The following is a 70,740-nucleotide window of genomic DNA, read 5'->3' as shown; positions in this document are numbered from 1 at the left end:
AATAGTCTTACAGTGTTAATCATCTGGCTGGGTGTTTTTGTTTTGGTATAATGGCTTCTAATACATTGATCAAGGGTAATTGTTATTTGGTATACATGACTTTTTTTTGCACGAAAAGAAACCTGAAATACAGAATAATTCATAATCATTGATAATGAATCATTTTTCTCTTTTTCCAAGTTTTATTTTCTTTTTTCTTGGTTAGCCATCAGGAAAGAAATGCCAAATCCACTATGATGATCAGAACCAAGTGGCGCCAGCCAGTGTGTGCGCTGTTCTTACCCTTGGCAGGCTCTTAGTAGAAGCTGGGGGAGTGCTGCATGCAGGTGGCTCTTCCTGGTATGTCCCCCTCACCCCCAGATGGGCTTCTGGGGAAGAACTGGTACATGGGAAGAGGGACACATCACGAGGAAGCTTGACTGGCTGCTGCTTCCTGCCATTGGGGACCCCAGTTCTAGCCTCTGAACGGCCAGGCCTGTGTGCTCCACAGTCTGTTACCTTCCCCAGCACTGTCAGGCACTAGTTGTTGAGTTTTTCTGTGCTATGCATATATTGGTGTATGCCATTAATAGTCTTGAAATTAGAAAAGGTAACCATGAGATTTTTTTCAGAAGACTCTTAAATTTTTCCATTGGGATATTTCCAGCTTGCTGGGGAAGAAAAGTCAGACATACTATTTTTCTATGAATCAGCAGTTGAGGGGAGAGGTCATATTTTTGTTTTCAATGAAATTTCTTATGTTGGCTTACAGTTGTCGTTTTTCCCTAAAACAGGATAGTTTCTCACTTATGTTTCAGAATGTGTATTTGAACCTCCCAAGGTAGAAATAGTATCTATTTAATGCTCTGTGTTCTATTCAGAAGTTGCGGTTCCTGTTAACAGAAAAGGCCTGTAACTGAGCGTGCTCTGCTGTTGTCCAGGTGGCCGCTGGCTCTGTGCTGTTTTCTTCGTGGGGCAGATGTCCAGAGCTCCCCAGACAGATATGAGGGAATTGCACCGGAGTTTGAACTGATAAACCACAGTGGCTACACTGCAAAGAAAGAAAAACACAGAAATTCAAACCATGATATCTGTGTATTGTGGGTAACACCTTGTTGTACTTTAGTTCTTATTATAGTAAATTTATCTCTGAGGGCTTAAACTCTATTACACGAACAACCCACAAATTGGAGAAAATAAAAGTTTTCTGTTTTGTTTTGTTTTTGCCCCTCACGTGCTGAAATGATAAGCTCTCCTATTTGTATATATTTGCCATCGCTAAGCCTCGATGTAAATTCAGGTGAAATTTACAATTCCAGAGACAAGTAATTTATTGAATTCAGATCATCATTTGTCAGTTCAGCTGATAGCCACTCAATAAATTTATTTTGCTATTTATTTATTTATATATTTATTTATTTGCAGTGGAGCCTCCCTGTGTTGCCCTGGTTGGTCTCAAACTCCTGGGCTCAGTTGATGTTCCGGGACTCTGGCATATGCCGTCACCCCGCTCCGCTCCACAGTTCTAAGCTCAGGACTCTGCTTCTTTCTGATTGCAGGATGGACCCGACTTACCTGTCAGGAAATGTAGATATTTTCAACAGTTGAGAAATTTTAAAATTTCCTGTTAGGTAATATTTATTCACTCTAATTTTTGAAATGATTAAAACCCCATAATGTTTTGTTATTTGGCTCGGATTTCATTCTCTACCTGCCAATCAAAGATCATGTAAGATTTTTGTTGTTGTTGTTGTTAAGTCAAACAGTACAATTAATCAATTTATTCTATTCTCTTTCTTTTTTTTTTTTTTTGAGAGAAAGTACTGAATAAATTCAAGAAAACTTTAAACCAAAAGTACGTGCTTTGTACTTTCTATATGTGTTATTTATAGACCATGGATTTATTTTCAAAAGGTAGATCTCAGACATAATTAAGCCATGGAAAAATGCAACAGTTTGTGGTGGGCCAGGTCCTTCGTCCAGAGTCAAGGACCTCAGACCTGTTGGAGAGGTGACCGCTGCTATCTGTCCTCTTCCTTTCCATGTGCTCCTTTTTTTTTTTTTTTTTTTGCACATTTACATTTTCATCTTTCTGCATTCAAGGCAACAAACAACTTAAAATTATTGTGACTGTGTAAAGGAACAGATGAGCGGGGGGAGTAGTAGCTTCTAACTGGGGAAGTTCATATAATAGAAACTCATTTGTTTAAAAGAATAAACTGAGGGGCTGGGGATGTGGCTCAAGCGGTAGTGTGCTCGCCTGGCATGCGTGCGGCCCGGGTTCGATCCTCAGCACCACATACCAACAAGGATGTTGTGTCCGCCGAAAACTAAAAAATAAATATTAAAAAATTCTCTCTCTCTCTCTCTCTCTCTGTCTTTAAAAAAAAAAAAAAAAAAAGAATAAACTGAAAGGACCAGCTGTGTGACCCTGGCCAACCATCTGATAAATACCCACTTGCTTCACAGCTCTCCTTATAGGGGATCAGCCCCAACATCATCATCAGACTGACACTGTTTTCCTTCATCACAAATGTGGGGGCCGGGTGTTCCCAACTTGAAGGTGTCATGATTCCCAAATGCGCCAGCCACGCGGCAGCTGAAGCAAGAATAACTGCCGCGTTCACTGGCCAAGAACATGGTGAACGTCATCCAGCCCGGGTTAAGAACCATCCGGGGGCTAAGTCCAAGCACCTCTACCCACTAAAATAAAAGTTCACAGACTTTTCACTAAATCAGATGCAGGGTCTGCCCTGAAAGCCCCCATTTCTTTGGAAATAGTCACATTTATCCAACTCTTGCAACTTGGCAGGGCCTTGACTGAAGGTTTGTTCTTGGGGTACAGAGGTTTATGGCGATCTATGCAGATAACATGTGCTTTTCCACTTCATCTCCTGTTTAGTCCCCAATCATCCAAGTTCAGATCGGGATCAGGAGACGGGGCCCATGCCAGTGCCATTGTTGGGCCCTGTGCTCCCTATGCTCCTCGACCCAGAGTGAGTGTGAATATCTGTCCGCACCGTCATGCACACCGACCCAAGAGAACTTTCCCCACCATCTCACTTTCCTCTTAATCGAGCCCAGGAGTTGGATTTACTATTGTATCTGAACACATTTGTGACCTCGTGTTCCGTTCTGGGGTACCTTACCTTTCTGGTACTGTGAGCTGTACTTCCAAAAACTAATCTGTGTACGCGTGTCCCACCTGTCCGTGCGCTTGGAGAGACAGCAGGGTTCCTACTTGCTTATCCATTGTCAGCTTTAACTCTCCTGTGGTTTGAGGACCTCTGAACTTGTCCTGTCGAGGGGACACAAAAGCAGAATGTAATTTGTGGGGGGAAGCTTCATGATGACTCGTGACAAGTTTTGTTTTTAAAAGTAATAAAAATAAAGTCGCTTTTACTTAATCAGCCCACTGAATCGAGTTCTTTGTACAATTTTCAACATGCATCAGTTAGATTTAGGCATTAAGACAAAAAATACAGGAAAGTGAAATATTATGTTTGTTCCTGTAACAAGAGTCCTGTTGAACATGAATGCTGTTCTGTGCCAGAGTTCAAGGGTGAGTCACTGCCGACCGGAATAAAGACTGTAGTGTAGTTCTGCACCAAGAAAAGTTCTGGCCCTGGTTTCCACCTCTCTGAAACATGATTTATTCTTTTTTTTAATATTTATTTTATTTTTTTAATGATTTATTCTTGATAAGGTTTTATTTTCTGTCTTGACTTTAAAAAAAAAAATATCCAAATCAAAATATGGAAACTGGAAGACTGCGGAGGTTCTCTAGTAAAAGGGTTGGTTTATACTTATTTTTAAGCCATAAAACTCTGCTCTTTGTTCAAAAGAAATCTTACATGACACCCAATGTAAAAAAATGGATTACGAAAAAGAACAGGTAAGCAGAGCGGCTACATTTGAAGGAGGCAGGGAAGGAGGGGGGTGCCTCCGCCACAGGAGCGCTGTGGAACCTCCTTCAGTCACCTGAGCTTGGCCCCACCCACCCACACCTGCACAGGAGGTGTAGCCCAGCTCACACACCTGGGCCAGAGTGACCTGGGAAGGACCAGAAGCCATTATCTCAGGTTCTTCCGACCATACTCTACTGTTAAACGGAAGTCTTTAATTTTTCCAGAGAAAATATATTAGAAGTCAAAGCTAGATATTGTTTTGTTGTTAACAAAACTAAAGCATTTGTAGAACACAGTGATCCCAGCATCAGGTTTCAGTTGAGCTAAGGGCTCGTTGGCTCCTTGAAAACCACTGTAAACATCCTAAGGGGGGAAAAAACAATTAAATACAAAATAGAAAATATAACATTTAAGTAATTTCCCTTGAAGTCTGTCGTAAAAGTAAAATTCAACAATGTAGGTATAGAGTCCTATTATCACCAAGAAATGTTAAAATAGATGGCAGGAGGAACTCTCCCTGCCCCCCAGGCACACACGGAAACATGGCTGAAAAATAAGTACAGAAAAGACTAAAATTCTTATGTAGGAAAGATCTCAAATCTTGCCAAGCTTATTTTCAAGACAGAAAATAAGGCTTATCGAGAATAAATCATGTTTCAGAGTATAAATGGAAAGGACCCATGGGTTAGATATTTAAATGGGTGGTTCGGAGCGTGTGATTTAGGAATAGATTGTGATCCAAAATATTGGGAAGAATTGAAGTTTCTGGATAGCAGTAATTCTAGGAAATTTTAAATGTGCCCTTTTACATAGTCTCCTGGTAGCCGTACAGTGGTGTATGATTTAAGGACGGGGGGTCAGTCCTCAGAAATGCGTCATTAGAAAATGTTGGTGGGTAAACATCACAAAGCGTACTTAATACCAACTAAGACAGCTCCAATGTCACTAGGCGGTATGATCCCATGGGGCCATCCTGTACATGCCATTGTCATTGACTGAAGCTCAGTGAGGCAGCCCCTAGTTCACTGTGTTGCTCAGATGTAAGGAACTGGACCCCTTTTGTCTCGTTGGCTGGGTTCTTGAACATTTGGAGGAACATTCTAAAATCTTGACTGGGTGCCGCAGTCTGGCTAACTTGAGAGACCTTCTCTTTTACTTGAATCTTTTCCTCTGTCTGACTAACTTGAGAGACCTTCTCTTTTACTTGAATCAATATGTCTTCTCCTTCCTCTACCTTTGTCTGAACTGAAGGCTTTGGACTAAGCAAACCAGATACGAACGTCCACAGTGGCAATGTGCTGTAAAGGTAAAATTTCTAAGCTGATTCTAAGCTGCAAAAGTCTGAGTTAAAGTGTAAAAGACTAGGGCATTGTAAAGCTTCTAGATTACAAGGCCTGGGCTAAAAGGTAAAAGCCTATTGTTACAATTCCTCTGCTATCCCCGGAACCTGTAAGTTGTTAGGACAATGCGGGAGCTGCTCAGTAAATATCTCCATTGATTCCCTGGTTGTTTAATAGCTAAGGGCTCCAGGTAACATGGCACGTACGCATATAGGCCCCAGGACCAATCAGTTTGAATGTGTGCCCCACTTGGAAGTGACCAATCACCCCTGCCCAAACTGTTCCCTCCAATGAATGGACTAATCACGTATCAGAATTGTTGTTCAATTTTCCCGCGCCTCATGATGATTTGTTCTGATGTATGCAAAGCCCACCGCCCTCTCCAAAAAGTGTACTTAAGCTCTGCTTGACCTCTGCTCTGGGCTCTGGGCTGCACTCCCTTCTTGAGTGAGCACAGAGTCCCAGCGCGCTGGAACGGGTCCCGCTAATAAAAATCCCCCTTGCCATTGCATGGAGTTAGTCTCGTGTGGTCTCTCCTTCTCCAACGCTTCGCCGGACCCTTACAATGCCAACTGGCAGAGTCCCTGGGCTGTTCTTTTCTACTCTTTTTAAATCTTCACCATGATGGTTCCATTGTGATATATTCAACAACTCCTCCTTAAAAAGCCATGGGCTACATTTTTGTATTGTATCAACGTATGTCCTGACTGCTCTTGATTTTACTGGGATGCCTCCTTCCTCTAACAATTTACTTAACAGTCTTTCGGTTTGTTTTTTACTAATTTCTGTTCCCGTATTTCTACTATAATACAACCCAACAAGATGACGCCAAACAAAACCGAGACAGAATGAAATAAAAAGGGAACCACAAAAAGTCATTATAGCCTTTCTATCCTCCTGACATGTGCATCCGTCCTTTCCCACTATCTGTTCCTCAGACGTAAATAGTTTTTCCTCAGATGTGAGCGGTTTTTCTTCCGTCTCACTCATCTCCAGGGACAGGCAACTTAAAACAAAAGTGAAGCAAAACAAAAGAAGAATCTTAAAATGGCTACCCATCCTCTCGCCCTGCCCTCAGGGGTGAGCAGTTTACCTTATCACTTACCCTCAGTCGCTCTGCTCCCCGTACGGGCCACCAAATGCTGCAGTCTGGCTAACTTGAGAGACCTTCTCTTTTACTTGAATCTTTTCCTTTTTTTTTTTTTTTTCCATCTGAGGGTTTTTCCTGAGGAGCTGTGTGGTGCGGTGTGTGGTTCTAAAAATAGAGTTCATGTCTTTTGACAAGTGGTTCCTGAATTGTGCCCAGCCAGACTGCGGCAACTGGGGATCTGGTTAAAGGATAGATTTGTGAAATAAAATTCTTTTACTAACTGTAAGAATGGTGTTGCATTGGGGCATCAGAAAGAGCCCTCTGGGTTTCATGGGTGGGAAAATCAAGTTTATCCAGCTATTAGAATCTATAAGAAATTTCACCAAAGTGTCTTGACCTAAGAATAACTTAGAAAAAACAGGAGAATTTCCTTACACTATGGATGACCAAAGAATAATCAATAAGATACTATTCACAACTGCAACAAAACATCCCCAGAGACAAACTGAAACTCTAATAGGGATCTAGATAATTTAAGTACATGCAGGTTTCATGCTCTCAAGTGGTTTAACTTTTTATAAATTTCATTTTTTCTCCAAATTAACATAAATTTAATAAAAGCTATCAAAATTCCAATTGTATTTTCTATAATAAACTCATTAAATTTATTCTAAAGTTTTTATGGAAGGGGCTAAGGATATAGCTCAGTTGGTAGAGTGCTTGCCTCACATGCACAACGCCCTGGAATCAATCCTCAGCACCACAAAAAAAAAAAAAAAAAAAAAAAAAAAAAAAAAAAAAAAAAAAAATACAATAAAAATAAATTTATGGAAGAATAAAGAAATACAAGTAAGAAAGATAACTTATAACTTTTATTTTGGTATTGGGATTTGACCAAGGGTGCTTAACCACAGAGCCATATCTCCAACCCTTTTTCTTTTTTCTTTTGAGATACTAAGTTGTTGAGAATGGCCTCAAACTTGTGATCCTCCTGCCCTAGCTTTCCAAGCTACTGAGTGCCATCTTAAGACAAGTTGAAAAATAGAAGATGACATGCCCTACCAAATATTATGACAACTTATAGAGTCAGGTGAGGCTGGTGCAAGAACAGACCAACTACACAAAAGTAATAGAAACTAACTCCTGTCTATGTGAGAATTTATTATACAATAAAGTGCCACCATAAACAGACGGAGAAAGGTTAACATCCAGTGGTGCTGGGAAAGCTGGTTTCACATAAGGAGGTAAATAAACATTGGTCTCCATCAAATGCCCCGTAAAAGACGGATTCCAGATAGTTAGCACAATAAGTCTCAAGTTTTCAAAGCTGTAAATATTACAATGCCTTAAAATAGGTTGGAAATCATAATCTAGACTTTAAATGTCCTTTATCTGTTTTTCGTTTATTTTTTCCAAATGCTCTGATCATTTCCTGTTTTCTCAAAGAAGAGAACTCAAAGCATTTTTTATTTCAAAGTGTCCATAAGTTATATGTTTGTTGCTCATTTTAAATATTTTGTTTGCATCCTATATGTAAGACAATGGGACACAGTGGGTTAAAGACACACGTACAGAATGTACGACTATAAAATTAATGGGATGTATGTCATGTGACCCAGGAGCAGGGGGAGTCCTCATAAAATTTTCAAAGCATAAAGCAAAATATATATATATATATATATATATAATTTGGTTACATAAAAATTAATGATTTGTGCCAGACACAGTGGTACCCGCCTGCAATCCCAGCAACTTGGGAGGCTGAGGCAGGAAGATCATGAGTTCCAAGCCAGCCTCAGCAAAAGCGAGGCACTAAGCAATTCAGTGAGACCCTTCTCTAAATAAAATAAGGCTGGGGGTGTGGCTCAGTGGTTGAGTGCCCCTGAGTTCAATCCCTAGTACCCCCCCAAAAGAATAGGCATAACACACACATAGATGGATCTTGAAAACGGCCGAGTGACAAAAGAGTAAGTGAGGTGCATGGGTCACTTCTATTATGTAAAGCGAAACACAAGAACCTACTCAACTAACCAGATGAACAGTCAACAGACACCCCTGAAGGAGGCACGTCGCCCAGACCTGTGATGGTAACAAGCTGGGGATTGAGAGGTCGGACGGTCCCGACTTTCCAGAGCCTTTCCATAGACTTTAGGAATCTGTTATTACTCTACTTCCTTCCGACCTTGATTCTGCATTCCTAGTTAACAATAGCATGTCATTTTCTCTATTATTGCTCTAGAAGAGAATATCTTGCTGGATTATGGTTGGGTGAAACTCAGATTTTTATTGATGATATTTTTGCCTTTTCTTTTAGGATAAATCTTTCCGATAAATACCAGGTACAACCTGTTTTGTGGCTAAATGTGTTTATACAAATATTTTTTTTCCAAGTAAAGTTACATTCATCTTTTATTGAATTTACTCCTGCACGGGTAGGAAAATTCATAAATAAATGGTGCCATTCACTCTTGTCTGGGCACAGTATGTGGTTTGAATCTAGGTTCATCATCTCTTTTGGGTTCAAAGAAGTAATCACGTTAATTATTGGCCCTGTGCTGTCTTTCTTGTGTCTTGAATATGGAAAAGTATACAGTCTTCTGGGCTGGGAGATTTGGCCAGGTCCCTTCCCACCAAGAGAGGAAATTAGACCAAAAATAACTTCTCAGAGATTGCCTGGCTGAGCCCTAAGATTAAATGACTTTAATGGTTCAAATTTCCTCATCTTCTATTACTTATTTCCTTGATAACTTGAGTCATTTCCCAGGCTACTTATTCTATCTTATTAGAAATGGAAGTTTTAGGATGAAGATTTGTCTCCTTGGCAAATGAGAAGCAGCCATTGGGCAGCAGAGAATTTTCTAGAGGCCTGCTAGTTCCTTTTTTGTTTTCCCTTGGGGACTGAACCCAGTGATACTTTCCCACTGAGCCACATCCCCAGCCCTTTCTTTTTTATTGTATTTTATTTATTTGATACCAAAAATTGAACCCAGGGGTGCTTAACCACTGAGCCACATCCCCAGCCCTTTTTATTTAGAGACAGGGTCTCACTAAGTTACTTAGAGCCTCGTTAAGTTGCTGAGGCTGCTTTGAACTTGCAAGTCTCCTTCCTCAGCCTCCTGAGCAGCGGGGATTACAGATGTACACCACCATGCCTGGATTTACATTTTATTTTGAGACAGGGGTCTCACTAAGCTGCTTAGGATCTACTAAATTGCTGAGGCTAACCTCGAATTTGTGATCCTCCTGCCTCAACCTCCTGAGTGGCTGGAATGACTAGTCTAGCTTATCAACATATTTTTATCTTTCATTGTTGAGAGCCACAGCCCAAGGGGCCCCAGCAAACTTCCAGCTGATTGGCTCACAGTGGCCCCAGCAAACTTCCAGCTGCCAGCTGATTGGCTCCTCTGCGGTGATGCTCATTGGGCTGTTTCCCTGTCCTTTCAGACCACGGAGCTGCTCATTGGGGGACTCTTTTGGCTCTGCCCATGCAACCCAGCCAATCGGCCTCAAGAGCCAGAGGAGTGGGGGGTTGAGAGATTAGCTGGAAGCCAGTGGTGGCAGTTGGGCTCTGAGGGAATTCCTGAAGAGCTTCTGTGGTGCAGCGTGTGTTCTAAAAATAAAGTTAGTTTCTGCTTGATAAGTGGCTCCTGAATTGTGCCCAGCCAGGCTACGGCATTTCATAAAAGAAGTTGAAGTCCTACCTCACAGTATTTCATCCAATGACCCTACTTGGAGATAGAGTCATTGGAGACATGGTCATTAGGGTGAGCCCTGATTTGATGTGAATGTACTTCTAAAAAAAAGTGGGGATGGGGGATTTGGACAGACCAACACTCATGTGCGCGCTCGAGGGAGTTCGCATGTGATTCTCCTGTAGGCCAAGGGAACTGAAGATTGCCATCAGCAAACCACTAGAGGGCAGTCCTCAGGAGGAGCCCACCTTGCTGACAACTTGACCTTGAACTTGTAGCCTCCAGAACTATGAAACAATACACTTCTGTTGTCTAAACCACCCAGCTTATGGTGCTTTGCTCCAGCAGCCCTAGAACATGAATTCACTGCCCATCCACAGCGTAGGAGTAAGTAGTTAGCTCTTCTCACTCCATGGGGAAGTTTTGCCTGGGCACCACCCTCTCTGGTGTCCCTGCTCCAGCCCTGCTGCTGAAAGACCCCAGCCCCATAACCTAAGGCCCGATTATGAAAAGTAGAAAGTATGCAGTAAACAGCTGAGCTCAACCTGTTAGAAAGGGCACCCTGCCCACATCACAGGACATGCTTGAGCAAACTGGGATCATAAGCGGGAACAGGGAGGAAACAAAATGTAAACCTGTGAGATTTATGAGTTTTTCGGGAACCTATAGTGAAAAACAAGTTTATCATAGTGAAAAACAAGTTTACCCTTTAAGTGACATGTATGCTGGATTCAAAAACACCTGTTATTGTGCTAGGTGGAAAACAACTCCTTTTTCCCTATAAAAGATCTGTACCCCAAAGCCCGGTGTGCCAGTTCACCAAAGCTTCGGCTGAGGTTTTGCTGTGCACCCGCAGGCGCCTGTGTATTAATAAACTTGCCTCTTGCTTTTGCAGCCAGTGTGGTGCTAGTTCTCTTTTGGACGGGGGATTTGAGGGTCTGGGGGTCTTTCACTGCCACTCCTCGTTTGCTCCTTCCCTCTACCTGCTCTCCAGCCTGTGCACCTTCCATCCTGACACTGGAAGTCTCCCCAAGGGGTGTGAGCTCCTCGGGGTCAGGAGTCATGCTCCTCTTGTTCATCAGCATGTTCCCGTGGTGCCTGGCACATCGTCCTCCCTGGAATCACCCTGTGTGACTGGATCGGATTGTAATCATCTGTTCATAAACCTCATTCTCAATACCTGGGCCGTGCCTGACAAAGCTCAGCTCTGGAGGGTGGAAGGATCGAAGGATGGATGGAAGGAAGGACGGATGGAAGGATGGAAGGATGGATGCATGGAAGGAAGGATGGAAGGATGGATGGATGGAATTGTTATGCCAGATTCGTGGGACCCCAATAGACCTCCAGGAGCCGAATCCGATGCAATCACATAAGAGTCTTTATTGCGAGCTCGAGCCTGGACTCACGACCGTTCCCGACGCAGCGGTCCCAGGGAGTGACATTTTATAGGTTTGGGGGGATACTCTGTGCATCACTACACCACACAGAAAATCATCACACACCGCAGGAAAATCAAACAACAACTCTTAACATTGATTAGCACATTCACTGGCGGGAACAAGTTGGGTAAGGGTGATTGGTTAGTACAAAAAGGGGATTCTTTTAAACTGATTGGTTTAGGCCATGAGGGGTGTACGTGCTGAACTACATGGTTTCCCAACATGTTATCAACCACCATAAACTACTGGGAGGGGGTCATCTGGCATTCCAGGTATTTTCCCTGTCTCATGCTGATTGGAGGTTGCTAGGGGGTTGCTATGGGTCCTCACCTAGCCTAACTGAGTCAGGGACACCTGGCACCACAGATCTCTCCTGTTATTTTTCAGGCAAACAACTCAGCAGGGTGGGTATGTGCCTAGGAGTGCTCTGTGGGTCTTTCCAAGGACAAGGGTCACGCCCCCTCCTTGGACAGGTTTGCTCTGAGGTAGAGGCTGGTTTCTCAAAAATGGAGTCACATCAGTTTCTCAGAATGAGGGTGGAAGGATAGATGGATGGAAGGAAGGATGGAAATATGGGTGAATAGATAGGTGGATGGAAGGATGGAAGGATGGATGGGTGGGTGGATGGATGGATGGATGGATGCTATAGAAATTCTTCAGGTTGAGAGCCAGGGATGTGGCTCAGTGGTAGAGCGCTTGTTTGGCATGTGTGAGGCCCTGGGTTCAATCCCCAGCACCATGTAAAAACAAACAAAATAAAGGAAAGAAAGAAAAGAAAAGAAAAGAAAAGAAAAGAAAGAAAGAAAGAAAGAAAGAAAGAAAGAAAGAAAGAAAGAAAGAAATTCTTCAGGTTGAGCCATCTCAGCGAGCTGAACTCAGCAAGAAAGTCCTCCTGAAAGAGAAGGGATGAGCAGGACAGTAGGACAAGAGTGAGTCCCAGGGAGGGAGGAAGCAGGAGGCTCCTGAGACAGAGCCCAAAAGCAGACTCCACTGGGCCAGCTGCGCATCGCGTGACACAGGAGTGCGCAGTGAGGCCGAGACACGGGACCCCGCTGTGGGTTACTGGGCCTGCGGGAGGGGTGAAGTGAAGGAGGACTGTGCAGGTGGGGCTTCAGGACACGTGCTGTGGCAGAGTGGAAGTGGGGCACCCTGCGGCATGGAGAGGGAGCAGGCGAACGGCCTGGGGAGGAGGCTTCTGATGGAGTCTGGGTGGCGAGGACCTCTGCAGGAGGTCAGTGTCCCAGGTTTGGAGTCAGACCAAGCCTGGGGTCAGAGGGTGACCCAGCGCTGTGCAGCATAGGGCAAGGTCCCTAACCCTCATCTTGGTGAGCCCCCGTTTTCTCATCTGGAAAATGGGAATAATAGAACACCTTGCAGTAAGGGTTACTGAGGCACCTGTAAATCACCTAGCAGGGTTCTAGTTCCACGGATGCTCTAAATAAGTAATAACATATTGTCATTAGGAATACCTGGTGGCTGTCCTGGTGGGGGAAAAAATGAGACTGACCTTCTTACGTGCCACTGAGGGAGAGTTACAATCCCTGTCCTTTAACTTGGAAAGAAAAGACTTTTGCTAGAAGGCTTTGCCTTTCCTTGCAGTATAGAAACCGCTAGGATCCCCGTGGGGAGAACAAGATCTTCAGTTGAAACCTAAACCAAGAGCCACCAAGCTTTACAGAAGAGCTCCAAGCCCTGAAGTCACACCCTTCCCAAGGGTGCTTTCTGGGAGCGGTTTCTGGTGTCAAAATGCCGATCTGTGATCAAGTGTATTCAAAGAGCTCCAAGGGACACTCTGCTTTCTTTTCTGCACAATCTGCAGCCTGACTCAGTGGCCGCTCTGTTCCTGATACAGTTCCAGCTCCCGACACTGGTACCCAGCCACCGCTTCTCCTCTGGGCCGTAGCACAATCTTGATGTTCGCATCCCAATCACTGTGGGTCCAATTACCAATTTAGTTATTGCCATTCATCTGACATTCGCACCTCACTGTTTTCAAAGTAGTTGTCACACGCATCATATTTTGGTCTTTACAGGAACCCAGGAGGTAAGCTGGGCATCTATTATTATTTTATAGACAAAAACCCAGTTGGGAGCCACAGGAAGCCCAGGAAGTGCCTGGCAGGCAAGAAAGCAAAGCAGGACACGAATGGGCTTGGAGACGAGGTGGGCACCTGCAGGTAAGGGGAGGCCGGGCACTCCAGGCTTGGAGGAAAAGAGACACAGGAAGGGTCAAGTTTAGGACAGGGGATCATTTCAGACTGTAGTTGGCTTGGGGAGAAAGCCTGTTGGCAGCATTTTGAAAAATTTTACAGAGTAGAGGAAATATGAATAGGAAGGGGAGATTCGACTAGCTATCCTGAGAGATCAGGTGGACAAAAAATAAGTGCAGATAACAGAAATTTAAATAACAAGTCAGGGCTGGGGGTGAAGTCAGGGGTGGAACACTCAACTAACATGCACAAGACCCTGGGTTCCATCCCCAGAACCACAAAATGAATAAATAAATGATAAACAGTGCTAATATAGATTATATGTAATATATTATATAAAGTATATGTTATCTCATATCATGACACAGAACTATGGGATCTATTTTATATTATAGACTGTGCATATTACACATATGTATGTATGTATGCTCATGTAAATAAAACTGTCAAAGTCCATTTGGATCGCTACAACAAAGATAAAATGGGTATAAATACTTAAAAACAACAGAAATTTATTTATAATCACATGCTACCAGCTGGGGAAGTTCAAGATGAGGTGCCAGGAGATCCAGTGTCTGGAGAGGGCCCACTTTCTCACTGTGCCTATAAGGTCCTTGCTTAACATCTGGATGGCCACCTTAAATGACAGCCTCCATTTTAAGGAAAAAGTTTCACTTTCCCGTCTAAGGGCCTTTCTGAGAAGGGCTCCCCACCCCCTCATACCAACCCCACCCCTAATCCCCTTCATTAGGACCCCCCTGGCTCTGATTCCTGGGCCTCCCCCATAAAAGTCCCAGAACCCCAGCCTGTGTCACCTCTGTCTCCTGTGGAGAGGTGGCCTTTATCTGTCAGCTCTGACAAATAAACTCTCGTGTGATCTCGGCCTGGTCTCCGTCTTTCATCTCTCCCTCCTCGCTTTCCCTTCAGTCCTCATTATTGGATTGGCATCAGGGACAAGGACCAAACTTTTGGCATCAATTTTGTGGCTCCCTTTCTGGTGTGTTATGCAGGTAACGACCCCATCCAGCAGGTGTGAGAAAACACCCGGCAAGCACAGGTGTTGGGTGTCAAAGATGCCAGAACTTGTCACTTCCAAATCCTTGGCCTTTCGTGACGATGGATTGGAACAGGTGAGCCTCCCCAGCTCCCTAGACCCAAAGAACTGTCATTTGAACAGCACCAGGCTGCGCAGACGAGTTCTCCCTGTACTGGAACTCAGTTCACCTCGTAGAGAGAAACTAAGGGAAGGATAAAAATGCTTCGCCTTAATCTGCCAATTTTAAAAGCAAATCTCTAGACAGATTCGTCTTTTCAGGAAAAAAAAAAAATCCCACAGTGTCCAGGCTGGTGGGCAGCCAGGATTCTGTTTAGCAGCTTTGGATGATAAAGGGAGGGGGACTGATCACCCCCACCTCCAGTTTCCCTGAGGGTCTAAGTAGATCTTAGGACAGAAAGCCAAGTCTTAGATTCTGGGAGCTTTGAACACCCCACATAGACACTCTTTCCTCTCACAGGAGTGATGCCCCGAGACGCAACAGCTCTAGGCAAAATTAAAAAAAAAAAAAAGGCCAATCACCACATCTGGTCCCAAATGTCTCATAGCCCCAACAAGCACCCTGAACAAGCATCTCTTGTATAAATGCCCAGCTAGCCACCTCTGCCTGCCACGGCCACAGCTGGAAAGGACAGAGTCCATGCAAGTCAGAGTGCATGTTAAGGCAAATGAGTGCATTTTGCAATTCAAACTTATTTTAAAAATCCATTAAGCATTAAATACTGCAGGAAATATAACATAAACTTCAGCCCCTGCCCTCCTAGAGCCTTCAAGAAGGGGGACGTTATTTTGTAAAGTCTTTATACTTTGAATGTGGCCCTTGCTGCTCAGCCACTGCAACTTATTTTTTTAAACTGACCTGTTTCTTTCTCTTTCTCTCCCCTTCTCCTCCAGAATCTCTCCCCTCCCTATCTCAGGGGTAACAGGATCACCTTTCTTCCCCATCTAGATAGTTCTCTGTCCTTGATCACACACCCACCACAGGATGGAAGGAATCCAGACTTTGGAGATGGCACCAGAAGAGCTCAGAAATGACTCTCCCAAATTGACAATGGAATGACGACTCCAGGAGAGAACGCGGGGAGTGTAGCCATTGAGTCATCTCTTCCTGCTGATGGGCAGAATGACAGCCTCCGGAACAGGAGTCCCCTGTGCTTCTCCTTCACTAGCAAAGCAATCGACCTTCCTTTTCCTTTTTCTCCAAACCATGTCCTTATTATTGGCTTGGCCTTGGGGACAAGGACGAGTTTTCAGCAACAATTCATGAGGTTAGATGGGACTTCACGGTGGGATGGTGAAGGAAGGCCGTTGTGGAGAGGAGGAGCTGGGCGCGCAGGGTGCTGGCCTCTGGGAGGAGTGGCCCGGTGCAGGCTTGTTGGAGGAACAGGTGTGGCCCACAGGGATGTGGGTGGGGAGGGAGGAGCTCGGGGAAGGTGGGGATGATGGTGACAGCAGTGATGCCACAGAGACCTGGGCAAGAGTCGCACATGGTCAATGATGAGTGTTAATGAAGGGTCTGCCCAGGGCTTAGGTCCCCTGAAGATCCATCGCCATCTCCAGCTCTAGTCACAAGGTTCTTCCTGATCCTAGCCAGGTACTCTTCCGGGTAACCGTGGGCAAGGTGGATGATCTGTTCAAGTCTCAGTTCCTTCATGCGTAAAATGCAATAGCGGTACCCACCTTAGGTAACTGTCTAGACAATTAAGTGGATTGTGCACCTAGCCCACGTTATCCAGATGGGACCTGTAATTTTTATTACTGAATTTTGTGATGGCCAAAGGCTATTTCATCTACTCCACCTGATGGTTTGCTGGATTTCTAGTATGTTTCTAGAGATCCGTGCTTGGTGCTTCAGAGGATGCCAAGACAAAGATGAACTGAGACGTTCACAATTTAGTAGAAGAGGGAAAATAATCAAAAGAAAAGGAAATGGATGGGCATGGCACAGTGGTGCACACTGCAATCCTAACAACTCAGGAGGCCAAGGCAGGAGGATCACAAGTTCAAGGCCAGCCTCAGCAACTTAGTGAGAAGGAGACTCTATCTCAAAATAAAAAGGGCTGGGGATGTGACTCAGGGGAAAGTGCCCCTGGCTTCAATCCCTAGTACCAAAAAAAAAAAATAGAATTAATGAATATTTTAAAAGTCAAAAGTGGATTTAATATGTCTAACATATTGCACATTCTAGCTTAGCAACACGTACACTAAAAAGTGTCCCCTAGTGATTACAGAGCTACCTGGGCATTGCACTTGCTGCTGCCACCCATGTCTCAAGAGATGAGTAGCTCAAATATCACTAGCCCTCAAAACATTCAAAGTCCTCAATTCAAAGTACGGTTCCTACAGACTGCATTATAACATTGAAAATTATAATTCAACCATCAAGACTGTCTATTCTGGAGGTTAGAACTTCAGAATATGAATCTGGGGGGACACAGGTCCCCCATACCAGATAGCAACCTGGAATGATTGACAGCCCAGTCATGGTGGGAAGAGTCAAACAGCCCTCAGTGATTTGTCCTCAATAAGAGAGTCAGCTGCCGGCAGGTGGGAGGAGGGCGAGATGCCAGGACATCCTGGGGGGGGGGTCCCTAACGGCCCGCAGTGACACATTCAGCCTGGGAGATGAGAAGTTCAGGTCTGGGCACCAGAGTTCCTGGCTGCCAGCCCTCATCAGGCCACTGTCTGTCTGGCTTCAACCTGAGTCACACTAGCATCACCTGGGTCCCTCGTCAACAACCACGGCAGGCTGGCCCCACCCCAGAGGCCCAGTTCTAAGGCTGGGCCTGCAGAAGTCCTCCAGAGTGCCCGGGGGATTCTAAGGGGCAACCAGCACTGAGACCCCCTGGGCTGAAGGATGCTCGTGTTGCTCAAACTGGGGTCCTCTCCTCCTGGTTATTCGTGTTGGGGGCCTTTAGAACTGCTGTCAGTGTTCTCTTTGAATTAACTGTCCATTTAGAACACTATAATCACATTCCCAGACATTTTTTATTTTTTGAGACAGGTCTCACTAAGTCACTTAGGGCCTCGTTAAATTGCTGAGGTTGATCCTCCTGCCTCAGTCTCCTGAGCTGCTGGGATTACAGGCGAGTGCCACCATGGCCGGCTTTATTAATTTTTGTTGGTTCCTCCTTCAAATGCCATCTTCGTCAAGGCAGGGATTACTGGTCTCTTTATTCACTGCTGACATGTAGAGGCACCAGTAAATACGCATGGAATGAATGAATGGATGATGGAGGCCATGAGGAGACCCAGAGGTTAGGAGACATGGCTGAGGTCACACAAAGAAACAAATGGAGTCGCTATTGAATCATGTTCTTCTCACCATTGTTCTCTGGCTCTGCTCTGGGATGACCTTGATAGTGGACCCAGCAGGTACAGAGGTGGCACATTCAGCACGGAGGTGGCTGTGAATGAGCTACCTGCGGCCAGGAAGTGCTCTCGGGATTCTCTAGACATAAACCTATCTTCCTGGTTCACGGTGGAAAGTGGCTTCTGCTGATGGCTAAGAGCTTAACTTAATTTATAGATTCTCATTTTCATTCTGGGAATGGAATTTTCCTCTTTAGATACCTGTAAGTGGTTTGTACTGATTCCTAAAATGAGGAAGCTGCTGGGGAATGACCAGAGCTGCCTGTTTAAAGAGGCCGCCGTGAGAATCAGACTTAGCACACACGGAGCTGGGAGAGGGCTCAGGGACCACACGGTGCACGGGTCATTTTACAAGTAAGAAGACAAGGGCCCAGAGAGATCCCGTGGCTTGCTGGGGGTTTCAGACCCCGACTCTGCTCCCTGACTCTCTCCTCAGTCTCCATCCTCAGACTCTCCCAGAGGTGAAATGGGAGTTGGCAGCACACAGGACAAGAGCCCTGCCCTCTTCTGGGTCCCACCCCCAGGCACCATGCAGTAGGTGTCTATCTGGGAACGGCCTAGGACAAACAGTGCTGTGGGCCCTCTAAATAATTAAGAGACATGACCCGAACCTTTTGGCCTTTGCAGTTCCCCCACCCCTTGGTTGAGAGGCAAAGAACTGATTTCAAAAGCAATTGTCCTTCTTACCTTTATTTCCATTTTTTTCCCCATATTGGATGAATCAAGGTGGACTGGGGTTTCTCTGGATTCATGAGTCCCTGGGCTTCATCTCCCCACTGAAATTGCATTTTAATCCTATATGACATCTAGCTGGTTTCCCCGGCAACCATCTTGGAAGCCATAAACAGCAGATTAAGTCTTTGAGGGAAGAAGCAAGAGAATGGGGCTGGGGATGTGGCTCAAGCGGTAGCGCGCTGGCCTGGCATGCGTGTGGCCCGGGTTCGATCCTCAGCACCACATACCAACAAAGATGTTGTGTCCGCCGAGAACTAAAAAATAAATATTAAAAATTCACTCTCTCTCTCCTCCCTCACTCTCTCTTAAAAAAAAAAAAAAAAAGCAAGAGAATGGACAACCCCGGCCGAGGTAAAGACCCAGGCGCTAGAAGGTCCACAGCGGTAACCTCTGCTAATAAGGATGGGAAGGGTCCCTGGCTGCATTGGAGGTTCTCCATGCGGGAGCAACATTTGTTCATTTTCTTTCCTTTTTCCCTTTCTATGGTTGAGTCTGGGGATTGAATGCAGGACCCCGGGCACACTAGGCCAACACTCTACCACCAGGCTACACCCCCAACCCCTTTCTCCTATTTCTAAATCTCCCAGCGCATAGAACCTACATGGTACATCTGAAACCCAGATGGTTTGTTGGTAATTCTAACAGCAATTTTCATTGACATACAAAACTATTTTATGTAAACATCATCTTTTTAGGGAAAAGGACAAGGAATATTAGCACACTTTATTTACATTCCACCAAATGTCCCTCAATCTTCATCCGCACCCAGGCAGACGCTTTGTACAGGTGTCAGAGTTCACCTGTATTCCCTTTTCTGTTGATGTGTGCATCTCCATGTGCTGCACACCTCCAGCATTTGTGTGTGTGGTGCCTCCCTGATAAGCACAGTAGTGTGGCTACACTCTGTCCCTTGGAATTGTGAGCGTGTGCAGACTTCATACAACATGCATGAGACACGGGCACGGTCCTTGCCTCTCTGGGCTCAGGCCCTCGGTATAAGGCCCAAGGAAGACAACAAGGTCCCTGAATTGCCTCCTGCACAGCTAGATGGAGGGTCAAGATTTGGTTCTGGAAGCCTCAGATGCTCAGGGCATGAACTGACTCACTGACAGCCAAGCCACCTCGTGGCTTTCATTTTTTTGAGCCTTCAGCGGATCCTGTCTGCCCTTCCAGCAGAACACACCACACATCACAGAGTTTCCACTGCCACCTCTCGTCCACACCACCCTCCCACCTGGACTCACTCAGCCAGTTGGTTGATCTGCTAAAAATGTAGGCAAAATCCAGGCATGATGGCACACTCCTGTAATCCCCGCAGCTCAGGAGGCTGAGGCAGGAGGATCACAAGTTCAAAGCCAGCCTCAGCAATGGCAAGGCACTAAGCAACTCAGTGAATCCCTGTCTCTAAATAAAATACAAACTAGGGCTGAGGATGTGTCTTAGTGGTCAAGTGCCCCGAATTCAATCCCCAGTACCCCATCCCCCACAAAAAAAGAAAACATTAGGCAAAAGCAAGTTGTTGCTTTCTTTCTCACCCTCCCACAGCCTTGGAATAACATCTGAACTCCTCACTCTGACCTGTAAGACCTTGCAGCATCTGACCTCTGCCTGCCTGTGCCCTCATTCTGTCCACTCTTCCCTCTGCCTCCCACTCTGGTGGCTTCCCTGGCCTCATGGACTCGCACACACAGCCCACGGCCCTTCCCTCCCTTGCCTGTCCTGCCAGTCTCAGCCCATCTGTCTTCTCCTTGCAGACAGTGGTTGCTCTTCCCACTTTTTCTGAAGGTTCCCCTGCCCTCCGCCTGACTGACCACTGACAGCACATTATTACTTCCTTCACAGAATTTTCATCAGATTACCTTTGTTTGCCTGACCATCCTTCAGGCTGGGTACCAACTGGCCCTGCGCTGCCCCCACTGGAAGGTGAGGTTACGGGGCTGGGAGGGGCTGCTGTTGACTCAGCCCCGCCTCTCTAAGTGCCCAGCCCTTCCTGAACACTCCGCAGTGCTTAATGAATGAATAAGCTGAGAGATAACACTCACCTTGAGCCTTCTTATTCTTGGGCCTCAGGGGTGTGACTCCCTGTTGTGCCTGACCCTGGTTATGGGGAGGGTTGATGACGGAAAACTCTGCTCCCAAGCCCCCTCAGGTCATTCTGACAGGCGTTATGCAGGCTTGGGCTTGAGTTAGGAGGAGACCACAAGAGGTGGGGTACAGCCATGGAGAACAGAAGGATCAAGTCTCACAGAGGAGGACTCCTCAGAGACGCCAAGGCTCCTCTGTGCCAGCACCTTCCCCTCCCCAGTTCCTACCACTTAGCCTGATAATTCCCCGACTTGCCCAGCACTTACAAGTGCCTCATTTGCATTCCTCACCATAACCATACCAAGGTGAGCACAGTATATTATCTTCACTTTCCAGACTGGAACCGAGTCTCATCGATCTTTTAAAAACTTCTGTTGAATTAGTAAACCCTGAGCCAGGATTTGAACCTGGACCATCTGAGGGCCTTGCCTTCTCCCTGACAAAACACCAGGAAGAGCTTCTGGAAACATCTAAAAGTGGCCCTATATATAGTTTTGCTCCTGACTCTGGTCATGGTCCCTCCTAGTGGCCAGATTTACCCTGATCACAGGGAAGCTCTTGCAGCTTCATGTCCCACGTCTTTAGTAAATAATTAAAATAACAGAATTGTATTTCTTAATGAATTATACTTCTTAATCAATGCTTGTTAATATATACCACCTTGGAGTTTCCTATGAAGGGAACTCAGTTCTTAAGTCAACAGGGAGGAAGCCATCAGAGCTTGAAGGTGCCTCACCAGCACTTAATCCATAACCAATTATTTTCTGGATATAATCTGAAAATTATATCTGGAAATGTGGGTCTATCCGTGCCTGTCACTCACCTGCTATGCGACCAATCCTCTCTGCTTCCCAGACCTCCGTTTCCCTGCTTGTTCCAGGAGGGGATTGAGACTCCCCCTCTAACATCTTTTCCCTCTTTCCACAAATACCGGTGGAGGCCACCTGTGTGCCAGGGAGAGCGTTCTGGGTTCCCAGGAGACGGCGGGAAGCCAGACGGCCTGACAGAGGGGTCTGGTTCCAGCTGTGGGTCCTGGTTGCTGGCGTCTAACCTTCTGCGATGGCCCAAATCTGAACCTGCCCGCAAACCCTTCAGCCAGATTAGCGACGTCCTGCTTTCACGACACCTCCACGGGTTCTCGGAGCTCCCCGCCCCGTAATTTGTCCTGTGGTCCTCTAAGGAGTCTCACCTGACAGATGTGGCCGGCGACTGAGCGCCGGGGGGGATGCCAAAATCAAGCCCCAAAAGAGAGCCAGGCCCCCAAGAACAGCGTCGGGACACCGCGGGGAGGCGCCGCCACTCCAGCGCGCGGGACACTGGCGCCCCCCAGGGCGGCCCCCGAGGCTCCGAGGATCACCTGTGCGGGGCGGGGCCGGGGCGGGATCCTCGGGCAGCGGCGCCGGGAGCCGACGGCGGCGGCCACCACGCGCTGGGACCGCGGCGGGGCGGGCGAGAGGCCGAGCAGGGTCGCCCGAACAGGTAGGAGGGGCCGTGCGGTCCCGATCTGTCCCGAGCCAGCCGCGGTCGGGTTCAGGCCTGCGGCTCCCTGTCACCTGCCCGCGCGCTGGGCAAGGAGAGTCCAAGGGTGCGTTCGGGGCGCCCCAGTCTCGCCCCCACCTTTGTGGGAGTAAGTGCCCGGTGTCTGGCCCTTTGGGGCGGTGGTCGGGAGCGCCGGGAGGGACCCTGATCATCTCAGGTGGATTTGGAGTGAGCGCGTAAAGGTGTCCGGAATGCAAACTGAACCCCACCCAGCTCGGAGGTGCGCCCTAGAGTCAGCCAGCGGGGGGGGGGGGGGGATGATCTTTGGGGTGTCTAGAAAACGTTTCCTCCTCCCATCGTCCACCCAAGCCTTCAGGGGTGAGAGACCTAGACTCCTGGAAAAGAAGCGGAGAGGTAGAAAAGGTTTTGACTCGTTGGGGGCCAGAGTTTGCCTCCTCTGTGAAATGGGCGTCTTGATGGGTCGGGCCCAAGCACAGGCCCCTCTGGAAGATTTGCAGTTTGATGAGATGAAAACCCACAGCCGTGGCAGGAACCCAGGGTTCTCATCGGATCAGGAAATTCAACCGGCCACCACCCAACCACCCCCTCCAGGGGAAAGATGCAGAGGACTCCCGTCCTCAGGGTACCTCTGAGGGAGGAGGAGGTGACTGTGTCAAATACAGGACAGAATTAGCAGGACCAAGGAAGCCCTGGAGTCTAGGAGGAAGATTCTGGAGGACTTTTTGGAAGAGGCAGGATTTGGGTGGAGCTGGGAAGGGAACACCAAGGTCCCAGCCAAGCCTTAGAATCAGTTAACGGCACAGGTGTGGGAATCCGGTGGCTCCTAACTCCTGGCTGCCTATCCTAACCTTGGACAAGCCCGTCTTTTCTCTGGGGTTCAGTTCACATGTCCCTTAAAGGAAGCATTTTTTTTGGACAAATTCAAAGGAGCCCATCAACAGGAGACACCACCCCACAAAGAGTTTGAGGCTTCTTCTACCTGTATCCATCCTTGTCTGTGGTCATTTGTTTGCTATCCGAGGCTGGCCGTGAACTCTGGAGCACAGAGAGCAGAGTTCCATGCATCCTCATCTTACCCCGCCCAGCCTGGGGGTTGGCACATATTAGGGGCTTAATGAATATTTGTGGAATGAATACATCCCGGCTGAGTTCTGGGCTCTTGGCTTTGAGAGAGGCCATCCTGACAAAACTGACCTTGAGCTTCTGTTTTCATTGTCCAGTCCCCACCCACCTCCAACTTGAGGGCTGTATCCCCCCTCTCCCATGTTGATCACCTCCACTCTCTCTCCCACCACATCAGAAAAGGAGCCACTACTAGACATTTGCACAATTGAGGAGGACAGGCCACTCTGTGGCTGCCCCTGGGTCTCTGAGGGAAAGCAAGCAGCATCCTGCTGACCCGCCCACTGCTCCTGGCACCTGAGTCAGTGTTGGAGCTAGCGGGAACCTGAAGATAATAGAGGGTGCCCCTCATCTCAAAGGCCAGGGGACTGGGACGCGGGAGGAGGCTTCTCAGCCCCTGGCCTCCCACTCTTTGCTTTGGGGTGCGGTAGAATGGAGCCCTTGTTTGCCCTGAAGTGAGCTGCTGATCTGAAGTATAGATCCTAGATGGGCAGGAGGAGGCAGGAGGACAGGAAGGAGTCCCAGCCCCAACTTGGATTCCTGAGGAGGCCGGGGTGTCCGGGAAGCTGGGGTGCAGGGCTGGAGCCTCTCATGTGGTTGGAAACTCCCACGGGGGTGGCTGTAGTTTGGCCTGAGGATGGAAAAGAGGGTGTGCCAGTGTCTGAGACAGAGAGGTCTGTTCTGCAGCCTGCCCCGAGGCCTGCTCTGAGGGCCTCTTGCCCAAGACGGGCGCACCTGAGCCGAGGGGCCCTCAGAGGGGCTGGCAGAGCTGCAGAAGGGCGACAGGCCTTGCTCCAAGCAGCAGCACAGCGGCAAAGAGGCGCAGAGCAGCGGGGACCTTTCCCTGCACCCCGCCCTGGGCTCAAGCCCATCGCCTCTCTGAGCCTCCGCTTCCTGATTTCTTAACCAGAGTTGATGGCTCCACAGCAACTGCTGAATAAGTATCAGTTTTCTTTGGAAAACCTTGTGTCTGGGGCCTGCTGAGCCAACTTTTAGGATAAACAAACTCAGGGTCTTAAAATTCCTGTCACGAGCTCCCTCTGCTCTCCTGCCACCTTGAGGTGCCAGTCCTTCTCCGCTCCTCTGCCACAGTGCTCTGCCTCCCCTCGGGCCCACAGCCAGGGACGCAGCCAGCTGTAAACTAAACCCCTGAAACTGTGGCCAGGTACCGTGGCACAGGCCTGTAATCCCAGCAGCCTGGGAGGCTGAGGCAGGAGGATCACAGGTTCAAAACCAGCCTCAGCAAAAAGCGAGACACTCAGCAACTCAGTGAGACCCTGTCTCTAAATAAAATATGGAATAGGGCTGGGGATGTGGCTCAGTGGTTGAGTGTCCCTGAGTTCAGTTCCTGGTATCCCAAAACAAACAAACAAACAAACAAATACCCCTCTGACATAGTGAGTAGAAATAAACTTTTCCTCCTAATAAATAAATGAATGAATGAAGTGAAATGAAATTCCTGTCACAATTCCCCTGCGTGCAGCCCATGAGTCCGTCAGTGGCAGAACCTCCCTCCCCAGGCCCAGCCCTGGCTCCGCTGGGAGCTCTCTCTGCAGCACGTGTGGGTTCTGCAGCCCCCCGGGAGCCACTGAGCTGGCTTTGAAGTTTCTTCCTGTTCCTCCACTGGTGTCTGGGGGTGTCTCCTTAGTGTGTTGTGCAAAAAGCAGCTGGGTGGCCTGTGTCCCCACGGCTGTGCTCAGTCCCACTCCCTCCTGAAGCTTCCCAAGGCTTTAGCCTGAAGTTCACAGAGGCAACGAATGGTCGGCCTTGTTGGTAAGCACTTCCCGTGTGCCCACACAGGGCCAGACGCTCCGCATGCCTCAGTCCCCGTGACACCCACGGCATCCCCGGGAGGTGTGGTCACTCCTCAGTCCCCTGCTAAGTTCAGAGGGATGAGGCAACTTGCCGGGTGGCACAGAGTCGGGCAGGGGTATGTTCTGACTTCCCTGCCTGAAGCAATTACGCCTTTGTGGGCCCCTGCCCCCATAAACTCATTTACAGTTAAGTTTATGATCCCATCAGTATATCAGAGCATTTTGTTCAACCCGAAAGACAATTTTTCCTTAGGATTTTGAAAGAAATGAAAACATTTCATGGGCCTTGGGCAGGGTGCCCCTGTCCTAATGGAGACGTTGGTCCTGCAGCAGCAAACCAGGGGCCAGGCTGGGACTCCAGCCCACACCCAGCACTGTAGGAGCTCTGGCCCCTCACCCTGCTGCCTGTGAGCAAGGAAGGCAGGAAGAAAGAAAAAAGAAAAGAGCTGGGAAAGGACTGGTTATCTGTAATCTTTAATGGTATGGATAGTTTGTTCTAGAAAGTGGAATTTGGTTGGTTTGCACGCCCTCCCCCCACCCTTGCTGCTTATTCTGTTTTTCTTCACACTGGGAATCAACCCAGGGTCTCATACACACCAGGCCAGTGCTCTACCACTGAGCCACATCTCCAACCCAACGCTGCTTTTTTATTTTATCTTATTTTTTGGTACTAGGGATTGGACCCAGGGGTGCTTAATGAACAAACCCCAAGCCCCAGCCCTTTTTATGTTTTATTTAGAGACAGGGTCTCACTGAGTTGCTTAAGGCTTTGCTAAGTTGCTGAGGCTGGCTTTGAACACGTGATCCTCCTGCCTCAGCCTCCCCAGCCTCTGGGATTACAGGCACGTGCCACCACTGTGCCCAGATCTTACAGCTTTTTGATCACAACCTTCTTATGAGCCAAACCCATTTGGTCTTCTTTCTCTGAAATCTTGGGTGCCCCACCTCAGCCTTCTCTCCAGTTACAAGCTTTAAGGGTAACTCGTTTGCCTGTAGGATCAAAGGGAATTTATTTACCTGTAGAAAGAACTCCAAGTTCGTATCTACCTGATCCTCCCAAATAACGCCACTGGTCATAACAACAGCAATGCTTCCCATTTTCAAGAGCTTTCAGGGCTCTGAGCATTGTGCTAATCACATGGGGGCTTCTCCTGCAGCCCCTATCCCCACCCCAAAGCCTCGGGAGCCCTGTGGTTAGGTGCCCTGCCCATCGCCAGCAGAAACCGAGGCTGGAAAGACCATTTCCCAGGTGGCGGTGCCAGGACTTGGGTCGAGTCTTGTTTGTTGTCAGAGTGTGACTCCATGGAGGCAAGGACTGTGCCCAGTTTCCCATGGACTTCCCCCCATCCAGCACAGTACCTCAGTCATACAGGTGACGCTCTGCCTCCCTGGGAGATTGGCTCCAGAGCCTCCCCCAGGTTGCCAAGTCCCTGACATAAAATGGTGTTGGATTTGTGACAAGTAACAAGTCTGTTCAGTTCAGATGAAATTCTTTTTTTTTTGGTACCAGGGATTGAACTCAGGTCACTCAACCCCTGAGCCACACCCCCAACCCTATTTTGTATTTTACTTAGAGACAGGGTCTCGCTGAGTTGCTTAGTGCCTTGCTGAGGCTGGCTTAGAATTCACGATCCTCCTGCCTCAGCCTCCTGAGCTGCTGGAACACCTGCGCCAACGGGAATCCCAGCAGCTCAGGAGGCTGACACGGGCGTTTGCCACTGCAGCTGGCCAGATGCAATACTTTTTAAATATTTTCGATCTGCCCCGGTTGAACCCACAGAGGCAGAACCTGCAGGCGGGGAGGGTCTCCCGCACAAGCTGTCAGTATGGAAGGAGTGGAAACTTGACGGAGTCTGACTCCTGGACCTCCCGCTGCCCTGCCCTTTAGGGAAGCTCCCTGCCTGGGTCCCTGCTCCTTGTCTTGAGCCCATCACCGTCTGCCTCTTTCATGGAGAAATTGGTCCTGGGGACCGGGAGTCCTCTGGGACAGCTGAGACCTGCTGGACTGAGCCATTGAGAAAAGCTGGCACCAGCTCAGCAGTCCCCCCACCCCATCAAGCTTCCCACCCTGCAGGTGAATCTCATGAGAGCTAACTCCTCCCCGCCGTCCACTTCTCCCTGGGAACCTAAAGGTGAAGAAGCCGCTTGTCCTACCTGGCAGAGCGCCAGCCAGGTATTGCAGAAATAATGGAGATTAAATATTCCAAAATGACAGGGACGTGAATGAACGTCGATTGAAAGGACCCATGCAAGAGCCAACAGAGGAAGAAAGACCCAGAGACACATTGGCAAAGTTAGAAACGTGAAGGAGAAGGAGGAGAAGCTGAAACAGCAGATCATGGACCCAGCAGCAAAGCTCCAACAGAGTTCTCCCTAACAACACCCCGCAAAGGAAGCCGGGGAGGTAATGTCATAAAGGACTGAAAGAAAAGAGCCTTTCAATCCAGCATCTCCACGCCAGCCAAACTGTCACTTAAACATGAGGTCATTAAAAAAATATTCTTGGGCAAATAAAGCCTCAGAAGGTGGACACACAAAGACTGCATTGAGAGTGCTCCCGGAGGGAATACGGAAATAACGACAGAAACAGCCCCGGGAGGTGCTGCGAGAGCTGGGGACGGTTAGGGTGGCAAGTCCAAGTTCAGTGCCAGAAGCAGGAACGGTGTTGGCCACTTTGTGAAGAAGAGTACTTTACACACACACCTAGTTTTTAAAAAACAATATTGGAAAGTCAGGGGCCTTCCTAAATCCTGAGAGCCGGCCAGATCCGGGGGAGCCATGATCCGGGGACCAGTGAGTGCCAAAGTCAGTCCAGCAGGGGTCACAGGCTGCCCAGCTCCGCTGCATCCAAGGCCACCTGGCTCAGTTCCAGACCTGGGGATCCCAAAGCTGATGTGTGTCACCCCGGATCCTGGAACTCAGGGCCTGGTTGACTGTGTCACCAGTGTCCCTGCAGAACTGTTCCTTAGCTTTCCAAGAGGAAACGGTGAGCCTTGGGCTCACTCAGACGCTTTGGAAGGTGGCCCTGTCTGGCTGGAATTTAATGACATTGTTTCATCTGATTTCTTTTGTTACTTTCTATTAATGGCAAGTGACACTGGTTTTCCATTTTGAGAAGGGATAGGAATTTTCTGTTTAGGGAGCTGGGGAATGCAGCTCCGTGTGGGAGGCCAAGTTCAATCCCAAATGGGAGGGTGGCGGAGAAAGAAGGACAATCTCTGTTTTGGAATAAGTTTAAGCCTGTCTTAAAAGGAAGGTGGGATCTCAATACAAAGCCATCTGACTGGTGCAAACCATTTTTAGGAGAGGGCAGAGGTGTGAGAGGCCCTGACAGGAGTGGTGGGTGCCATGGTGGAGTGGGTGGGTGGGTGGGTGCAGACTGGTACCTGTTCTCTGCCACCTCCAGCTGACTGGGATCTGCTGGGGGGTGCTCAGGGGTTCTGTGGTTGTGGCCAGATGTTCTGAAGGCTCAGCAGCTTGGGGGTCGATGATGGGTCGCTCCCAGGACTTTGCACCACGCTGGGCACTTGGGAGCTCCGTGGGGGCTGTCACCTAGAGCAGGTACCTCCCCAGAGGCAGGAAGCAGAGGCTGCCACTTGGGGACAATGTCCAGAAAGCCAACGCCACTTCCAACATGTGCTGGTGCTCTGAGCAGCCAGGGCCCACCCAGGTCAGGGGAGGGGGAGAGGGCGCTGCCTCTCGATGGGGGCGTGGTCTGGCGCACTGTGGGGCCCTTTTGAAACCATAGCTGGCGGCAGGGGGAAGTGCTGGTGAGACCAGGGGACAGGAAGTCCCCTGTTCTGCCCTGGGTGCGCGAAGGAGAAGGCACAGCAGCCTCGGGAGACCTTGGTGCTGAGACAGAATCGGGCTCTATTCTGTAGCCCGTTTGTAGCCCGTTGGAAGCGATCCATGACATGGGGGAGACTTGGTTGGGAGATAAAATTGTACAATTCCGATTCCGTTTCCCGTAAGTGGCTCCTGCTTGGGGGAGAGGCTTCGGCCTCTGATCCTGCACAGGACCATGTCCCTGCCCCATCGCAGCAGAGAAAGCACGTGGGATGTCACCTCCTGAGCCCTGGGGAGACGATTCCTGCACCCTGGGTGCATGGCCAGGCCAGCGAGCCCACGACCGGGACAACCTAGGAAATCCGGAGCTGCTCCGCTGTGTCACCCTGTAGCTTCCCCATTTGGCCCCTGCATGGTCCCCAGGGCCGCCGTCCCTCAGGGTGAACATCCTAGTTTTGGGTTAGAAAAGCCTGATCCAGGTCCAGGAGCTACAGGAGCCCAGAGGAGGCTCTAGAGAGCTGAGGGGGATGGCGGCCTGAGCTCAGGGAGTCAGAGCAGAGGACCAGGCAATGCCAGTGCCCACCAGTGCCCACCAGCTCCCCGGGGCCTCTGTTGGCACACCCTCCCCCGCCCCGCCCCTTTCACTCACCCCTTCCCCCGCGGGGTGCTGGCAGCCTGGCTGTAACTGAGGCAAGTTTGTCCCCACGGAGCTCCTCCGCTGGAAAGAGGCCAGGCACCGGGCTTGGCAGCCCACGCCCTGAAATCCCAGCGGATGGGAGGCTGAGGCAGGAGGATCGTTCAAAGCCAGCCTCAGCAACTCAGCCAGGCCCTAAGAAACTCAGGCAGACACTGTCTCCAAATAAAAATATTAAAAGGGCCGGGATGTGGCTCCGTGGTTAAGCCCCCCCCCCTGGGTTCAATGCCAGTATGAAAGGAAGGGAGGGAGGAAGGGAGGGAGGGCACGACCTGGCAGCCACGGACAGCAGAGCATGAGCCACGGACAGCAGAGCATGAGCCGGTGCTGACCAGGCACCTGCTTGTGGGAGGATGGGCGGGGTCTCAGGGAGACTGGCCACTTGACATAGGCAGGGACTTCAGGTGGGACTTGGAGAAAAGGAATAGGACTTAGGCCCGAAAATCCCCTCCCGGTGCCTGGTGTATACAGTAAGGCTAAATATTTGGCACCATTGGTGGTCACAACAAGGAATGAGACAGGGTCACGAAGCCCGGTTTACAGTAGAGGACATGGACCTAGGGGGGTCATGAGCCCAAGGTGTCCAGACTGTCAGAATTCCAACCCGGTCTAATTCCAAAGCCCACCCTCTGTCTACTCCTCGGTTAAGGGGGTGAGGGAAGGAGGGCATCTCACAAGAGGGGACAAATCCCATCAAGAGAATTTTTTTTAAAATCCAAGGTCTGGAGGAGGCAGGAGGCAGGACTGGGGGGGCACAGGCGTGGGAGGCAGGGGGTGGGGATTGCAGCCCCCCCACTCCCCGCCATGCTGGAATCTAGCCTCCCAAGGCACCCAGTGGCTTGTGACATGTCCATGTCCCAGGAAGGGTTGGGCCTGGATCCCAGGTCCCCTGCCCTGTAGCGCCAAGCTCAGGCCTCACCAGCTTCTGCCCGGCCAGGCCGCCCTTGCAGGCTGGGTGTTGGCCACCCGCGGCCCAGAACAGCGAGTGCAGAACTATTTGTTTTTGTTGCTGCCAGCCTGCCTCCTGAGCCCCCCCTCCCCAGGCACCGAGCTGGGAAGTTCAGTTATATAACCCAGAGGCGACACGGAAATCAACTCTTCTTTCTTCTCAGTCTCAGACACGCTTTGAAACCCTAGTTTACTCTTGATTCTGGCACAGCTGGAGAGATCTTGGGGAAGGGAGGGAAACTATGTTAAATGGTGGCTTTGTGCCAGACACCATCAGGGGCTTGACATTTATTATTTTATTTATTTTATTTCACCCAGACATGATTATTTTATTTCATCCAGTGAAGGGGGGCCCTGTTATTATCTCCATTTTATGGAACAGGAAATGGGAGGCACAGAGAGGTTAAGTAACTTTCCAAAGGCCACCCAGCAGAGCGGTCAGGTTCTGACACTCCTACTTTTCCACACCTGGCATGGAATCCATCGCGTAGGGATTCTTGAGAGCAGCGCATGGTGGTTCCTTCCATGGAGGTTGAATTCCCACTCTATCCCTCAGGTCTCATCTACACTCTGGCCTTCCCTGGGCCCTCAGCTCCACGGTACTGGGCCTCACTGTCCCTCCCCACCCAATCCTACACTCCCCTTCCTGACTGTGTTCTCCCCCACCCCATCTTCATCCCCTCTGTCCTCCCAGCTAGGACAGCACTCTTCTCTTCTCCCCCTACAGAATCTCGGTAAATAATAATAATGATTCTCACTCATTGAGCCGAGGCGGTGAGGCAGAGAGGCGAAAGCTTGAACTCTGGAATATTCAGTCTCATTTCCACCCAAGTCTGCCACCTTCACTGGCTGTGTGACCCCAGACAAGTTACTTAGCTTCTCTAAAACTCACTTTCTTCACCCCTAAGATGAAGACCCTGATACTCACCTCACAGAGTTCTTATGGAATGAGATGGGTTATAAACCTATTCAAATAAAAATCGTTTGTGAAGTTTTTAGAGAGGTGCTTGGCACATAGTAAGTGCTCGTTATGTTTATTTTATTTATTTATTTGGTGCCAGGGATTGAACTCAGGGGCCCTTGACCACGGAGCCACGTCCCCAGCCCTATTTTGTATTTTATTTAGAGACAGGGTCTGCCTGAGTTGCTGAGGGCCTTACTTTTGTGGAGGCTGGCTTTGAACTCACGATCCTCCTGCCTCAGCCTCCTGAGCCACTGGGATTATCGAGTCCCCAAAATGTGGGCCAGACTCTGAAGTCAGATCCTAAGGCAGGAGGACCACGAGTTCAAGGCCAGCCTCAGCAACTCAGCGAGGCCCAGAGAAACTCAGACCCTGTCTCTAAACACAAATGTGAAAAGGGCCAGGATGTGGCTCTGTGGTTAAGCGCCCCTGGGTTCAATGCCGGTAGGAAGGGAAGGGAGGGAGGAAGGAAGGAGATGGGTCTGGCTGCCAGGGACAGCAGAGCGTGGGCGGGTGCTGACCAGGCACCTGCTGTGGGAGGCTGGCCACTTGACATGGGCAGGGACTTCAGGTGGGACTCCGAGGAAAGGACCGTCCTCCCCAGCTGGCATCTTGGATAGGAGCTTAGCCCTGGTGCCTCCGCGTCCTCACATATAAGTCTTAGACGCTGATAGGCATCTGCTGGGGGGGACAGTCCAGTCCTCGGAGGGGCTGGGCCCTGGGAACTGGGCAGGTGCAGCTTCTACTTTCTCCCTGGGACTCAGACCCAGGTCGCCGTGACCCCGCAGCCCAGGAGCGCAGTGACCATGGTGCCCTCAGATTCCAGCTCCCCAGGCAGCCGCCCCCCAGGTCCACAGCCCCCGAGCTGACTTGTGCTCAGTGTCACATGGGCATCACCACAGCAGCCACGCGTGGAGGGGAAAGCACACACGTGGCCCAGGCTCCACCCTTGTCCCGGCTGCAGGTCCATTTTTGAGCACCCTCCGCTCACTCGCGCAGCCGGGAATTCATTTTGTGCGTGGGACACAGAGCAACCCCACCCATGATGTGCCACATGGTGCTCAAGGCACTGGGGCTGGAGGGCTTAATAGCACCCTCGATGCTCCTGCTTCAGAGTCCTGGGTGGGGCTCTGTCACTGGTGGAAGATGCTAACTACCACCAGTAGCGAGCAGGGGACACAGCCCTGTGACAGGGCACGGTGTGGAGATTTGAGGTGACTAAAGCATCAGAGAAATCAATGGGGGAGGAAAGAGTGGCCTGGCACATGCAAAGGCCCTGGGGCTGGGGCAGGAGTGACTGATAGAGCTGAGCTCCTGCAGGGAGCTACCAGGTGCAGATCTTGAGAGGCCTGGACCTGGACAGGTGGGGAAGACGGGGAGACAAAGGCAACTGTAGGAAAGTAAGATGCATCTGAAAGAGCTTGGTGATGGGGTGATGCACCAGTGTCAGTACTGACCTTAGGTTTCTGGCTTCAGAAGCTGCAGGTGGATGTCAGGGTCACTTCCTGCCATGGGAAGACAGATTCTGAGATGTGCTGGGCATGGCAGGACCCAGACACAGCCTGGGCGCTCAGGCCACTGCTGGAGCGGCTGGGTACAGGTCTGTGATGATCACCGTGGCTCATTGCATGATTTGACCATGATGATGGTCGTCAATGGGGCGCTGAGAAAAGGCCGGGATTAGAACCCCGTAATCCAGCTCCAGGGCTGTGGTTCACATCTGCCCTCGGCTGCCAGCGTCCACCATCTGCACGACCAGGTGCCTTCAAGGCACCAAGAACTGTGGCAGGCACTGGACCTCGGCTTGGGAGGAGGAAGACCAGTGCCTTTGCAGGGAACCTGGCTTCTCTAGAGGACGACAGGTCACCACCGAGATGGTTTCAGACGGTGGCTCTTCTGGTGACAATGACCCTGATGCCATCGTCAAGCTGCAGACATCATGAAATTGGTAGGAAGAGTCCCAGGAGAGAGTGGAGGTGACGGTGGAGTCCTCAAGGGGTGGCTTTTTAAAAAATCAGTGAAGGCCTAGACGACGTAAGCGTTTGAAGCGGGTGAAAGTTTTGGGGTTTTGAAGTATAAACAGAAGTTTGCCAGGCAGACAGGGTTAGGAAGCCACTCCAGAAGTAAGTGTGAAAGTAAGCAGGGCAGCGTTTCAGGATGTGGGTGTGCGCGACACAAGCTGCGAGGTGTCTTTGAGGCAGAGTTCAGAAGCTCCATGTGGCTCAAAGGCCACACGGGATCCTTCTGTCGCCCATGTTTGACGCTCTCCAGCTCCGAGTGTGTCCTCGTGAGTATTTCCTGAGCGCACTGAACAGATGAATGTGTGGGTGTTGGTGGAGAGGCAGCCGAGGAAGGGCAGAGTGTCCGTCAGTGCCCTTCTGCATACTAGGAGCCACAGGTGTCACTTAAAAGCTCTCGGGACCACGATCCCAAAGCAAAAAGGAACAGGCTAAGTTTGGTGTTTCGATCAAGCCCGGTCCCTCTTCTCACCTAAGGGCTCTCAGGGTGGCTCAGCGCAGCTGGTAGGTTTGCAGTGGGGCCTGCTCTGTCCTCTCCTGGGCGGATGGGTCACACGGAGGGTGCAGCACCCACCCAGCCAATGAGTGATCTGGGGACAGAGATGGGCTGGAACTAGCACTCCCCCTCCTCCCTCTGAGCCTGAGGCCCGGCCTGGCCTCTGCCACTCCTTCCTCTGTGGGCCCTGAAGGGGGCCGGTTTGGGCTGAGCCTGCGCCCGCTCTGGTTTCTGGGTAAACAGAACTGGCTCTGAGCAGCTTGGCAAGGGGGCGAGTACCTCTCGCCTGTTCAGCGACAGCCCCACCTGGCCCGTCCCCCAGACAGAGAGGCCCACACACCAACACCGGCCCTGCCGCTGCTCAGACCCTCACCTGGGAGGACAAGGGTGGCCCCAGGAGCACGGTGCCTGGTGCACCTGCAGGTCTCCAGAACCTCCTTCCCGGACCCGCCCCTCACTTTCCTCAGTGTCCACTCGCCCTGAAAGTCCCCCCCACCCTACCCCAACACTTTAAGGAGGGCGAAGGGAGGGCTGCGGGGAACAGGAGACGGGTCCCATCCTGCCCTGGTGGCTCTGCGACTCTGGACGGGTTACCCAGCCTCTCTGGGCCTGTCTCCTTGGGTGTGAAGCAGAATGGTGGGCCATGAGGATTCACTGGGACCGCGAGCGTGAGGGCCCAAGCACCTCTGCTGGCACAGAGGCCGGGACAAAGGGGCAAGCACAGCAGGGCGCCAGAGGCTCACCACCCCTCACCCTGGTTCCTGAAGAGTCTGGCCCAGCCACACACCCGCCCCTCGCTGTGGGGCTCACCTGGACTCTCCCAGACCCGAGGTTCTCTGGGGACAGGGCTCAACCACATTGAAACTAGGAGGGGTGGCACTAACAGGGCCCCTGAGCTCAGCTCTGTGCAGTGGCGGGCACCGGCGTCCCGGGACCTTGAGGCCAAGGTGGATTCCTCAGAGACGAAGTTCCTGGCATCCAGTGGAACTTGGCGATGCCGCCCAGGGCCGGTGAGGACCCAGAGAACTCTGAAGCAAGGCCAGAGCCCCTGGGCACAGTGGACGAGGCTGTTTACTCTGGAGGACCCCAAGGAGGGTTTGGCGGCTCTTAAAATTGGAGGAGGGGTCTTTTGAAGGTGGAAGAAAATGTTTCAGTTCTTTTTCCCTCATATTGGAAAAACAGAGACCACAGAAATGTCTGGTAATAGAGGGTCCACGAGGATCAGGGTGTGGCCGTGACCGAGTCCTCCTGCCTTCGCCAGGCACCGGGCAGGATGCCTCTAGCCGTTCTTACTCAGTCCAGAGGAGTGTGAATACTCTGTCCCCAAGAGTGAGTTCAAGGGTGTCGAGGTGGCCTTGGACCCGAGTCCTGGGTCCACCCTTGCTCTCCCCGACACCCCACGGCCATCACGAGCCCCGATTTTATCTAGTGGAGTCCTCAGAACATCAGGGCAGGACAGTCACCCATTTTACAGCTGAGGAAACTGAGGGCCAGCGAGGAGGAAGCCCCGGCCCACAGTCTCTTCACTAGTCAGCGAGGGGTCAGGGCCCGTCCCTGTCCCTCTCTCTACAGCCCCTGCCCTGTCCCTCCAGCGTCTGCCCCTCCCCCCTGGCTGGGGCCCCCCTGGACCCACTCGGGGCTCCCTGCCTTCCTGCACAGCCTTGTCTTTTCCGGCCTCCCAGCTCCCAGGCCACCGCAGGCTGCTCAGGGCGGTGCGGCGTCCCTGTCCATCTCACGACCAGGCTGGGGCGGCACTGCCGTCTGAGAGGGTGTGGGGAAGGGGAGGCCGAGGGCAGGGTTCCATGAAGCTGTGGGTCCCCAGACAAATGCCCCTCTGTACCTCGGGGCTATTGTGCCTGGCCGGCTGCCAGCTCCTGCCATGCAGCCTGAAGGGCTGGGATTGTTCCTCACCCTGCTCCTGCCGAGCGCCTGCCAAGCCCCGCCATGGGCAGGACGAAGGAGGGGAGTGCCTGCCGGGATGGAGAGATGGAAGGATGGAGGGCCTGGGGGGCAAGCACGTGGCAGGGAGGGCCGGGCCATCCTGAGCCACACAGGAGGCTCCAGGTCACAGGATGGAAGGAGTCTAAGGGAGGTCAGTGGGTCCCAGCTGTCGGTTTAGCAGAGAGCAAGCTGCAGACCAGAGAGAACGAGTGAGTTGCACAAGGTCACACAGCAAGCAAGGAACAGGCGTGAGACTCGAGTGCAGGGCTCCTCACTTCCAGGCCAGGGTTCTCGCCCCCCATCTGGTCTCTCCATCGGGCTTCCAAGGCCGCCCTGTTCATTAGGAAGGTGATGAGGTCCGGAGACCAGGACACTCGGCTCCAAGAAGGACTTGTGGGTTTCCTAGAATTCCTGATTACATTGCAGATACTCCAGGGGGCATTTTTATCCTTAACCCATGAACAACAAACACTTGGAGGTTGGCCCGGCCCTTGGAGAAGGCAGTGGGAAGGCAGAAAAATCAAAAACAAGACCACTGGAAAGTCTGTTATGGGAAAAACTTAGGGTTTTGAACTTGCAAGAGGTCACTGGCCTTGGGTTGTTTTTTTTTGTTTGTTTGTTTTGTTCTGGGGATTAATCTCGGGGGTGCTTTACCACTGAGTTACATCCCCAGCCTGTTTTTATTTTATTTTTTTATTTGATTGTATTGTATTTTTATTTTGAGACAGGGTCTCACTGAGTTGCTTAGGGCCTCAGCCAGGCTGAGGCTGGCTTTGAACTTGGGATCTTCCTGCCTCAGCCTCCTGAGTCACTGGGATTACAGATGTGGTCCACCACGTCCAATTTGGCCTTGGTTCTTTAAAAATAAATAAAAGCTCCCCAGGGAGCTGGCTGGCCATCATCTGGGAAAACTCAATTACATCTCCGTATTCTTGCTTTTTAATAGGTGACAGAGTAACTCAGAAACCTCAGTGCCAAGGCTTGAACCCAGGGCCTTGCACACGCCAGGTGAGCACTCGACCTCGGAGCTACACCTCCCGCCCTTTTGAGACAGGGTCCTGCTAAGTTGCTGAGGTTGGCCTCAAACTGGTGACCCTCCTGCCTCAGCCTCCCACTGATCTTGTTTTAAATTAATCAAGAAGGAACTCTCAAAAATGTTGCAGATAAACCTTCTCACTGTGTGGCCCTGGGTGCCTCACCGGCCGTTGGTGTCCCCATTAGTAAGGCAGAAGGCAGTGGACTCTGGTTTTCAGGCTGGGTACCACACACTGTGATGGCCAGGGCTGCGTCCTGGGGCCACCATGGAAGTGGGAGTGGTGAAGGGAACCAGGGGTGAGGCTCTAGTAGGAGGGAGGAATTTTGTCCCCCAAGTCCTTGGGGAGCTTGGTTTTCTATCTGAGTGCCCCCCCCACATGACAAGAGGAAGGCAGGTCACTTCTCCGTCTGCACAGACACACGCAAATCCACTGCTCTCCTCTTTCTTGCCTGGCAGAGTTCCAGGCTCCCACCCTCCCCTCAGAGTGACTGCCCCCAGGTGGGCAGCCCGGGGCACCCCTTCCTGTTGGGCCCCAGTCCCCCATCCCCTGCGCCTCTCTCTGCTCCCCACTGTAGGGCTCACACCCTCCGGGAGCTTCCTGGGAAAGGTCGCACAGGGCATTGCGGGCAGCAAGGCCCCAAATGCTGTCCCTGTGCTGGAGGCTTCATGGGGGGGGGGGCACCTCTAGGGGGAAGGTCCTGTCAGGGACCAAGGAGGGGAGGGGATCCCAACCTCAGGGCAGAGGAACAGGGGAGGTATGTGAAGTTAGGTTACGGGACAGGTACTGGGCCCAGAAGAAGTCCGCCTGCCCAGGGGCCTCCCGAGCCGTGCCCACACCCTGCCCCAGCCGGCCAGGGCCCAGGATCTTGGTTGGCTCCTGCTCTCAGGTTCTCTCCTGATGCAGCCAGCGCCAGCCGTCCCTGCTGATGTCTGATCCAACTCAGTGGCCGAGAGCTTGTCTAGCATGGGCAAGGCCCTGGGTTTCTTCCCCAGCACCAGGAAAAGAATGAAGGTGGGGAGGCACAAATGTTAGGTTCAGAGAAGAGCCCAAGTCCTACACAGTAGGCCAAGGATGTCCACGTCCCCGTCCCTGCAGCCTGGGAATACGTTAGTTTATAAGGCAGAAGGGACTTTGCAGATGTGATTCTTTTAAGCATTTGAGATGGGGACATGACCCTGGATTGATATAATCACAAAGGTCCTTGTAAGAGGGTGGCCTGAGCGTCCGAGAGAGGAGATGTGATGGTGGAAGCCACGATCAGACAGAGGGGAAGGTGCTGCCCTGCTGGTCGGACGACCAAGGAAGGAGCAGAGCAGGGCAGGCAGGAAACAGGTTGTCCCCCAGAGCCTCCTGAAGAGGGGACCCTAACCCTAACCCTAACCCGCCCTGCGGACACTGACTTTAGCCCACTGAGACTGCCTTTAGACATACGATCTCTAATACCATAAAAAAAAAAGTGTGTTGTTTTAAGTAACTACATTTGGAGACCTTTGTTAGGGCACCAATAGGAAATTAATTTATCCTAGCTCTGGCATATATTAGCACAGACACCTCAGGCAAGTTACTGAACCTCTCTGAGCGTTCCTTCATCTGTAAAATAGGGAAATATCTGTGCAAACAATATATAAAGTATTTGTAAAGTACTTAGCATGGTAGCTGGTACACAGTAAGCACTCATTGATAGTACTTAGCATGGTAGCTGGTACACAGTAAGCACTCATAGATGGTACTTAGCATGGTAGCTGGTACACAGTAAGCACTTGTTAAATGGCACCTATTGTGTTGTGGTGATCAGCATCATCATTGTTACTGGTTGTTCATCCACAGATGTAAGAACAGACTAAGTGTGTTCCTTCTTGTCTAGAAACTTCTTGGAGGAAGAGATTAGGGAACTGTTTAGAATAGTTCTGGTGGCTCTATTCCAGTGGTTCTCAACCAGGGGTTCGTCACAACCGGGAATGCTTCTGGCCTCCTGGAGGCCCAGGATGCTACAAGCATCCTACAATGCACAGCACAGCCCTGTGCAACAAAGAATTATCTAGACCCAACACCAGCAGTGCCGGGCCTAGGAAGCCCTGCTATCCTTGGGGCCTGCTGTACCTCTTGGGCTCAGAACATCAACAGGTAGAAAGAACAATGAGCAGAGTCCTTCCCAGCAGGGCCACCCACCCTCAGGGTGCCCCAGCAGTCCTGCTTACCTCCTGGAGGCCTTGCAGCCACACACAGTGTGGAAGTGGAAGGGCCAAACTGGATTCTCAGCTCCTCCATTCACTTGCTGCTTTGGGCAAATCGCTGAACCTCTCTGAGCCTCTGATTCCTACCAGAAAAACAGAGATAAGAAGCCTCCCAGAGAACCTAAATAAAAATGAAACCCGAGATCCTGGCACCTTGAGTCTGCCTACATGTTAGCTCCCTCCCTTTCTAACTAGAACTTGGAGGTGAAATGATTCTCTTCTCACAGAGCCGCTGAGAGGCGTCAACTCTAACCCTGTGCCTTCCCCCCTCCTCTCCACCTCCAGGACAGTGGGACACCTGGCGAGGTACGGGGAGCTCGGATGTAGTCTGAGAACTCTTTTGAGCACTGGGCCCTTGGCTTAGGCCCAAAGGCTGAGGGGCAAATGGAAGCCCCAGGTCACATTCCAGTTCTTGTCGGTCCCAACCAGGACGCCCACGGCCCCTTCCTCCCACGGACTCCCAGCACTGCCTGTGCTGGCCTTTTGGCACCAGGCAAAATCCGCCTTGTGACCGCTTTCATCTGGGACCTCTATTTATGGCTCTTGAGCGTGAGCTCATCGTATTTGCAGGTCTTGGGTAGAGACTCCCCGAGCCCCCTTTCCTCACGACGTGAGCCACAAAATCAGAGAAGCGAAGGAGATTCAAGCATCATCTAAAACCGAGCAAGTCAATAAGTCCTCTGAGATGAGGCGGGCCTGGGACCGAGACTTCCAGAACCCCTTCTCCTTCCCACAGTTCTTCACTAGAATATCAATCGTCCCATCTCTGGGGTCAGAGCTGGGCAGGCACGAGGAGGAAGATGTCCGGTAAAGATTCTGGAAGGACACTGTGGGACTTCTGACACTCATTGGGACAGAGCGCCAAACAAGCAGGACAGATGGGGGTGTGGATGAGGTGGTGTGAGACCCCACAGCCACGGAGAGTGCAGGGAACGGCGTGTCGGATTTGGGCAGCGTGGTACTATGCCCCCAGTAGACCTGGAGACTCATTCCTAAGGACTCCATAGCACTCTGGTGCCTACTCAAAACCTCCCAGGAAGTGCTCAGGTTGCTCTAGTGTCCACTGCCTTTGGGGAAGGTTTCCTGCCTTCCAGGTTGATCCGCTCCCGCTGGCTCCCCTCTCTTAGCAGCGGAGTCGACACACAGAAGCATAACCTCTCGGGAAACAGTGGTTCTCCAGTTAAGCTATGAATGGCGGCTCTGAGCCAGAGAACCTCAGTTTGGAAAGGTCCTTCAAGATTCTCTCTACACTGGGCCATTCTACAGACAGCAAACCCAAGGTCCAGGAGGAGGAGGCCTTTCCAGGGTCACATGGCATGTGGGTGGCAAAGGGAATCCTGGCCACCTGATTCTCATCCCAAGTCATAAATCTGCTGCTTGCTCCTCCCCCGCCATCCAGCAGCTAGCTCCTGGGCCCTGCTACTCCCTGTGTGATTTCCTGCCCCCCTGGGGGAGTGTCGCTATAGGCTCTGCCTCTGTCTTCAGTGGAAGAGAGGAAGCTTCTGGAAGCCCTGGTGAACTGCCTCAGAGCCCCTCCCCGGGGACACCACGCCAAACCAGGACTATACCTGTTTATGTGCATAACCAGATGGAGAACAGGGATCTCCCAGGAGGAGCGGGGAGCACTCAGACGGGGGTCCGAGGAGAAGGGAAGAGGCACGGGCAACAGACCCTGACCCCCCCAGTCAGCCCCTACCCCCCAGGCACTGTGCTGGCCAGTGGTGGCAGCTCATAGGTTCTCAGCACCCCAGGAGGAGACAGGGCATGTTAGCCCAGTTTCCGGATGAATACCGGAGTACTGGAGAAGAGGCTCATGGAGCTGGTCACTGGTCAGGCCAAGATTAGAACCCAAGTCTTCCTGACCTGGGTCACAAGCTCCTCCACAATGTGTTCTGTGACCACACTGCCACATGGGAACTGCCACCACACTGTTCTCAAGAGCCTTCCAGGAGGAGCTGGAATTTCACTCCCGAGGGACCAAATCAGCAAGGTGAAGGCCAACGAAGGCCAATGGAAAGTCGTGCGCTTAAACTTCCCAAAGCCATTCCCACAAGTGTAGAATGGAGTCCCGGTCACTGGACAACAGCTCCTCATAATACTGTCACCACCCATGATGCTGCTCTGTTGCCTTGAATTTCCAGAGCACTTTGCCGTCTAAGAAGCTCCCTTTACTTGCAGACCTTAGGGCTTTGTTTGCCCATAAGTAAGTATAAGTCTGAAAAGGGGTTTCAGGGTGGTCAAGGGGCCCCAGATGAGCGGTGCTCTGGGGTGGCTGATGGGCTATTCATATTAACCCAGTGTGACAGCAACAGATGATGTCCCTGTGGGGTTGTGACTATTGTAATTCCTATTTTACAGATCAGAAAATCAAGAGATGAAAAAAATTGACCTAGGACATGCAGCTAGTAAGCAGTAGAATTCACACTCAGGACTGAGAGGTCTCAAGAGAAATGTCATTAGTTTATCATACTTAAGGGAGATGTTGACATAGAAGAATGACGGACCCCTGAGGGACACTGTCATCCAATGAATTGTTTGAGGAGCTGGGACTATTTATGGCAGAGAAGAAAATCATCAAAAAACATACAATTGCTGTTTTCTAGGAGACAGAAAACCTTAGCAAACTTGGGTTCAACAGGACATTTACCACCCTACAACCAACTGCTACCGCCACCTACTGGTGGGAGGTAGAATTGCCGGGCTGATATCAGCCGACCTAATTTACATCCGTGCAAGTTCAACCTTCCCCACAGAGAAATGCTCTAAAGACTGACAGGTTGTCATGTAGAAGAGATGGAAAAAAAGAATTGGGATCAATGGGTGAAAATCATAAGGCATCAAAGTGTTTAGTGTTTACACTGGTTACCAGTGTCCTAATCACTGACTTATGTGAAAGCTGGCACAGAAATTTTATCAGTTCTACTGGATTAATACCTGCTTTTTGCTTTGTAAAAGTGATAAACTTCAGAAAAATAAAATGTCACTGTTGAATTTTTAAAAATCACGAGGTAGGGCTGGGGATGTGGCTCAAGCGGTAGCGCGCTCGCCTGGCATGCGTGTGGCCCGGGTTCGATCCTCAGCACCACATACCAACAAAGATGTTGTGTCTGCTGAGAACTAAAAAATAATAAATATTAAAAAAAAATTCTCTTTCTCTCGCTCTCCTCTTTCAAAAAAAAAAAATCACGAGGTGCCAACACGAAGGTCAGTTTTCTGATGAAGCATCCAACAGCTCAAGGGGCCACTTGGGGAGCAGTGAGGATCTGGTGTATGGGGAAGATCAAGGCAGGTACCTCGTATCTCTCAGGTGACTGGCAGAAGCCCACCCCAATGTTCTGGCAGGTCGAGGGACCTCATGGGTCACCTGCTCTTGCATTGCAGTTGGTACTTTGTGGGGGTGTCTGCTGGGGTTGGCAATGTCCTTGTTGTCATATCCAGGCAGGAACTTGTAAGGCAAGCCAAAGTGAGAGGGGTGCCCTAGCAAGGTACTTTGGAGAGGGGGGGTCTGGCAGCATTTATTTCCCAGATGGCTCTTGTACTCGAGGAATGAGTCAACAAGTAAACATTCATGACCCTCCATCGCTTCCCAAACTGACCTCCCACACAAGGCCATTTGTCAACAACCCTGGGCGGAAACAAGAGTTCCTTGCAGATTCTGTAAATGTGCTTAAGGCTCAGCTGAAGGCAGAGTCCAGAGTGTGGCCAAGTGCCGGGTCCAGTCAGGTCATAGTCAAGGTCAGGAGCCTAGGACAAGGGTCATGACTCTCGGCTGAACTCTAACCTGAGTGGGTTTTCTTGCCAAGGCCCCACATTGATTCGGGGCATCTCTACCTCATGCATTCCCCGGAGGCAGCCCAGTGAGGGTTGATGGAGAAGACGCTGCGAAATCAGACCCCACCTGAGTCCCACCAGGGCTTTCATATTAGCCTTGTGGACTTAGGTGGGTATCTTCTGTGCACTGAGCCTCAGTGCCCCTGTCTGTAGCAGGAACACAATGATTATACCCTCCTTATTGGATAGGTTTGAGCATTAAATGAGAGTTTGCATGAAAAGTGTAGCACCTGTCGCATAATAAATACATTATTATCATTAACTTAGCCTCTGTCAGTGAAAACAGCCTCCCCCTCCCTGTTTCCCGTGACCATGGACCCTGATCTCAGCCACACTTGATTCTAAAATTCCCCTGCTGGACTTCACTCGGTTGGCAACAGTCGCTGAGGCCCCACACATGAAAACACCCACGTCCTTGGCCATGGATGTTCCACCACCCCCCTCCCACCTTCTCTGATGTGGCAGGAACAGAGATGTAATTGAGAGCCTTCGGTCCCGAGATGAGGCAAGATCTGCTCAGGGATTGCTCACTGTTCTCCCAGAAAGAGGAGGAACTGGGCCCATTCGAGAGAGAGTCTGCACCTGGAAGTCGGTGCCCAGGAGGTCACCCCTGAAGGACCTGCAGAGGAGTCTGTGTCCTGTGGCCTAGGAGGCTGCATTGCGGGTCAGTGTGTGTGTGTGTGTGTGTGTGTGTGTGTGTGTGTGTGCGCGCTCAGTGACTGCTCATGGACCCCGCTGTGTGCATATCAGGGGCAGGGTGGTGGGGGGACCCAGGCTTTGCAAGGCCAGGTTCATACCCCAGCTCTGCAGCTTCCAAACTATATAAGCATGGAGAGTTAGCTTTATAGCCCCAGGTCTTGGGGTCCTCAGCTGAAACAAGGGGAAAGGCCAGGGGTGGTGGTACACACCTGTAATTCCAGCAACTCCAGATGCTGAGGCGGGAGGATCACAAGTCCATGGCCAGACTGGTCAGCTTAGAGAGACCCTATCTCAAAAAATAATTAAAAGGGCCGGGGGTGTAGCTTGGTGGTAGATGCTCGGGGCTCCATCCCCAGCTCTCACAATTACTGCATGGATCAGAAACACCTGGCACAAGGTCTTGGCTGTGGCAGGTTCTCAGGTGGTGGCTTCTGTCCTTTGTGGCATGTTGGTTTTCCCGTGGATTTGTTTTCCACAGGCACAGTTTGGGTTATCCAGTGATTGTGCCACGTCTCTCTCCCAGAGTGACCCTTGATCAGGGGCCACCTATTTGCATTTCTGTTTTTGGAAGGAATTGTAAGAAAGCATCACTGGTGAGTCTTCTAGGCTCGATGCTGTGGAGGGTAGAAGCAGAAGGTTTAGCACATGCGTGCTAACACCCTTTGCCTGCTGGGGTGGACGGCTGAAGGTGAGAGGGGGTCTCTCCCTGAGATGGGCTCCAGATCCCCATCTTAATTAGCTCAGCAAATATTTACTAATGTCCACTGCGATGCTCGGAGCTGCAAGACGAGGGACAGCGACACAGGCTTGGAGGTGGTTCTGGCAGAGCAGCGTGGCTGTGGGAGGAGAGGACAGGGCTGCTCAGCTCTGGGGGTGGGCGTCCTCCCAGGGTGGCTGGCCCCGGGGCATGGCCGGCTGGGCCTGTTTAAGGCACTGGGAGACCAGAAGGCCAGGTGGGAAGACAAGTTGGTGGGTGTGGGGCCCAGGCAGAGCCCCTCGGGGTTTCCTGGTGGGCATCTGAGGATTAGGTCCTCGAGGGGAGGGACAGACAGACAGACCTGGGCTTGCAGGTGAAGGCAGAACCCTTCCTGTGGATCTGGGGGGCCTGGCAACAGGGCCATTGTGAAGCTGCCAGGCCCTCAGGGCAGGCCACAGTCACCAGAGTCCCCAGGCTGGGAGCAAGTGGCCTGACCCAGTGGATTCGGGCAGTAGAAGGCTGACCCCTGTTTCCATCAGAGCTGGGAGGGTGGGGAGTGGCGCCCAGTGGCCGGGATTCTCAGGGAGGGCCCACTGTGGGGCATGGGGGGGAGCTGGAGGTGCCCAGCCCCGGACAGTAGCACAGCCATGCCAGGGAGATTGTCACAGTGACTGATGGCATGTCCACTGTCACAGCCTTTCAGCAGAGCCTGGTGTCAGTAGGCAATGAAAATAGGGAAACAGGATGGGAAGCCAGGAAGTGCTTTCTGTGCCAGGTGTAGGTGCATGCGCAGGGGGGACGGCCTTTCCTTTTTTTTTTTTAATATTTATTTTTTAGTTGTTGTTGGACACAATGCCTTTATTTTATTTATTTATTTTTATGTGGTGCTGAGGATCGAACCCAGGGCCTCACACGTGCTAGGCGAGCTCTTTATTGCTGAGCCCAACCCCAGCTCCCCGCAAGGTCTTTTCTTGAGGCCCAGAGTGATCCAAGCAAACCCAACAGATGCTCTCTTCCCCACCCAGCCCAGGAAGTGAACCTCCCAAGGCAAGGAGTGGATTTCACTAGTGTCTCCCCAGCTCCTGGCATAGCGGCAGGTGGAGGTGCTCAGATGGTGGCTTCTGTGCTTGACCTTCATCTAATAAGTGTGCAGAGCCCCACTGTGCAGAATGGTGAAGGATAGATACGTAGGTGGAAAACATTGTACATTTTTGATGGGAATATCCCTAGTGGTCAAGGTCACAGTTTCTTGGGGAAAGGAGAAAATGAGATTGAGATAGAAAAGGTACTTCCACTTCATCTCAATGTTGTTGAAATCTGAAAAGAACTGAAGAAAATGGGACTATAAATATTTGTTAAATCTGAACAGTAAGTACGTGGGATCCTATTATATTAATCTTTGTAATTTAGAAAATACTTCTGCTCAGCGTGGAGGCACATATCTGTACTCCCAGGCAGGAGGAGCTCCAGGTGGACACCAGCCTGTCTCAAAATATTTTTTTTTTTTAAAGAGATGGGGGAGGGGCTGGGGATGTGGCTCAAGCGGTAGCACGCTCGCCTGGCATGCGTGCGGCCCGGGTTCGATCCTCAGCACCACATACCAACAAAGATGTTGTGTCCGCCGAGAACTAAAAAAAAAAATATTAAAAATTCTCTCTCTCTCTCTCTCTCTCTCTCTCTCTCTCTCTCTCTCTCTCTCTCTCTCTCCTCACTCTCTCTTAAAAAAAAAAAAAGAGATGGGGGAGCTGGGGTTGTGGCTCAGTGGTAGAGCATTTGCCTGGCACATGTGAGCACTGGGTTCGAGCCTCAGCACCACATAAAAATAAACACATAAAATAAAGGTATTGTGTCCATCTGCAACTAAAAATATTTAAAAATAAAACAAAAAACTGATTTGTAGCTGGGTGCAGCTGCACACGTCTGTAATCCCAGTGGCTCAGGAGGCTGAGACGGGAGGATGGCAAGTTCAAAGCCAGCTTCAGCAAAAGCAAGGTGCTAAGCAACTCAGGTGACCCTGTCTCTAAATAAAATACAAAATAAGACTGGGGATGTGGCTCAGTGGTTGAGTTCAATCCTCAGTACCAAAACAAACAAACAACAAACACCAAACTGATGTGTACCTGGGCCCAGTGATATATGCCTGCAGTTTCAGCCACTCAGGAGGCTGAGGCAGGAAGGGGTTCAGCCCAGGAGTTCAAGGTCAGCTTGGGAAACGTAGCAGGACCCTGTCTCAAAAAAAAAAAAGAACCTTGGTTTATTTCTTCCCCTTTTTTTAAAATTCCTATAGTTCAGAGCAATTATTTGTAATTATCATTATGGGCTCTGTATTTCATGGTCAAGAATCTCACCTGCTTCTTCTGGTGGCGTGACATCGAATTAACTGCACGCTCTGGATTCACCCCTCCCGTTGACATGACAGGATTATGAGTTTTTGTTCGTATTTTTGAGACCGGGCCTCTCTGTGTTGTCCAGGCTGATCTCAAGCTCCTGGACTCAAGTGACCCTGCAGCCTCAGCCCCCTGAGTGGTAAGGTTACATGCACAAACACCACGCCTGGTTTAGAATTGTGAATTTTGATTCATCGTGGTGTCGGGGCCGGGGGGGGGGGGGGGGGGGACAATATACATTGTAGACTCCAAGAGTATGTTTAAGTCTGAGTTCTGTCTCTTCCTCGCTGTGTGACTTTGGCAAAATCGTTCTACTGCTCTGAGCCTCCCCTCGCTCCGTAGCCAAACGTGGAGGACAGCCGCTTCCCAGTGATGGAGGGGGTAAGCGAGTGTTCGGAGGTGCTGAAGACAGAGACACTCTGGCAGGGCAGATGGTCAAAATGCAATCTCTCTCTTCCCGTTAAGGGTTTTCTCACCTTTGTTCTTTCTTCTCTGGTCCTCAAATTATGCCCAGCCTTCAAGGCCTGCTCAAATACATCTTGTCCAGTAAATTGCTTTCCACTGCCAATGGTTTATATGACTGACAACTTAACCGGAGCTAAAGTTTTCATCTATCTCTTTCTTCCTCTCTTCTTTTATTCTTCCTTAGATATTAAAACTTCTGTCAGGCCTGGTGGTACACGCCTGTAATCCAGAGACTTGAGAGGCTGAGGCAGGAGGATCTCAAGTTCAAAACCAGCCTTAGCAATATAGCAAGTTAATTGCCCTAAGCAACCTAACACAATACTATCACAAAAATAAAAAGTTAAAAAAAGCGGGGGTAGGGGGACTTTGAGGATGTGGCTCAATGGTTAAGCACCCCTGGGTTCAAAACCTGGTACAAAAAAAAAAAAAGAAAGAAAAGAAAAAAAAAAACCCTAAATGCAAAAGCACCATTTCAGTCCTTATTGCGGGGTGAAGAAGAGCTGATGGAATGGAGGTCGACACCCCAGGTTCAATACCACTGGGTAAACTTGGGCTCCATATAACTATGAGGGTTTCAGTTTCATCAGTTAAATAGCCACAATAACTTACCTCACAGGGTTTCTAGAAGATCAGTTTAGATATTTTGAAGCATAGAAGGAGTTGAATGAACATCATTGAATGAATTGAAACTTTTTGGAAGAATGAAACTCTTTAGGAATCCTATGTATCATTTTCAACACCCCCAGGGGGTATCTAGTAATGGGCCCTGTGTTCATTTGCTGTCAAAAAAGAATCTGCAAGCTGGAATATTCTACACTCGTCCAGATAAAGACTACATATGGCTGATTCTGGTTTTAAGCAAAATTTCTTCTTTATTCTCACCAGGATTGAGATGACCACAGCCACCACTCTGGGGGATGCCACCTTCTTCTTGAACATGACCACCAGGGGAGAAGACTTCCTGTACAAGAGTAAGGCCACCTTGGCACCAGGGCTGGGGAGGGCTGGGTGGGCCCAGGCCAGGCCAGCTTCTGGTGCAGAAGTCCAGAGCATGGCTCTGGAGATGGAGTGCCGGGTCTCAGTCCCTGTCCTACCCCTGGCCGGCTCTGTGACCTGGGCACATAATCTATTTGGGGCCTTAGTTTCATCAGTAAGATGGGGATATTAATGAAGCTGCCACACACGGGTGTTGTAAGGACTCAAACAGATAATCCACATAAAAGTTTAGAACAGCCTCTGGTGCAATAGCACACACCTGTAATCCCCGCAGTTCAGGAGGCTGAGACGGGAGGATTGCAAGTTCAAAGCCAGCCTCAGCAAAACTGAGGTGCTAAGCAACTCAGTGAGACCCTGTCTCTAAATAAAATACAAAATAGGGCTGGGATGTGGCTCAGTGATCAAGTGAACCTGAGTGCAATCCCTGGTGCCCCCACCCAAAAATCCTGTCAACTTTTAAAGGAGTAAATGAATGGAGGAGGACATACTTGGGGAGATACTTGCCAGGAACAAGGGGTCCCCAGAATGAAAAATTTGAAGACAGCTCTTTCAGAAAACCAACTGATTATATAAGGAGAAGCAGGGGACCCTCTTAGCCACCTCAGTTGGCTGTGTATAATTGTCCCCACCTCCACCCAAGGGACAGCCTTCCCCACACGAAAGTCCAGTTTTCCCCAGGGATGGCTTCAGGCTGCAGTACCTGCAGGTGGCTGGATTAATGACAGGCTGCGGCTCTTCCTTGGAGACCCAGAAGGAGTCGCTCTCAGGGGGGGTCCCCAGGTTATCCTGCTGCTAGATGGGTGGGCAGACCTGCCGAGCCCTCCCTACAGTGTTCAGGGGAAGTAGAGAGAGTGACACTAGGTCACACGGGCATGCTCCTGTTTTTTGTCCTTCAAGCCCTGTTGGGGCTGGGGGGATTGGGGCATGGCCACTCTCGATATGACTCTGCCCTGGGGTCACTAAGGAATGATCCAGAACATCACTGTCTCTTCTCCAAACTCTGCTATAAGCTAAGTCTATTCTTTCTTTCTTTCTATCTATCTATCTATCTATCTATCTATATATATATATATATATATATATATATATATATATATTTTAGTTGTAGGTGGACACAATACCTCTATTGTTTATTTTTATGTGGTGCTGAGGATCGAACCCAGGGCCTCACACATGCTAGGCACACACTCTGCCACTCTAAGCCACAACCCAGCCCAAGTCTATTCTTAGAAGCCCCAGCACAGCTTCAAACTTTTCCTGTGATACAGACAGCAAAACACCCTCTCCTTTTTTCAATAATACAAAAGTAATGTGATTTTTTTGTAGATAATTTTGAAATTATAAATACAAGCTAAAATGGAGGAGGAAAAAGACCTCATTGCCCTAAGAACCACAGGTCATCTCCCCGTGTCTACATTACCAATGAGACCATGTATGTGTATATTAAATCCCCATTCATGTTTTTAAAATAACTTGGTAATCCTATATCCGAAAAATCTATCCTAAGGAAATATTCCTAAATGTGGAAAAAAAAATAGTCTCATGGTAAAAATGCAGCCATGTTCCATATTCTGTTTTCTAATATCATCATCATCTTCCCATGTAATTACATATTTTTCTTCATGGCTTTTGATGGCTACATGGAGCCCCATTGTCCGGGAGCACCATAATCTTCTCCAATGTTGAGAACACTTATGTTGTTTTCATTTTTCACTATTAAAAACAAGGCTATGATGAATGTCCTTAGTAGCTTTAGTATCTCAGACTCTCGTTTCAATATCAGCTCCTCCTGGTCCTTAATTTTAGGTTAAAAGTCAACATCCATGTCAGAACTGATATTGAAAATATCAGGAACCATAAAAATATCCATACTTTAAGTCATTCTATGTGATTCTGGGGAGCTCATTTTAAGGGAATAATCCTAAATACCAAAAAGCTGTATGAGGGTTTATTACCACATTATTCATATTCTAAATGGTTTAACAAGGTGTAATCACTTATCCCATGAAATATCATATGGTAAATGTTGATTATGAAGACTATGGGAACACAGGAACACTTGTCATGGCATAAAATGTAGAAGTTAAAATAATATAGGGCTGGGAATGTGGCTCAGGCGGTAGCGCGCTCGCCTGGCATGCGTGCGTCCCGGGTTCGATCCTCAGCACCACATACCAACAAAGATGTTGTGTCCGCCAAGAACTAAAAAATAAATATTAAAAATTCTCTCTCTCTCTCTCTCCTCTCTCACTCTCTCTCTTTAAAAAAAATAATAATATATATACACCCCCACTTATTTTATACACATTATGTCACAACTATTAGATTTTGTGTATAGAAACATAATGTTGAATAAAAGAAACCAGATGAAAGAGGTATTCTTCCATTTAAATGGTACTCTTTCCATTGACAGGAAGTTCAAAGCCAGGTAGAACTCACCTGTGAGACTACGAGGAAGTTCCCTGGGCTGCCTGGAGGGGGCGCCAGGCCTCCCGGGATCCAGGTGCTGGTCTGTCTTGATAGGGTGGCTCTTTACATGGGTGTGTGTACTCTGAAAATTCCCCCAGCTTATGATTTGTGTACTTTTGTGGATGTACATCATGCCTTTCTAAAACACAAAACAAAGCAAAAACCACGTACAAATATTCATAGAAAGAAAGACCAGAAGGGAACTGAGGAGGGGCAGGGCAGCCGTCCACCACAGGGCAACATGGCTCTCCCCCTCCCTGTGGAGTCTCGTGTGGAGACTTTAATTAAGGTTTCCAACCTCTGCTGGATAATTCTCTGCTGTGGGGAGCTGTCTTGTGCTTCATAAGATGGTTTGCATTATTCCTGACCTCCACCCCCTAGGTACTAGTCACAATTCCTTCGTCTGTCCCCTGCTCCCAAGTTGTGTCAGCCAAAACCACTGCCCGACATTGCCAACTGACCTTTGGGTAGTAGGGTTGCCGGATAAACTTTGGAATTCCCATTTAAATGAGACCTTCAGACAAATAATAAGCAAATATTTGGTATAAGTAAGTCTCCAATTTTGCTGGCAAAGACATACACTAAAATATTATCTTTGTTTACTTTAAATTCAAATATAAGTCGGTGTCCTAGGCAAGGAGGCGAGAGGGGGATGTCCGGGTCCCTCCCTGTTGATCCCAGGACAGGGCCACATCGAGAGTGGCCATGCACCTCCCCACCAACAGGGCTTGAAGGACCCCGTCCCCCTTCCCTGGCGCAGAGGACGCCTCCCCCTCTGCTCGTCTGACTGAGTGCCAGTTGCCCCCTTGGCTCCTCTCCCCTCTGCAGGTTCTGGGGCCATCGTCGCCGCCATTGTGGTGGTTGTCATCGTCATCTTCACCGTGGTTCTGATCCTGCTGAAGATGTACAACAGGTACGGGGGCCCTGGGCTTTGTCCCCTTCAGTGTGGGAACAGGCGCTGGGCTCCAGTCACATGCTCAAGGTGGCTCAGCCCTCATGGGCCCAGGGGGGATTCAAACCGTCCTTCTGGTTACATGTAGTAACAACTGTTAGCTTTTTGTTGCTGTGACCAAAACACCTGACAACTTGGAGCAGGAAAAGTTTATTTCAAGTTTATAAATTTCAGAAATTCAGTGCGTGGTCAGCTGGGTCCATTCCTCATGGCCAAGGGGCGGGGCAGAGGGAAGCTGCTCACCTCCTGGCAGCTGGGAGGCAGAGCAGGGGGAAGGGTCTGCAGGGAAGATGGGCCCTTCCAGGACACAGTCCAGTGACCTGCCTCTGCCAGCCTATAGCCACCACACCGTCTAGTCACACCAGGGCGAACCGATTAGCTTCAGCTCTCATGATCCAGCCGTGTCACCTCTGGGGATTCCTGCATCAACACAGGAACTCTGGGGGGACACCTCATATCTAAACCATAACGATAGCAACGATAACAGGAAGTGAAGAAATTGGGTCTATCCCAAACCAAGAAGCGGCATCAAGTCAAACCCCGATGTCGACCTCCCTTCCTCTCCTTTGTGGCTGGAGCTCTGGGTCCCTCTCCCAGGTTGTCATTGGTTGGACACCCCAACTCACCACCTGCTGCCCACACTGCTGCCTGGGCTGGGAATGGAGGCTTGGGTGCATCTTCGTGCTGTCAAAACCTGTGTCTCCACTCCATGATCTTTAAAATGGAAGGGTCTCAGAGTGGGATGGTTGAGTTGGGAACATATTGGAGAAGGCCCTTGTTCTTTATAGGAGTCTGAAGGACCGAAGTCATGTGATCAGTCTGCCCCTGGCTCATGATTTTTAAGAACTCTGAGCACATGCAAAGAGAGAGAGACAGAAAGACCCATAAGAGAGGAAACCAAATAGGATAGCTTTTTAACAATTGGTAAATTGGTGAAGTGTATTGGGGTACTAATTGGGATATTTGTGCAACTTCACTGAGGATGTAAACTTTTAAAAAACACTTATATCAACAAGATAAAATATTATGTAAATGTTAGAAGTCCTGATTGTTAGTTATTGACTTTTATGGCACAGGAAGTGAAGATAGGATATACCTTTTAAATATATTCCCAATGACATAAAAAGCTTTTAAGTTGGGCCCAACAAGGAATGGCACTTGCCTGTTATCTCAGCAACTCGGGAGGCTGAGGCAGGAGGATTGCAAATTGGAGGCTAGCCTCAGCAACTTAGTGAGGCCCTAAGCAACTTAGTAAGACCCCATCTCAAAATTAAAAATTAAAAAAAGGGCTAGAGACTTAGCTCAGTGGTAAAGCACCCCAGGTTCAATTCTAATACAAAAAAAATTTTTTTAAAGCATTTACATATTTCTAACAATAAACTTAGCAAGCCTATGAGGCTGCAGAGTTTAATTCACAGTACACCTCTGAACAAAAGACAGGTAACATCTTCATTTTGTCGTGAATTTAGCCACTCGTCTGACACCTTACTCATTCATTTACATAAGCCAATAAAACTAAATAACTAAGTTGAACAAAAAAATGGAAGGTTCAGACTAGCTGATGGCTGAGGTCCTTTCCAGTTGTGAAATTCTGTGGTCAGCAATTAAGCCGCGTGACTTCGCGATGATGTGCACTAACCTTTCCACCAGCACCCTAGTCACAGCCCATTCCCCGCCGCAGCCGCAGGAGGGAGAACACCCTGCCACACGTGCCCCTGTCTTTACAGGAAAATGAGGATCAGGCGGGAGCTGGAGCCCAAGAGCCCCAAGCCGGCTGCCCCTTCTGCCCTGGACCCAAACAGCAACAGCAGCCAGCATCCCACAGCGGTGACCTTCGGCCCAGCTGATGTCCAAGTGGAGACCCGGTGACCCCGCCCTGCGCGGTCTCTGCCCCTGCCCAGGGAGCTCTCTGCAGAGTGGAGACCCAGCAGCACACTTCTCCGGCGGCTTTGCCACGAGTCCCTCGGGTCGGGTGGACAGAGGCATCTTCCACGCAACCCTGCGGCTTCAGGGGGTCCTTAACCTCATTCTGGCCTGACCCAGCCCACCCGCGCCCACGTCCCCGCTGCCACTCTCCCAAAAGCTGTGCAACGTTTTTGTGTCATCTGATGAGGTGGCGCTACACTGAGGACCCATGGATGGGGGTTTGGCCTTCTGCCCACAAACACATTAGCTAGACAGACAGACAGACAGGCAGACATGTAGTCCTGACTCTTCTGGTCAGGAGTCATGGGTCAAGGAGTGCTTCTGAGAGTGTCCTGGAGTCTTCTCAGATGAAGTGCCCTGGGCACAGCTTTGCAGAGCAAAACACTGAAACCCCTCATCAGGCACAGGGGAACTAACCTGGACTAACTAACTAACCAGAAAACCAACTTGTTAATTTATAACCTGTTCCAGGACTGGGTGACCGCTAGCTTGCTAGCTCATGACGATTGGTCAGCACATTTCCCCCCTTTAAAGTTAAAAAGAAAACGGAATTCTTCTCAAAAGTTTCTGCTTTGTTATTAAAGCGTCAGCAGAAGGAGTAGGGTGACCTCGAGGAATAGCAGAGGTAAACGTTGTCCCATTGTCCCTGGGCTTGGGATGAGCCTGGTGGCTAGTCAGGGTTCTTCCTCGGGCTCCAGGAGGACTTGCCCGACACTGTCTCATTTCTCTGGATTCTAAACAGCCCTGACAGTCCTGTTAACCCCTTCCCTCCAGTGACCCTTATTTGGAGACGGATTAGATTCCAACTCTGTTACTTCCGTCCTTCTTGGTCACCTTGCAGAGACCCGACATATCCAAAGCACCACATTCACACACCATTTCTCTGTAGAGAGCTCATCTCTCACCCTGAGCTGGGAGAACAATCTGCATATTACGGACAACATTTTGGGATTGAGAAGACAGCCTTCCAAGTCCTACTTCAGGGTGGGTGACCTTGGAAAAGTGACCACCTGTCTATGTTCAGTGGTGGAAATGGAAACAGCTGCCTTGTGGGGTTATCACAAGTCAAAGACCCAGTAAAGCAGCCTGAGTACAGCACCTGGCCCCCAGAAGACAATTAGCAAATGGGAACAAGCATAATTACCGATGGTATCGGGTAATGACGTAGGCACATAGATTTGGTGACGTTTTAATGATCCTGAAATCAGAACATGTCTTACAGTGGATGGGTCCCCATTTCTTTTTTTATTCTTTCCTTCTTTTGACTCAATTATACATCTTATAATTGATGACATCTTGGGAACAAGGTAATAAATATTGTGTCATAGAAAGTGACATCGTGTGGGGCTGGGGATGTGGCTCAAGTGGTAGCGCGCTCGCCTGGCATGCGTGCGACCCGGGTTCGATCCTCAGCACCACATACCAACAAAGATGTTGTGTCCGCCGAGAACTAAAAAAAAAATAAAAATAAATTAATTAATTAAAACAATTAAAAAAAAAAGTGACATAGTGTGACATTTACCCTCAAGATCTAGTAGTCTCTCCGTCTTGATGTCGGAATTACCTTTTGAAATTGATTGGCAATGGGGTAAGAGGACTGGCCCAGGTCACACAGGTCATTTATCTCCCTATAAAAATACTCCTTTGAATAGCTCTGGAGACGTTCCGGCAAATTCCTCCTCCACCACCATCTTTTCTTCCTTCTTTGTCTCAACATCTGTCAGTACCCAGTACTCTATAATGTGCTTTCACATGAATCAGCCCATAAGGTTTAGTTTTCCCCAAAACCCTGGAAGGTATTATTTTGTCCATTTGCACATGAACATTTCCAACTCAAAAATAATCAGTATTTGTCCAAAGTCACACAGCCGGAGTTGCAAAGTCGGGACTCAAAACCAGGTCTCTCTCTGTGATATCACTCTGACCTGCCATCCCGACCCAATGAAGCACAGACCCCTCTGTGAGCTGAACGGGGGACAGGCTTGTCTATGGTCGCCTGGAGCCCAGGGCCTGGCTTTCAAGCTGAAGGCAGGGGCAAAGCCATTTTGGCAGCAGCCTTTGGGCCTCCGTGATCAAAGCCCTTTCTGAGGCCGTCCAACTCTCAGGCCTCCTGCTTCATTCACTGCTGAGACCCTAGGGGCAGGGGGGCAGGACACCCAGCCAGGGCAAAGCCATTTCTTGGAGGTCTCAAGCCCCAAACAGGTATGCTCCCTTCAACATTTTCTGCTTAAAAAAAAAAAAAAAAAGGTTTGGAATGTTTGAGGCCTAAACCTCTACTCTTCTCCACAGTGGGGTCTCCCTGGGGCCAGGCTCCACCAGGTCTGGTTTTGCTGTTATTGCAACCCTGGGGATGGAACCAGGGCCTGCACAGGCTAGGCAAGGGCCCCCCCTGAGCTGCACCCCGCTGTTTTGCTAAATGGAGGTTTGACATGGAGGAGAGAAGGGGGACAGGGTGGTGAAGGGGACGCAAATAAAAGGATTTGAGGGTCTTGTTTTTAACTAATGCAGATGACTCAGTAAACATCCTTTAAGGGCTCCTGAGGTGAGGTGCCACCTTGTACATGAAGGCGGGGTCCCTGCTCTGCAGGGACCAGGAGCCAGTCCTGTCACCCGGGACCCTGCATCGCGTTCTGGATTTCCTTTCTGACTGAGTAGATGTTCCCTTATTTGGCCACTAAATCAATAAAAGATATTAAATGCTAAAAGAAAAAATTTAAAACTAAATAAAAGGTTTAAATCCAACATGTGTTAGTTAATTCCAATGACGTTGAGAGCTAAGGAGCGTCTCTTCCAAAAACCGCCTTTCCCTGACAATGTAAATCAAGATCTTTGGGAACTCCTGGACCCTTTCACAGACTTCTGACCACTGAGGGGAAAGGCAGGCCCCCTCTACAGACCTTTCTGTGGGTCACAAAACGTGTCGATGTGCTCAGATTTGACAAGTGGAACCCCATTTTGCAGCCTGCAGATAGAAACCAGAGGCATCGAGATGCCAAGGTTTGGGGACCTCAGGGACTATAGGACTTTAGAAAAAAAATCAAATCACCAATAGTGATATTTACCATAAAATAACGTCCCGCTGTGCCAAACACAGGGAGGCCTTTCACACCCAACAGTTCCTTTGCCCCTTTATCAGTCCCTTAGCCCCATTTATGGATGAGGAAACAGGCTTAGGGCGGTAACTTGTCCTTGGGTGATGCAGTGGGCACTTATCATGCCTTTGGTGACCACTGTTATGTTTGGGGAATCCTCTACGCATCAAGGTCACCTTCTGCTAAAAACAAAAGCTGAAAAGGTCGGATACTCATTTTCCCAGGTAGAGAGGAGTTCTGTAACACAGGCTCTGCCAACGGACTCCTGTCCTAGTGTTGAATCTAAAAGCTGGTCACAGGGCTGGGGATGTGGCTCCAGCGGTAGCGCGCTCGCCTGGCATGCGTGCGGCCCGGGTTCGATCCTTAGCACCACATACCAACAAAGATGTTGTGTCTGCCGAGAACTAAAAAATAAATATTAAAAAAAAAAAAAAAGAGCAGCAATGGTGTGGGTACTGACAGTGCCTTAGAGTGAGTTCAGGCATCAACACGTGGCTCTGAGCTCTGAAGCTTTTCAATTACCTGGTCTCCGGTTCTGCTTAAATCAACACAATCAATTCCTGCTGGATGTAGCTAATAACCCTAACACTGGGGGACACCTGTTCATGGTCACCCACCTGGGAAGTGGCTGGTCTCCAATCTCTTGCTCTTTCCATACAGATGTTCCTAAACCAGGTCAAGTCATCAAAAGAGTCCACAAAAGCCAGGCCCTGGGGAGCTGGTCTATAACCCCAGGAACTCAGGAAACTGAGGCAGGGGGATCAAAGTTCAAGGACAGCCTCAGTATCTGAGCAAGACCCTGTCTCAAAATTTAAAAAATAGAAAGGGCTGGGGTTGCAGCTCAGGGGTTGTTATGGTTTGGATGAGAGGTGTTCCCCAAAAGCTCATGTGTGAGACAGTGCAAGAGGGTTTCTTTAGAGGAGAAATGATTGGGTTATGAGAGCCTTAATACAATCAGTGAATTAATCCCTGGGGGTTAACTGAGTGGTAACTGAAGGTGGGTGGGGCATGGCTGGAGGAGGTGGGCGTTGGGGCGTGGCTTAGGGGTATATATTTTGTTTCTGATAAGTGGTGTCTCTCTCGCTGCATCCTGGTCATCCCGTGGGCCACCTCCCTCTGCTACACTCACCCACCATGATGTTCTGCCTTACCTCGGGCCGCATGGAATGGAGCCAGCTGAATATGAACTGAGACCTCTGAAACAGTGAGCCGCTAAATACACTTTACTCCTCTACAGTTGTGCAGGTCGAGTCTTTTAGTCATAGCAGTGAAAAAGCCGACACAGAGTAGAGCACCCCTAGGTTCAACCCCCAGTAAGAGAGAGAGAGAGAGAGAGAGAGAGAGAGATTGATTCCAAAGAGGGCTGTGAAATCAGAGAAAATAGAGTTGCCTTCGATTACGGGTATCCCAGAGACCTTGTGACTTTGTGAATGTTAATAAAAGGGCATTTTAAAAGAAGCTGAATAAAGGAAACAATCAATAACATGAAGAGAGAGCCTACAGAGTGGGAGAAAATCTTCACCACACTCACATCTGATAGAGCACTGATCTCCAGGATATACAAAGAACTCAAAACACACACACACACACACATACACACATACACAAAACCCCCCACAAATAACCCAATCAATAAATGGGCTAATGAACTGAACAGACACTTCACAGAAGAAGAAATACAGTCAATCTACAAACATGGAAAAGGGTTCACCATCTCTAGCAAATTAGAGAAATGCAAATCAAAACAGATACTCTAAGATTTCATCTCACTCCAGTCAGAATGGCAGCTATTATGAAGACCAACAACAATAAGTGTTGGCGAGGATGTGGGGGAAAAGGGACACTCATTCTTTGCTGGTGGGACAGCAAATTGGTACAATCACTGTGGAAAGCAGTGTGGAGATTCCTTAGAAACTTGGCGCGGAACCCCCACTCCTCGGTTTATACCCAAAGGACTTAAAATCAGCAGACTACAGTGACGCAGCCACATCAATGTTTATAGCAGCTCAATTCACAATAGCTAAACTGTGGAACCCACCTAGATGCCTTTAACAAATGAATGGATAAAGAAAATGTAGTATATGGGGGCTGAGGTTGTGGCTCAGCAGTAGAGGCCTCGCCTCACGCTCGAGGCCCTGGGTTGGATCCTCAGCACCACATAAACAAATAAATAAATAAATAAAATAAAGATATTGTGTTCAACTACAACTAAAAAATATTTTTTTTAAAAAAAGAAAATGTGATACACACACACATACACACACACTGAAATATTACTCAGCCTTAAAAGATGATAAAAATTATGGCATTTGCAGGTAAATGGATGGAGCTGGAGAATATCATGCTAAGTGAAACAAGCCAATCCCCAAAAACCAAAGGCCGAATGTTTTCTCTGATATGTGGATGCTGACCCACAATGTGAGAAGGGGTGTCTAGGGAAGAGTGGAGGAACCTTGGATTGTACAGAGGGAAGTGAAGGGAGGAGAGGGGGCAAAGGGTAGGAAAGATAGTGGAGCAAGACAGACATCATTCCCCTTGGTAGGTGTATGGTTGCATGAGTGGTGTGACTCTTCATCGTGAACAACCAGAGAAATGAAAACTTGTGCTGCATTCTGCTGTCATGTATAACTAGTGGAAACAAATAAAAATTTAAAAATAGGGCTGAGGCTGGTGCTCAGTGGTAGAGCGCTCGCCTGGCATGCCTGAAGCACTGGGTTCGATCCTCAGCACCACTGAGGCTGAAAGAATAGAAGGATTTTTTTGGTAAGTAAAATTGATGTTGGTTGTTTTGGTATCAGGAATTGAACCCAGGAGTGCTTAACCATAGACCCATATCCCCAGCCCTTTTTGTATCTTATTTAGAGACAGGGTCTCATTAAGTGGCTGAGCACCTCACTAAATTGCTGAGGCTGGCTTTTAACTCATGATCCTCCTGCCTCAGCCTCCCAAGCCACTGGGATTACAGGCATGCACCACTGTGCCCAGGTTTTGGGTTTTTTTTTAATTGAAGTATGACACAAATAAACACACACAGATATCTCCCTCCCTCCCTCCCTCTCTCTCTCTCTCTCTCTCTCTCTCTCTCTCTCTCTCTCTCTCTCTCTCGTGCATATGTGCACATTTAGGTAGAGGAATTTCTGGGTCGTAGGGTGTGGGTATATTCAGCCTTCATCAGCAGTGCCAAGGAGCCTCGCTAACTTACATTCCCACAATTGGTACATGTGCAGAACACTCCAATGCTAGAGAACTGTCAGAATATTTAATTTGAGCCTTTCTGAAGTGGGTGCAATGATTGCTCCTTGTGGCTTTGTGTGGCCTGATACGTAATTGAACTGATCGCTTTTCCATATGTTTATTGGCCACCTGGATGTCATCTTTTTTTTGTTTTGGTTTGCTTTGGTTTTTTTGCAGGGCTTGGGATTGAACTAATGTCCTCTTTTGTGCAGTTACTTTTCAGTCTTTCAGACCAGTTTTTAAAATATTGCTGTCTTCCCTTTTCATTATAGATTTGGAAGAGTTTTATACACAAAGTATATAAAGCAAGTTCTTTGTCATCCTGTGGCTTGCCTTTTGAAGAACAGCAGCGTAAGCTATAATTCATATCCATAAAGTTTACCTTTTAAAGTACACAATTCAGGCTTGGTGGTAGAGCACTTGCCTAGCAAGTATGAGGCACGGGGTTTGATTCTCAGCACCACATGCAAATGGATAAATAAAATAAAGATCCATTAACAACTTAAAATGTTTTTAAAAATTTTTTAAATACACAATTCAGCCAAGTGTGGTAGTGCATGTCTGTAATCCTAGTGGCTTGGGAGGCTGAGGCAGGAGGATTGCAAGTTCGAAGCCAACCTTAGCAATTTAGCAAGGCCCTAAGCAACTTAGCAAGACCCTGTCTCTAAATAAAATATTAAAAAGGACTAGGAATGTGGCTCAGTGGTTAAGTACCCCTGAATTCAATTCCTAGTGCCAAATAAATAAATAAATAAATAAAGTGCACAATTCAGTGGTGTTTAGTAAATGTCATCAAACAATTGTGAAACCATCACCAGAATCAAGTGCATCATCCCAAAAAGGAACCCCACATCCATTAGCAATCAGTTCCCATTGCCCCCTCCCCAGCCCTTGGTAACCACTAATCCACTTTGCTCTGTGTGGATTTACCTATTCTGGACATGCTATATAAAAGGAATCATACCAAATGTCACATTTTGTAACCGGCTTCTTGTGTTTAGCATATTTTCAGCATGAATCAGCATTTCTTTCCTTTATAGGACTGAATAATATTCCATTATATAGACATACCACATTTTTTTTATCCATTCACCAGTTGGAGGATATTTGGGTTGTTTCTGACTTGCAGGGCTATTAGGAATTCTGATGCTGTGAACATTCATGCACGAGTTTTGGGTAAACATTTATTTTGAAGTCTCCTGGGAGTGCTGCACCACAATAATTCTTTGTCAAACTGAGACAGGAGAAAAAGGTTAAAATGGACAGGTAGGAGGCTGGGCGTGATGGCACATGCCTGTAATCCCAGTGGCTCGGGAGGCTGAGGCAGGAGGATTGCAAGTTCAAAGCCAGCCTCAGAAAAAGCAAGGCACTAAGCAACTCAGTGAGACGTTGTCTCTAAATAAAATACAAAATAGGGCTGGGGATGTGGCTCAGTGGTTGAGTGCCCAATCCCTGATACCAAAAAAAAAAAAAAAAAAAAAAAAGGACAGCAGGGAACTCTGGTCCTTCAAGGTCAGGTTTCTGCTCACAGGGGGCTGAGAAGCTACCTACACAAGCGGGGCCTCATCAAGGTCAGGCTGACTCCTGTGTAAGCAGAAAAAACTGAGAGTGAGACATCTGCTGCCTGGGGGACCCCCGTCAAAGAAAGGGGGCCCTGTAACCTGAGTGGACCAAAGAACTCATGAAGAGGTGGTGGGACACTGAGCCACTTACCCCGAGTTGAGCAGGGCTGGGTGGTGGTGCCTTAACTCTGTAGGTTCCTCTAAGCCCCTGACACTCTGGTATCCGTCCCTGGGGACCCCTCCTTTCTAGGAGCTCTGCTTTCTTCCTTTCTGTCACTGTAATAAATCCTGTTACTTGGCCGTCACCTTGTGTCTGTGGATTTCATTCTTCAAGTTCATCAGACAAAGAGCCCAACTCCACACTCTGAGCTGCAGAACCTCTTGAGGAAGTGCCAACAGCTGCGCCATTGAACACCCCCCGCCCGTCAGGTCTGAGGGTCCCAGTTTCTCCGCGTCCTCACAACACTGTTATCACCCATCCTCTTTATTACAGTCCTTATATGGCTATGAAATGGCATCTCATTGTGATTTTCTCTTCACCTCTTTCTTTTTTTTTTTTTTTTTTTTTTTTTTTTTTTTTTTTTTTTTTTGAGGCAGGGCCTCACTATGTTGCCCAGGCTGGTCTCAAAGCTATGGGCTCAAGGGATCCTCCTGCCTCAGCCTCTAGAGCCACTGAGATTATACACTGCCGCAGTCTGTCTGGGCACAAAATAACCGAGCCACCACAAAGCCTTCGTAGATTCAAACAGCAACTCTTTATTCCCGAACTCTCACCGACACTCTACCCATACTTCCTGTGAACACCCTGCCTTCACCCGGCTCCGCGCACCCCCGGAGAACTCAACGGGAACTCCAAAGGAGCGGGCGCCTGAGGCAGCAGGATCTGCCCTAATCCCAGCAGGATCCGCCCTAATCCTGGAGCCGCCCTATTCCCAGCAGGATCCACCCTAAACCCGGAGCCACCCTAATCCCTGAGCAGGGTCACCTTTCAACCCAAAATGCCACGTGTCATTCCTACTTGGCTATGGCTCTCAGCAATACACATGCACTACCATTGCCTGGCTAGCCTGCAGTTTTGATGAGTTTATTGTTGTTGTTTGTTTGTTGGATGCTTTAGAGTTTCTACACATAAGATCACATCTTCTGCACATGGGGATCGTCTTGTTTCTTCTTTTGTAATCCAGATACTCTTGACTTCCTTTTCTTGCCTGCTTTCTCTGGTTAGAACTTTCAGTGTTCTGTTGAATAGAAGCTGGGAGAGCAGACAATTTCATCTTCTTCCTGATTTCAGGGAGAAGCAACCAATCATGCACCATAAAATGTAATGATAGGTTTGAATTTCTCCTAGATGGCTTTTAGTGGATTGAAGATGTTCATTTCTATTCCTCATTTAAGTGTTTTTATCAGGAAATAGTACTGGATTTTGTCAAATGGCTCTTCTGTTCTGCTAGATAATCATGTGGCTTTTATCCTGTATTCATTTGAAATGGTATATTACACTGATTGATTTTCATAGGTTAAATTAACCTTGCTTTTCTGGGATAAATCTCACTCAATCCTGGTGCAAATTTTCTTTTATATGTTGCTGGACTCTGTTTGCTATATTCTGTTTAGGATTTTTACATCTGTATTCAGAAGATATATTGGTTTGTAGTTTTATTCTCTTCTTTGTCTGGTTTAGTATCAGAGTAACACTGACTTCAATAAAAATTGGGAAGTTTCCATCCTTTTCTATTTTTTTTAAGAGTTGATGTTAATTTGTCTTTAAATATCTGGCAGAATTTACCAGCAAAACTGTCTGGGTCTGGACTTTTCTTTCTTTCTTTTTTTTTTTTTTTTAAAGAGAGAGAGAGAAAATTTTTTAATATTTATTTTTTAGTTTTCGGTGGACACAACATCTTTATTTCATTTTATGTGGTGCTGAGGATCGAACCCAATGCCCCGCACATGCCAGGCAAGCGCGCTACTGCTTGAGCCACATCCCGAACCCTGGACTTTTCTTTATGGGAAATTTGGTGGGTTTTTTTCTTTTTTTTTTTTTTAAGTACAAATACTAATTTAAGCGGGGCGCGATGGTGCACACCTGTAATCACATCAGCCTGGGAGGCTGAGAGAGAACGATTGCAAGTTCAAAGCCAGCCTCAGCCACTGCAAGGTACTAAGCAACTCAGTGAGACCCTGTCTCTAAACAAAATACAAAATAGGGCTGGGGATGTGGCTCACTAGTTGAGTGCCCCTGAGTTCAATCCCTAGTACCAAAAAAAAAAAAAACCAAAAACTACCAAATACTAATTTAATCTCTTTTTTATAGGTCTATTCAGATTTTCAATTTTTTCATAAGCCAGTTTGGTTAATTTACGTCCATTTTATTTAGATTACCTCGTTCATTGATATACAATTTTTCATAGGAGTCCTTTACAATCCTTTTTATTTCTGAAAGGCCAGTAGTGATGTTCCTTCTTTCACTCCTGATTTTAGTAATTTGAGTCTTTTCATTCTATTTTATTTTCCCTGTTTAATTCAGCAATGGTCTGTCAAATATTTTTTATTGTTACAAAGACCCAAATTTGGGTTTTGTTGATTTTTATTTACTTTTTTAAACTTTGTACCTACCTTTCTAAATTTCTAACTGCATTTTAATTTATTTATTTTTAATTTTTTTTAGTTGATGATGGATTTTTATTACTTTTTATTTATTTATATGCTGCTGAGAGTCGAACCCAGAGCCTGACACATGCTAGGCAACCACTCTGCCACTGAGCTACAATCCCAGCCCTTTGATGGCATTTTTAAACAAGTTTTCAATCTAAATGTTGTTTTATCCATGTTTTCCTTTATCATCCATGCTCTTTGTATCCTGCTTAAGAAATCTTTGCCTACTTAAAGGTTATGAAGATTTTTCTGCTATGTTTTCTTTCTTCTTCTTTGGTCTTCTTTTTTTTTTTTTTTTTTTTGGTCAGTCCTGGAAATTGAACTCAGGTAGCTCTACCACTGTGCTATATCTCCAGCCCTTTTTAAAAAAATTTTTTTTTTGAGACAGGGTCTTGCTAAGTTGCCACGAGGCTGGCCTGGAACTTGAGATCCTCCTGCCTCAGCTTCCCGAGGCACTGGGATTACAGGTGCGCCCCACCACACCCTTTTCCCACGTTTTCTTCCAAAAGTCACATTGTTTCCTTTCTTCTCTCTGGATTTATGATCCATATGAAATTGATCCTGGTATGTGTGAGAGGTAGGATTATGATTTTAAACGACGTGGACTCTGGCCCTTCTGAACTTACCACCTAGGAAGGGAAAGAGATGAACAGTACAACACAGACCAAGCTTCTTGTGATAAGTGCTAAGGCATCTAGCTCCGCCTGGAGGGTCACGGGAAGGGAGGGGACCGTAGGCAAAACTCCCCGGAACTAACAAGTAAAGCTGGATGTGGTGGAGCACGCCTATCACCCCAGCGGCTCAGGAGGCTGAGGCAGGAGGATGGCAAGTTCAAAGCCAGCCTCAGCAAAAGTGAGGCACTAAGCAACTCAGGAGAGCCTGTCTCTAAATAAAATACGAAATAGGGCTGGGGGTGTGGCTCAGTGGTGGAGCGCCCCTGGATTCAATCCCTGGTACCAAAAACAAACAAACAAAACCTAACAAGTAAACTAAGAGTAAATGATTGAGCAGGAGTGAGTCACAGGAAGACTGAAGGACAGAGAAACTTTAGTTTGGCACAAGTTCAAAGGAGATAATGGGAGATGGGCTGGGAAAATAGACTCCAGTATGAAAGACCTTCAAAGCTTGACTGTTTTAAAGGTAATAGGGAGCCAGGAAAGTGCTTGAGCAGGGGAGTGACTAGAACAGATCGGTGCTTTCAGGAGATCAGTCCCGGCCACACAATGTGCAGACTGGCTTGAAGTAGGAGAGGCTGGAGGAGGGAGAACAAGTGAGGGTCGATTGCAAGAAGTAACAGGCTCATCCGTGGATCTGTTCGTTCGTGAATGCCTGTTGGAAATAGCCCTCTAATTGTTAAGTTTTGTTCTTTTCCTTTTTCTAAGTAGCTATTTGTGGGTGTACAGTAACCCAACAAAAATGTCTCCAGAAATCCTCTCGGGCCCACTGGAGGGGAGCACACAGCTGAGCCATTGTCTCTGCTCTATGGTCCTTTGTCCCAGGACACCCATTCCCTCCACAAAAAAAATTTCCTGGCAGAGAAGCAAACTTGTGGTTTTCCGCAGTCACTCCTGTCCTGGTGACAGTCTGTCCTCATTTGTGAGCAGCAGGTAGAAACGAGGCTGGGTCTCTGGTGTCTTGAGCCCCTCTGTGCCTGATCAGGGAGGGTCTCTTCCTGGCTCTGAGACCTTCTCTTGGGTGAATTTCACCTGGGCCCCTGATGCTCTTATGGGATGCGACCCTGCCTTGATGGGGCTCAGAGAAATACAACAATTAATTTTTTTTCCAAGTTTTCCGGTTCTTGCCCTCGGAGGTGCACGGTAATGAAAGGGATTAAAAAAGAAAAAGAAGGAGGAGGAGGAGGAGGAGGAGGAGGAGGAGGAGGGGATTAATATGAGTATTTTCAACTTTGAATTGAAGGGTCCTTGAATGCAGCCGTTTGCTCTGCATGATAAAGAAGGAAGGATCTCCTCCCTGGGTTGTGCACCACCCACTCCCCAGCCCCTGGGGGAGATGTTTCTTCCAGTGTCTTCAGTTCATGGCCCACCGGCCCCTGGACATGTGGTGCCTCTCTTGGTTTATTATTTCCCACCTCATCCTTAACCCTCACTCTCCTTCTCCATCATCCATACACCCCTCTGATTTCTTTTATAGTTGTGTTTTCTAAATGGGCTATTTTTAAAGTGTTTGTGTGAGAGCCTTATGGCTTCAGGTAATAGTGGGGTTCCTTCTGATGAAATTTGATCTGCTTTCTGTCCCCAGCACCCCCACTCCCATCCCCTCCTCCCACTTCTCCTCCTTCTATTGATCCTCCCTTCTCTCTTACATCTATTTATTTATTTTTATTTATTTATTTTTTTTAATATTTATTTTTTAGTTCTCGGCGGACACAACATCTTTGTTTGTAGGTGGTGTTGAGGATCGAACCCGGGCCGCACACATGCCAGGCGAGCGCGCTACCACTTGAGCCACATCCCCAGCCCCCTATTTTTATTTATTTTTTAATTTATGGTACCAGGGATTGAACTGAGGGGTGCTTAACCACTGAGCCACATCCCCAGCCCTTTTGATTTTATTTTTTTTATTTTGAGACAGGGTCTCGCTAAGTTGCTGAGGCTGACTCTGAACTTAGGACTCTCCTCCTGCCTCAGCCTCCTGAGCTGCTGGGATTACAGGTGTTGGCCACCAGGTGGGGCCACCTGTTTGTTTATTTATTTATTTATTTATAATGTTTTTTAGTTGTTGATGGATCTTTATTTTATTTATTTATATGTGGTACCGAGAATCGAACCCAGTGCCTCACCCCTGCTAGGCAAGCGCTCTGCCCCTGAGCCACCATCCAGCCCCCACTTATTTGATTTTGATCAGTGCTCTGCACAGGCACAGAACGGTGGGGCTGCTGTGGCGTATTTCTATGTGCACACAGGGTGATTCTGTTCAGTTCATTCCGCATTTCCTCCCCTCCAGTCCCTCCCTCTCAGTCCCCTTCTACTCCGCTGATCTCCCCTGTGTCTCTAGGTTACGCAACCCCCGTCTTGTCCCCTTACTTTGTTGTAGCTTCTGCATGTGACAGAAAACGGTCGACCCTTGATTTTCTGAGTCTGGCTTATTTCTCTTAGCTGGGTGTTCTCCGGTTCCATCCATTTACTGGCAAATGTCATGATTCCACCCTTCCTGGTGGCTGAAGAAGACGCCATTGTGTGTAGGTGCCACGATTCTTGAACCCATCCATCTGTTGAGGGGCATCTGGGCACCTTCCATCATTTGGCCGCTGTGAACACTGAAGTGGCTGCGTCACCGTAATACACGGTTGTTCTTGTCCCCTGTGACTCATTACATGTGACACATTCAAAACAAGCAAATAAAACTCTCCCTGGACCAGGAAGGGCCGGGGGCTCTGCCCACCTCTGCGCTTTCCTGGACAGGGACACTGTTCAGAAACCTGGTCTCTACGTGCTGCGCCCGCTTCCCCTTCCTGTCTCTCTGGAGCCCTCTCCACGTAGCTGTCACCCCGCCATGCACAGAGCCATGCTTGCCCACCCACCTAACCCCCGACCCACTCCACCTGCTTTCACCTGGGCACAGCCTTCCCCTCACGCCGTCTGGAAGCACCTCCTTGGCTCCCCTCCACCCTGACCCTCCCGACTCCTAAACATCAGAGCACCTGAGAGTGGCCTCCGACTCCCTATATGAACTCATCCCTTGGTGACCTCATCTACTGTGATTTAAATGCCATCCTACAGTCCCAGATGGGTGGCAGACCTCTCCTCTAAAGCCTAGACCCGTGCTGAGGTGCAGCTGGGGGCAGAACCCACTGAGGGCCTGGGTTCCGCCTCCAGCAAGGACAAATTCCGGGCACTGATGCCCAGCAGGCGCGGGAGTCCCCACCTGGGGATCTTCCTTTCCCCCCTAAACCTACTCCTCCTTCTCTCCTGCTCACCTCTCTCCTGCTCACCAGAAACAACTCCATCTTTCGGCCAGTTGGTCGTTAAGGACAAAAACCCAGTAACACCCTGACCTCCTCTATTCCCTCACATGGGCACTCACTGGATCACCACCCACTCTGTTTTAGAATGAAATACTTTCTCTCAGTTCTTTAAAAAAATATCTTGTCTGAAGGAGTCCCTATCCCCAGGCCTTAAAGATATTTCTTTTATCTATCTATCTATTTATTTTTTCCAAGTTCCCTTCTCATCTGGCATATTCTGAGTCACTGTCACCTCTGTCCTGGATCAGTGATGTCCTCCTATCAGCTCTCCCAGCCTTTAGTCTTGCCTCTACCCAGTGACCATGCTGGACCTCTGAAAATAAGCTATGTCATTTCATTCCTTGACTAAAAAGCTTCAATGGAGTCTTGTTTCATTCCAAGCAAAATCCTAAGCATTTATAGGAAGGGAGAAGGTCATGGGATTCCCTTCTCAACCCACTGCATTCACATACTGGCCTCCTTGATGTTCCTGGAATATGCCAAACACACTCCTACCCCAGGACTTTTGCACCTACAGTTCTTTTTGCCTGCAACTCTCTCCCCTTACATATTCATTGTAAAATTTAACATAAATGGGAAATGAAATGATACATATTCTGTTTCTTACTGAACATATTATTTTGAAGAACTACCTATATTGCTGGATGCAGTTCATTTTTTCTGCCCAAGGCATGGCATTCCATCATGGGCCACATTTTTCCTCCCCATCCCCGAGGTGGGTGGATACACAGTGTGCCTCCAGCTCCAACTACATACGCAACGTGAGATGGACTTTCTTGAACCTGTGTGAGAGTAGTTGTTTTAGGGGTGTATGTTTTCCAGTGGTTACTGTCGGGGATGGTCTACAACTTAGGAGGCTTAGACAAACACGCTTCACCTGAATAAATAGAGCCGACAGGCCTGGCAGGAAAAAAGCACACGTAATTTATGTCTGCATTAGCAACTTGTGTGAGATCTTGCTTCTCCCACGTCCTCCTCAGCAATCTGAATTGGGGGCAGTATTGTGGATATTCAATATTGTCTTTGTTGTGTCGATCTTCATTTCTCTGACTGCAGGTATGAGCTGATGGTTTGGGATCTGAGTCTGTAAGGCTTGGGGGAAAAGGAAAATTGGCTGTTCACTGAGGACGAATAGAACGCATGAGGTCTGTTCACCTTCACTCCCCAGGTATCTCCCTGCTTCCTCCAGGATTCAGTGATTTCCTTATTCTGTATTTATCATTAGTAGTGATTCCAAAGGTCTTTATGTGGCAACACTTTTGAGGCCATGAATAAATATTTATTCCACTTTCTAAGTGATGGGATAGCTAGAGATAAAAATTCTAGTTTCAAAGTTCGTTTCCTTCAATGCTTTGAAAAATGTTGCTCCCTTGGCCTTTTGGATTCCAACTATGAAGATTTTTTGTTGATAATCTGCTTTTTCTTCCTAGGAGTGAGTCCTGCTCTCCCATATTTTGTATTTGTAAAATTCCAAAGAATGAATGCACCATTTTTTTAAAATATTTTTTTTAGTTGTCAACAGGCCTGTATTTTATTTATTTCTATGCGGTGCTGAGAATCGAACCCAGTGAATGCACCATTTTTTAAAGTGACTCTGAACACCCTCCAGCTGGAGAGCCATCGCGTCACCAGTGCTGTAGGACAGCCTGCCTCTGTGGCCTTTCCTGCCCTTCCTCCATCCTGTTGGCCAAAGAAACCTCATTCCTGAACATTCCTCACTTAGAAAGAATAATGTTGTCATAAGTGTATGCTTTCCCGAATAATACATTGTTTAGTTTTGCTAGTGATTTCTGGCTTTTGATAATGAGTCTTCTGCAACTTGTATTTATTTTCAATTTTGTAATTCTAGTTTCATCTATCCTATTACTTGTAACTCTATTGTTTTTTCTTTTCAACTCATATTGTTTTTTTTTTAAAGAGAGAGTGAGAGAGGAGAGAGAGAGAGAGAGAGAGAGAGAGAGAGGGAATTTTTTTTAATATTTATTTCTTAGTTTTCGGCGGACACAACATCTTTGTTGGTATGTGGTGCTGAGGATCGAACCTGGGCCGCACGCATGCCAGGCGAGCGCGCTACCGCTTGAGCCACATCCCCAGCCCCAACTCATATTGTTTTGAAATACAGTTTAGGGTAGGAAAGAAAGAAGGAATTAAACATAAATTTACTATGTTCACATAAGAATATATGACCAGTGAAATTCCACGTTATTTATAACCACAAGAATAGGATCTTTTTTTTTTTTAATATTTATTCTCAAGCTTTAGGTGGATACAATCTTTTTTTTTTTTTTTTTTTTTAGAGAGAGAGAGAGAGAGAGAGAGAGAGAATTTTTTAATATTT

General features: G+C 48.6%; 2 protein-coding genes and 1 long non-coding RNA gene across 5 annotated transcripts in view; all 3 read left to right on the top strand.

Annotated features, from left to right (window-relative positions):
- The window catches only part of RCAN3 (RCAN family member 3), a 26,112-nt gene extending 24,054 nt beyond the window's left edge, over nucleotides 1-2,058 (top strand). For both annotated transcript variants that reach the window (XM_081307574.1, XM_081307573.1), the window contains exon 5: nucleotides 1-2,058. This exon is cut by the window's left edge and continues 520 nt beyond it. The gene's annotated coding sequence lies outside the window, so the exon portion shown is untranslated.
- Nucleotides 2,059-22,364: 20,306 nt separating this feature from the next.
- NCMAP (non-compact myelin associated protein) lies at nucleotides 22,365-54,744 on the top strand. 2 transcript variants are annotated; one of them, XM_081305324.1, is made up of 4 exons: nucleotides 22,365-22,383; nucleotides 48,420-48,505; nucleotides 51,828-51,912; nucleotides 53,679-54,744. In XM_081305324.1, exons 2-4 carry the CDS (start codon nucleotides 48,427-48,429, stop codon nucleotides 53,818-53,820), a joined length of 306 nt encoding a protein of 101 aa, XP_081161450.1. In that variant the 5' UTR covers nucleotides 22,365-22,383; nucleotides 48,420-48,426; the 3' UTR covers nucleotides 53,821-54,744. The 2 variants fall into 2 exon arrangements, with proteins under 2 accessions (XP_081161450.1, XP_081161449.1); XM_081305323.1 differs by lacking the exon at nucleotides 22,365-22,383 and adding an exon at nucleotides 43,774-43,950.
- Nucleotides 54,745-57,382: 2,638 nt separating this feature from the next.
- Nucleotides 57,383-62,218, top strand: LOC308657042. The gene is made up of 3 exons (XR_014023844.1): nucleotides 57,383-58,173; nucleotides 60,476-60,554; nucleotides 61,735-62,218. It is a non-coding gene; the product is annotated as an uncharacterized lncRNA (long non-coding RNA).
- The last annotated feature ends 8,522 nt before the right edge of the window (nucleotides 62,219-70,740 follow it).

The sequence above is a fragment of the Spermophilus citellus genome, assembly GCF_964194105.1.
Source record: "Spermophilus citellus genome assembly, chromosome: 9".
NCBI classification, from domain to species: domain Eukaryota; kingdom Metazoa; phylum Chordata; class Mammalia; order Rodentia; family Sciuridae; genus Spermophilus; species Spermophilus citellus.
The sequence above is the reverse complement of the archived record's forward strand: the minus strand, read 5'-3'. Positions and strand labels throughout refer to the sequence as shown.

Coding starts and splice junctions, on each gene's coding strand:
- NCMAP (XM_081305324.1), top strand. CDS start 48,427: ATGACCACAGCCACCACTCTGGGGGATGCCACCTTCTTCTTGAACATG. Junction 48,506..51,827: donor AGAAGACTTCCTGTACAAGA/GTAAGGCCACCT, acceptor TCCCCTCTGCAG/GTTCTGGGGCCATCGTCGCC. Junction 51,913..53,678: donor CTGCTGAAGATGTACAACAG/GTACGGGGGCCC, acceptor CTGTCTTTACAG/GAAAATGAGGATCAGGCGGG.